This window comes from Desmodus rotundus, chromosome 12 (assembly GCF_022682495.2).
Source record: "Desmodus rotundus isolate HL8 chromosome 12, HLdesRot8A.1, whole genome shotgun sequence".
NCBI lineage: Eukaryota > Metazoa > Chordata > Mammalia > Chiroptera > Phyllostomidae > Desmodus > Desmodus rotundus.
In genome coordinates, this window is record NC_071398.1 from 49,251,570 (window position 1) to 49,306,286 (window position 54,717).

The following is a 54,717-nucleotide window of genomic DNA, read 5'->3' on the forward strand; positions in this document are numbered from 1 at the left end:
ATGTCCAGACGAAGATGGAGGTGATGGCTGCACAACACTGTGAATGCGCTGTCACCAAAGTGCCAGGTGGCGAGAGACAAACACCATATGGTCTCACCTATATCAGGAACCTAATGAATACAACAAACAAACAAGCAAAATAGAACCAGAGGCATGGGAATAAGGAACAGACCGACAGGGAGCAGAGGGGAGAGGGAAGGGGATAAGGAAAGAAAGAAGGGGAAGGGAGTAGCTAAAGAACATGTATGAATGACCCATGGACAGCAAGGTGGGTGGGAACTGACTACAGGAGCTGCGGGGGGGAGGGGCGGTGAGCAGGGGAAAACAATGGGGGGAAATTGGGACCACTGTAATAGAACAACAATTTTTTTTAAATGGTTAATGGTTAATCTTATATTATGTGAATGTTTTTTTCCTGTTTCACTCTCTGGGTTGTAATTTTTTGTTAAACTGATTGGGGTGACATTGGCTAATAAGATTATGTAGGGTTTGGCATGCATTTCTATGATACATGATCGGTTGTGTGAATTTAAGAAAAATATATGTATCCTTATGTGTGAACGAAAAACTTGAGTGGTCAACGGGATTTGTTCCAAACCCAATACAAATAGAACTGTTGCCAGCTTTGGAATTCTTGGGTTCCCAAGATGGAAATCGAGAGGAAACCCCAGAGAAACTTCCAGACAGACTTTATGAAGCTTGTGCTCAAGCTCAAGCCCGAGGGAGGCAGCAATGACCTCTGACCTGCCCCGGGGGCTGGCTCTGCTTGGTCAGAGGTCAGGGCGGGGGAGCCTCTTCTTAAAGTACCAGGTTAGGCAGGGAGACTAGGCCAGTCCCTGGCAGAGAGGCAACCAAGGTTTGAGAAGGGAGAGCTGATCTGCTGTCTCTTTCCATGTCTTCCCTTGACTCTTCTTTCATGCCAAAGGCTCGGATACCACACTTAGGACAAGGAGGTACCTTCTGCACAGCTGGGTTTCAACCTGCAGCCTCTTCTGGAACAATTCAACCAGGATGAGTTGAGCAAATTCAAGTCTCTGTTGAGGACCCTTTCCCCCCAAAAGGAGTTAGAACACATTCGCCGGACAGACATAGAAGAGGCCAGTGGGAAACAACTGGCAGAAATTCTCACCAGCCGCTGCCCCCGCTGTTGGGTAGAGGTGGTGACCATCCAGGTCTTCTACAAGATGAATCGGACGGATCTGTCTAAGAGAGCAAAGGATGGGCTCCAAGGTGAGCAGGCTGTGTCTCAGGAGGAAGGAGTAGTAGCATCCAGGGATGAGAAACACAGAAATGGCATTGCGTCAGGACAGAAGCTGCCTGTCCTGAACACAAATGCTAGACCTTCACGAAGACTGGTGGTGTCTTTCTCGGTTTTTTGTTTATGTTTTTTTTTTTAAGATTTTACTTATTTTAGAGAAAGGGGAAAAGAGGGAGAAAGAGAGGCAGAAAAACATCAATGTGTGGTTGCCTCTCAAGCGCCCCCTACTGGGGACCTGTACCACAACCCAGGCATGTGCCCTTACTGGGAATCGAACCCACTACACTTTGGTTCACAGGCCGGCACTCCATCCACTGAGCCACACCAGCTGGGATTTTCCTGGTTCTTATATTCTATCTATTCCCATTCTTTCCAGGTACTGGATACCTACCCTGGACTCCTTACCGTACATCCCTTCTCCCATTCCAGAGTGTTTCTGAAGTGTATTCATGCTATTCTCTCATACATCCTCCAAGACACCGAATTACTACCTACCCTCTGTTTTGTTTGCAGTTCCTATTTATCATGTTTCCTTCCTACATAGCCTGTCTACGAACATCCACACACTCACAAAGTCAGACTCACCTCCCTGCTGATCGGCAACCTTTGGAGCTGGGCGATGCCTTTCGGGGGGTAAGGAGGGGACATTCTGTGCCTTGTAGGAAATCCGGCAGCATCCCTGCTACCCCGGTGCTAGCTTCCCAACACCTCTACCCTTCACGTGTGTAGCCCACTCTCCCCACTGGTGACAACCAAAACTGTCTCTCCACATGGCCAAGTGTCCCCTTTGGGGGCAAACTGGCCCTGAGTGGAGAACCACATCTGATGTCAGGGGGTTACTAACTGTCACTGTCCTTGGCAACATCTCGCTATACTGATATCAAGAAACTAGCGCTGGAGATACTGATTTAACTAACTGATCTATGTCTCCCCCTAGGCATGGAATTCTTCTTTTAATTTTCTTTTTTAATGATAGTTTACATGCATTGATAGTTTAATGCCGTTTGGTATTAGTTTCCGATGCTCCGCTGTGCTAGGACATCCGTGTACCTTACGAAGTGATCCCCCTGATAATTCTAGTAACAATCCGACTCCATGCGTAGTTATTACAGTATTATTGACTATATTCCCTATGCTGTATTTTATCCCTATGACTATTTTGTAACTGCCAGTATGTACCTCTCAATCCCTTCACCGTTTTCACCCAGTCCCCCAGCTTTCCTCCCCTCTGGTGACCATTAGCCCATTCTCTGTATCTGTGAGTCTGTCACTGTTTTATTTGTTTTTTTTTTTTCATCAACTCCTCCATATAAGTGAAATCCTATGACATTTGTCTTTCTCTGTCTGAATTATTTCCCTCAGCACAATACCCTCTAGGTCCATCCATGTGGTCACAAATGGCAAGGTTTCATTCTTTTTCATGGCTGAGTAATATTCTATTGTGTATATAGTACACCTATTTTGTGTTGAGTTCACTTCAACTTTCTCTTTTTCAGGGATCCTGCAAGTACAGGATGAAGGTGTCACACACTCAGAAGAAGTAAAAGAAAGTTTGGAAGGAGAAAAGCCAGGTCTGTATGATATTTTCCTGGACTGCGCTGGGTGTCAGATGGCTCTTTATAAACTCCATTTTTTCCCTTTCCTACTTAACACAAAGTACTTTCCTCCTAATGATTAACCAGCTCCATCTGTCTACCTCCTGTCTCATGTTTCTGAAGGTGAACGGGATGAACCCAGAAGTGTAGCGAAGACAATCTTGCAAGCCTGGAAGAAAAACTATTGGCCAGAAGTCATATCCCGTGAATTCACCCAGAGATATGAGAGGCTGAAACATTTCTGTAACCCGAAGATGCTCCCAGGGCCATTTCCACACACAGTGGTGCTGCATGGCCCTGCGGGCATCGGGAAGACCACACTGGCCAAGAAGTGGCTGCTCGACTGGACACAGGACGAGCTCCCCAAGACACTCAAGTCTGCCTTCTATCTCAGCTGCAAGGAGCTGAACCGCCAGGGGATGTGCACTTTTGCAGAGCTGACATCTAAGACCAGGCTAGATGTGCAGGGAGCTGAGATCCCAGACCAAGCCCAGAACATCCTGTTTGTCATCGATGGCTTTGACGAGCTGAGGGTCCCCTCGGGGTCACTCATTCATGACATTTGTGGCGACTGGAAGAAGCAGAAGCCGGTGCCCGTCCTGCTGGCCAGTTTGCTGAAGAGGAAACTGCTCCCCAAGGCCACGTTGCTGGTCACCACACGCCCGGGGGCCCTGAGAGAGCTCCGGCTCCTGGCTGAGCAGCCTGTCTTCCTAGAGGTGGAGGGGCTCTCGGAGCTGGGCAGGAGGGAGTACTTCCTGAAGCACTTTGGGCAGGAGGACCAAGCCCTGCGAGCTTTCAAGGCGATGAGGAGCAACCCGACTTTGTTCTGCATGGGCTGCCTGCCCGCTGTGTGCTGGGTCACCTGCACGTGCCTGAGCCAGCAGATGGAGCAGGGACAGGACCCAGCCCAGACCTGCCAAACCACCACCTCCCTCTTCCTGCATTTCCTGTGTGGCCAGTTCACGCCCGCCCCTGAGGGCTGCCCCCGAGGACCCCTGCTAGCTGCCCTGAGGGCAGTGTGTCTCCTGGCTGCTGAGGGCCTCTGGGCACAGATGTCAGTGCTGGATGGAGGAGACCTCAGGAGGCTGGGGCTCAAGGAGTCTGACCTGCGTCCCTTCCTGGACAAGAACATCGTCCAGGAGGACACAGATTGTGAGGGCTGCTACGCCTTCATCCACCTCAGCGTCCAGCAGTTTCTGGCTGCTGTGTTCTACATTCTGGGCAATGAGGAGCAGAAAGACGGGGGCAGCTGCAGGCCAGACATTGGGGACCTGCAGATGCTGCTGTCCAAGGAAGAAAGACTCAAGAACCCCAACCTGACCCACGTGGGCTACTTCTTATTCGGCCTCTTGAACGAGCAGAGAGCCAGGGAGCTGGAGACGACGTTTGGCTGCCGAGTGTCATGGGGGGTGAAGCAGGAGCTACTGACGACATTGTCTGGTGGGAGTGAACGCTTCTTCTCGACCACGGATTTGAAGGAGGTGCTGTACTGTCTTTATGAATCTCAGGAGGAGTGGCTGGTGAGGGAGGCCACGGCCCACCTCAGGGAAATGTCCCTGCATTTGCAAAACAAAGCAGACCTCCTACACTCGTCATTCTGTCTCCAACACTGTCAGAACCTGCAGGAGATTTCGCTGCAGGTGGAGAAGGGGATATTCCTGGAGGGTGACTGCGCCTCCGAGTCACACACGTGGGTGGAGAGGTGAGAACTCTCCCCTCTTACTCTCCTTTCCACCTTTAGCCTCCTCCATGCTCCATTGGAGGAGACAATCGTCTGCTTCGTGGGGTTTAAGGTCAGTATTTTCTTCTTGCTGGAATTTCTTCCCACCGGCTCATCATTCAAGACAGATATCACGAAGCTCAGATTAGGAATGGGGGCTTTGGAACCAGAGCTCATTTGGCGACCTTTCTTTGAGCAATTTTTGCAAGTGGGTCAGCCTGTTTTAGCAGGCCTGTTGGTGTGTAGATTTCAGGAGATGTCTGAAGTGACTGTCCCATTTTTGGAATGACTGCCTGCAGGATAAACAAAGATTTGTCCTCAGGGGTTGAATCGAGGGCTCTGGAAGTTACACCTCTTCCATGATCAAGGAAGTTCTCTTCCCAGGCATCTCGCCAGGCAGATAGACTGTGAGATAGCAAGTCAGTTCTGAGCCTGGTATTCTTTTTTTTTTTTTAATTTATTTATTCTTACTTTTTAAATTTTTATTGTTGTTCAATTACAGTTGTCCCCATTTTCCCCCCATTATTCTCCACTGCCCTACCCACACCCCACATTCCATTTTCAATCCTTTCCCCTCCCCCTCCCCCTTGTCTTTGCCCATGGGTCCTTAATACATGTTCCTTATTTCTTTTATTTTTTAAAATATTTTATTTATTTATCTTTAGAGAGAGGGGAAGGGAAGTAGAAAGAGGGAGAGAAACATCGATGTCTAGTTGCCTCTTGCTCACCCCCTACTGGGGACCTGGCCTGCAACCCAGGCATGTGCCCTGACTGGGAATGGAACCAGCGATCCTTTGGTTCACAGGCCTGCGTTCAATCCACTGAGCCACACCAGCCAGGGCCCTTTATACATGCTCCTTGACTTGACCCTTCCCCTTCTTTCCCCCATTATCCCCCTTCCCACCCTCTGGTCACTGTCAGTTGGTTCTTTATTTCCATGTCTCTGGTTCTATTTTGCTCACTTGTTTGTTTTGTTGATTAGGTTCCACTTATAGGTGAGATCATATGGTATTTGTCTTATACCACCACCTGGCTTATTTCTTGATTTAGACTCAAGTAACAGCCTCAGAGCTCAGATGGAATTTCCAAACACTGCTTCTAACCTGGTGGCTACTCGAAACCTGTAATCTTCCATGTTGAGATGAAGACATTGGCCTCAGAAAAGAGTGTTTGACTGGGATTAAAACTCAAGTCTATTTCCCGTCCTTTGACCACAATTCAAAATCAGTTGCTCGCAGTGATGAGTAGAGTCCCCCAGCACGCTAGCATCTTATCAACTCACCTCTTCCACACCCTAGGTTGTCATCAGAAATCTTCAGGCCTAGTTATTGGGCCAGAACAAAATGCCCTCATTTCTTTGCTGGTGGAGGTACCCGTTTTGCATATTTCCTGAACATTCTATCACATTCCTTCATCCCTTAGTAGAGAGTCATAAACTTGAGGTACCACCAGGGAGCATTAAGACCATGATAGCTTGCCCTGGCTGGGTGGCTCAGTTGTTGGAGCATCGTCTTGTATACCAAAAGGTTGCAGGTTCAATCCCTGGTCAGGGCACATATGGAAGGCAACTGATCAATGTTGTTTTTTTTATCACATTGGTGTTTCTCCCTTCCTCTCTCTCTCAAATCATTAAACGTATCCTCGGGTGAGGATTTTTTTTAAAAAACCATGATAGCTTGGCACAAATATTTCTCTACTTTATGGATAACCAAACAGCAGTCCACAGACTTTATTTACCCCTTCATCCTTACCCTGGGTTTTGGGGTTTTTTTTTCTTCTCTCATCCAAACACGGGAGAATTATTTAAGAGATGCTTTGAATGAAAAAAATGTTGCACCTATAACCTTTTCTCTGTCTTCCATCCAAGATCCCAAGTCAAAATAGTCTCTATTTTTCTTTTTTTTTACTTAGTCCTCATGTGGTTAAAATCTATAAAGGGGCCGGTATTGAAAGACCATAATTAAGCTAAGTTTGGGTTGCCTGGTTCTTGCAGCTACTGCCTCAGAAGAAAAAGGTTTCACTGTGATAATTGTGGTCTGTAAGGCAAATTCATGCTTTTCATGATTTCTCTTTCATACGGTCTAGCCACTTCCCCTTCTTTCTGCACATCACCGCAGGCTCAGAGCGCTGCTGGTCTACAGCCCTCACAATAGCGGTTAAATCACTTCCTACAGGAGCAGGGTTCCCAGGGAGGCTCTCAGCTTAGTGGCTAGATTATCTTATCTTGATAAGACTATCGCTAACACTAAACCCCACACCACCTTTTAATTTTTTTCCCCAGTGCCTATTAACCACACTCTTTGAAAAGTTGCAGACTCTGCCCTGGTTGGTGTGGCTCAGTGGGTTGAGTGCCAGCCTGAGAACCAAAAAGTCACTGGTTCGATTCCCAGTCAGGGCACATGCCTGGGTTGCAGGCCAGGTCCCCTGTAGGGGGCCCAGAAAAGGCAACCACACAGTGATATTTCTCTCCCTCTCTTTCTCCCTTCCTTTCCTTCTTTCTAAAAATAAATAAATAAAATCTTTTTAGAAAAAAAGAAAAGTTGCCAATTCTAAGTGTATAACAACCTTTCCTCCTCATGTGACCTCAAGATTTATAATAAAGTCATTGATGTTAATTGTGTCTTTGATCAAGAAGGCACCACTAGTAAAACCAAAGGTATATCCTAGTCTTTTTAATATTTTTTAGCAATCACAGCTGACATACAATATCATATTAGTCTCAGGTGTACAGCATAGTGGTTGGACATTTATGGCACGTACAAAGTGATCCCCCCGATAAGCCCAGTGCCCACCCAGCACCATCCAGAGTTATCACAATATTATTGACCATGTTCCCTATGCCGTACTTTACATCCCCGTGACTATTCTGTAACTACCCATTTGCACTTCCTTTTCTCTAAGGTAAAAAAAATACAAAGACTGAACTTATTATCTTATTTACTTATAGTTCGTTTTTATTTTATTTTTTCCCATTACCATGTGTCTTAACCCTTCACCCTTCCCATCCAGCCCCCAACGCCCTCCCCTCTGACAGCTGTCAGTCTGGGCTGGGCAGCCACTATCTGTCCTCAGTACCTTCATGACGAAGTACAATGGGAGTATTCTCTCCAGCACTGTCTGGTAAATCCTCTCCTTTGTTGCTTCCCCGTAGGTCCCAGAATGAGCCACCTACGCTTTCTCTGTGGCTGGACCTTTGTTCCATGTTTGACTCAAACAAGAATCTGATCTCTCTGGATATCAGTCAGAGCTTCCTCAGTACCTCGTCAGTCGGGATTCTTTGTGAAAAAATCGCCTCTGCCACCTGTAGTCTCCAGAAAGTGGTGTAAGTGGAAGTGACTCCCAGGACTAAGAGCCCTGGGGCATGACCAAGGGTGTGACTGCTCCTTTTGGAGCAGTATTGGACTCGTTGTCCCAGACTCCAACCAAGTACGCCAGATGCAAGAAATTGAGGCGGTCCAGTCCCTAAACTTGTCTGCTGAATCATATAATTTTTTCCAGGTTTTATTGTGGCAAAATGTGCCTAACATAAAACTAACCATCTTAACCATTGTTAAGAGTACAGTTCAGCCCTGGCCGGGTGACTCAGTTGGTTGGAGCATCATCCCATACACCAAAGCACTGTGGGACTGATCCCTGGTCAGGGCACATGCCTGGTTGTGGGTTCAATCCCCGGTCGGGGTGTATACGGGAGGCAACCAATTGATGTTTCTCTCTCACATCGATGTACGTCTCTCTCTCTCCCTTCCTGTCTCTCTAAAATCAATAAACATATCCTCAAGTGGGGATATTTTTTTAAAGATTTTCTTTATTTATTTTTAGACAGAGGGGAAGGGAGAGAGAAAGAGAGGGAGAGGAACATCAGTGTGTGGTTGCCTCTTACATGGCTCCCACTGGGGACCTGGCCCACAACTCAGGCATGTGCCCTGACTAGGAATCGAACTGGCAACCCCTTGGTTCGCAGGCCCACGCTCAACCCACTGAGTTACACCAGCCATTGCCAGGTGGGGATTTTGTTTTTTAAAGAGTGCAATTTAGTGGCATTCATCTTGTGTAATCACTGCCACCCTTTTTATCCCCAGGACTCTCTTCATCTGGCAAAACTCACACTTTATACTCATTAAACCGTAACCCCCCATGACCCCTGCTCCCCAGCCCCGGCAACAACCATCCCTCTTGTTTAAAAAAGTAACTTAAACACAATGTGAAATGTAGCCAAAGGTCCACAAAACACCCTGAGGACATCACCAAGACTGTGAGAACAATTTCAATCCTATCTAACAACCCCAGGGCCGCCCACAGAGAGCACGGTTTCTCAACTTCCGCTGACATTTTGGGGTGGATATTTCTTTGTTGTGAGGGCTGTCCTGTGCGTGGTAGAATGTTTAGCAGCATCCCTGTCTCTACCTTCCGATGCCTGTAGTACCCACGCACGCCCAATTGTGACAACCAAAAATACCTCCAGACATGGCCAAGTGTCCCCAACAGGGACAAAGTCACCCCTGACTGGGAACCTCATGTACAGAGATGGTCTCAAAGTACTGGAACAGGTCTGAGCGTTAAAATTCACTTGGGCTGGATATGTCTGTCTGAAAATGATGAATAAACATATGTAGCTTCCCTGGCTGGGTGGTGCAGCTGGTTGGAGGTCATGAACCTTTTGTATTAATATTTTCTTGATGGTTTTTTGCATGTATTCATGAGGAATTTTAGTTTAGTTCATAGTAAAAAAAATTACAGAAAATTATAGTTTTTTCTTCTTGTAATAAGGACTCTGTTTTTACGAATAAGTAATACGGAAGCGACTGGGCCTGTGGGGGAGTAGATTGAGGTTGGCGGGCTTTTTAGTCACTCTGAAATTATATCGGTATACTTGAAATTTGCTGAGAGATTTGATCTTAAGTGTTCTCACCACAAAATCAAAAAAGGAAATGGTCACTATGGGAGGTGATGATATGCTAATTAGCTTTATATGGTCATGATAATATGTATAATTTTTATTTGTCTATAATCTCTCAATAAAAGTGAAAATATGGAAAAAATAGTTTCTGGTGTTTAAATATACTTCAGTCATTTGTTTCTACGTATAGGCAGTAAAGGTACAAAAACTCCCTTTTGTTTTCTTTGCTCTGTCTAGCCTCAGAAATATTTCCCCAGCTGATGCTTATCGGAATATCTGCACCCGTTTCAGCGGTTACGAGACACTAACGCATCTGACCCTTGAAGGAGACGACCGGAATGATATCCTCCCCACCCTGTGTGAGATCTTGCGTCACCCGAAATGTAATCTGCAGTATCTCAGGTATAGCTCACCATCACTGAGAACCTTCGGCATGTAGAGGCAGCGGCCACACGCCTCTGCAGCGATTCTGTATCAATTAGGAAAAAAAAAAAATCTCCTATTCTGATTGGAAACAGTACCACTGAGGGTACACGTCACAGAATAGAAAATGGGCTGGGCCCTGGGCCAGTGGTTCAGTTGGCCGGAGCATCCTCCCACACACCAAAAGGTTGCAGGTTTGATCCCCAATAAGAGCACGTACCTAAGTAGCGGGGTCGATCGTTGGTCAGGGCGCATGTGGGAAACAATTGATCAATGTTTCTCTCCTTTTCTCTCTCTCTCTCTCCCTCCCTCTCTCCCCGCCCCCCCTCAGCAAAATCCATGAACATATCCCTGGGTGAGGATTTTAAAACAGTAAGAAAATGGGCTGGAATTGAGTTTCCGCTTGCGTCCATCACTGCAATAGCTCCCAGGTACTAGAGTCGCCATCCTCGATCAGAGATCATCTGGTTATGGCTCATGTTTCTCATAGGGAATGAATGACTCAGAGTGCCGGCTGCCAGACTTGTCTTTCCAGGAAAGGATGCTTCAGGAGTACCAGGTTTTCCCCCTGGGACATTCTCCACTTGGTTGCTATAGCGATGATAATCACTCATCGTGGGTTCCACTGCTCCTCACGTGACCACGTTTGAGCAGTAAACAGAAACACAGTTTAACGTGCTGTATTGGTCTTGAATGATGGCTCTTCCTGTGCTTGTAGACTCGTGGGCTGTTTACCTAGGTCTTCTCCCCATGAGCAGGATGGAATAAATACACATCTCGCGAGGGCTTGAGGCTCGAATAAAACCAGGTCCAGGCGCATGCACGTGCAGCAGTGGGGAGAATCATTACTCCCGACCTTCCTTTCTCTCTCCTGTGAGGATTCACCAGGAAAATGCATTGTGTGTTTTGAAGCTTCGGGTCACTAATTTGTTTCTCAATGGATAAATGGATACCCAAAATGGAAGGTAACATAGCAGAGTGCAGTGAGGGATGAAACTGGAAACAACGATCCAGTGTTTGGTTCTCAAGAATGATTTCAGCCCAGACCAGGTGGCTCAGTTGGTTGGAGCATCATCCCATACACCAGAAAGGTCACCAGTTTGATTCCCATTCAGGGCACATAACCTAGGTTGCAGGTTCAGTCCCCGGTTGGGGCGTGTACAGGAGGCAACCGATCAATGCTTTTCATCCTATTTCTCCTGCAGGTTGGTGTCTTGTTCTGCCACCCCTCAGCAATGGGCTGATCTCTCCTCCTCCCTCGAAATCAACCAGTCCCTCACATGTTTGAACCTCACAGCAAATGAGCTCCTGGATGAGGGTGCCAGATTGCTGTACTTGACTCTGAGAAACCCAAAGTGCTTCCTGCAGAGGTTGGCGTAAGTCTGTCCTCTTTCCCCATGGAGCCCCTTCGAGTTTAGATCTGGGACCACATAAGGAAGAGCTATGGTAACAGCCCCATTTGCTGGGCAACCTACAGTGGGAACCCCTGTGAAAGTGGAAACATCTGGTTCCCATTTTTGGTCCCATGCGTCTCATTCTCCTCTCGCTCGTGTTCCTTTGTGACTGATTATTAGCACATGATAATTGAGAGTGGGGGGGAATTAACAAGAAGAGTTATCAATGGAGAAGGTTGGCCTTCAGAAATCTTCTCACCATCTTACCACGGGTGTGGTGCTTTTGCAGGTTGGAAAACTGTCACCTCACAGGAGCCTATTTCAAGGAGCTCTCTTCTGCTTTGATTGTCAACCTGAGGCTGACACACCTGTGCTTGGCCAAGAACGACCTTGGGGATGGTGGGGTAAAACTTCTGTGCGAGGGCTTAAGTTACCTTGACTGTCAACTACGGACCTTGGTGTAAGTCCCCACAGGCTGTGTGTGTGTGTGCTGGATCCCAATGAGACAGTACTGTGAGCACTTCATAATTTCTCTGAATACCCCAAGTATGATGCTGATGGTCAGATCTGGGGGAAAACAAGTTCAAGTGGTGCCCTGACAGGTGTAGTTCTGTGGGTTGGGCATCATCCTGCAAAGCAAAAGTTTGCTGGTTCAATTCCGAGTCAGGGCACATGCCCGGGTTGTGGGCTAATCCCTGGCCATGGCACGTGAGAGAGACAACTAATCGATGTTTCTCTCTCACATCAATGTTTCTCTTCCTTTCTTTCTCCTTTCCTCCTTTAAAAATAAATAAATAAAATCTTTTTTTAAGCAGTATTAATATCCTCTAGAAATTTGGAGGATGTAGCTGACTTCTAGGTTTGATTTTTTTTTTTTTTAGTGTGTGTTCTTAGAACTATGTAACATAAGCTGTAACTGAAGTCAGAGATAGAGGGTGTTATTTACCAAGAAACTCAATAGAATCCTCCTCTAAATACTAAAATCACAGAACAAAATTTTAGACACAAATGAGGCTATACTGTTTCTGTTCAGAGATTCAGTTTTTAAAAAGATTTTATTTATTTATTTTTAGACGGGAAGGAAAGGAGAATGAGAGGGAGAGAAGCATCAATGTGTGGTGGCCTCTCATGCACCCCCCCTACTGGGGACCCAGCTCTCAACCCAGGCATATGCCCTGACTGGGAATTGAACCAGCGACCCTTTGGTTTGAAGGCTGGTGCTCAGTCCACTAAGCCACAGCAGTCAAGGCCAGAGATTCAGTTTTAATATCTCTGTTGTTCTTGCTATCTGAGAGCTACCTGAGAGCTAACCTCATCTCCTAAAGAGCCCTGAATTCCTTGGTTCACAGCTCTCTCCCTTCTTCTTCGGAGCCAACAATGGTGGGTCAAGTCCTAACGTCACCCCTCCATTCACTTCAACGAGAAAGGACTCATGTGATTAGATTCTGTCCCACTGTATAATCCAGGGTAATCTCCCCACCTCAAGAGCCTTAGTCATAATCTCATCTGCAAAGTCCCCTTGTGTAAGGTCACAGTTCTGGGGGTTCTGGGGGTTAGGGCACGAACCCCTCTACGGGTCATGGCTCTACCCGTGGCAGCAGCCCATGATAACATCAGCCATCTCCAGTTTTCTGCTAATATAACCAAGTTTAGAACTCTATAATAGTAAGGCAGGAAGGAGAAGGCAAAAAAAAAAAGGTGAAGATGAAATGCCACTGACATGCCGTGTCGTTGGATAATCGATACGTAGGATCTAGCGCCAGACGCATTCAGACCAGAGTGGGTGCCCTCCACGTCTAAGGTACTGCTTTTCTGGTAAGTGCATTTAGGAAACATAATTGCCACTTCCCCTAATAGAAGGTGGCAGACCAAGGTATGACTGAAATTCTCTGCCCCGTGGTTAGAGTAGAAATAGTAGAGACCAGTTGGTTTCTTCTTGCTTCTGTAACTGTCACAAACTAAGCAGTCGCACATTTGTGATCTTAAAGTTATGGAGGACAAAAGGCTAAAATGGGTCTGCCCGGGCTAAAATCAAGGCGTCAGCAAGGCTACATTCATTCCGGGGGCTCAAGGGGGGAGTCTGTGTCCCTACCTTTTCCAGCTTCTGTAAGCCTCCATCCCTCAGCTCACAGCTTCTCCTTCATCTTCAAAGCCAGCAGCGAGTGTCTTCAGATATCCTCTGTCTCTCTCATTGCTTCTCTCCCTCTGGTCTTCACTCCATTCCCTCCTTCTAAGGATTCTGTGATTACATTGGGTGCACCTGGTTCACCACCGGATCTCAAGATCCTTAACTCAATCCTATCTGCGAGGCCCCTTGCGTGGAATGTAATATGTACTTACAGACACTGGAGATTAGGATGTAGACATCTTTGGTGGGGAGAAGGGGCATTATCCTGTCCACCACGCTGCCCCATGATTTCATTCCCATGCGTTCCTGGTCTAAAACCCGTGGCTTAGAGTTGTCGATCATGGTTTGGGTGCATCACTAAAAGAGTCTTTATCTTCTTCGTGTGATTGGTTGCTAGGCTATACTACTGCAACGTAACCTGCGATGGCTGCATTAATCTCTCAATGATCCTGCAACAAAATTCAAGCCTCACACACTTGGACTTGGGGCTGAATCACATAGGAGTTACCGGACTGAAGTTTCTGTGTGAGGCTTTGAAGGAACCACTGTGTAACCTAAGATGTCTACGGTAAATTATGGGGGGGGGGGGGTAGATTAACAACGTTAATCTGTATCTGAAATATCAGTGTAGTGATATTTCCAGCTCTAATAGAAAGGGTTGGAATAAATTCAGTTCAGTATTTTTAAAATCCTCCAGAATGTCCCTGGCTGTGTAGCTCAGTTGCTTTGAGCATTTTCCCAATACACCAAGGTTGTGGTTCGATCCCTGGTCAGGGCACATACAAGAATCAACCAGTGAATGCGTTAACAAGCGGAACGACAAGTTGATGTTTCTCTATCTAACTAACTCTATCTCTCTGTCTCTCCTTTCCTCTCTAAAAAAAACCAACAAATACAAAAATCTATCAAATCATCTAGAATAGCATTTTTCACACACAGAAAAAAAATTCTAAAGCCCAAAACTCATAGGAAAGCACGGAAGACCCCACATAGCTAAAACAACACTGACAGAGTACAAGAAGGCTGAAGGCATCGTACTTTCTGATTTCAAACTCTAAGGTCAAAACAATATGGTCCGGGCCTGAAACCAGATACAGAGATCCGTGGCACAGAGTGGAGAGCCCAGAAATAACCCCCCATGTATATGGTCCTCTGATCTTTGACAAAGGTACCAGGAATACTCCATGGGGCAAGCAGTGTCTGTAATAAATACTGTGGGAAAACTGTATAGCCACAGGCAGAAGATGAAATTGGACCCTTACACCATACACAAACATGAACTCAAAGTGGATTAAAGACTTAAACCATAGACCTGAAACGACAAAACTCCTAGAAGAAAAGATAGGGCAAAGGGTCCTTGACACTGGTCTTGGCGATGTTTCTGGGAGGGGGATGACGTACGTGGTGACGGAGGTCTGTCCTAATCACACACGCTACTGGGGTGGGAAGGATGGCTGCCCTTCACCTGGGCAGCAGCCACTTCCTGGCAGTGTACTCTCAGTTATACACTCTGGGAAATAGTTAGTTGCATCTATCAGAAGAGATGATTACGATGATTATGATTATGTATGCACGTTATTTTACCACGTGCCAAGAAGTACACTGAATGTTTGCTATTATGTTTCGCCTCTTCTAAGTCCTAGGGTAAACTTAACACATGATCTAGTCCTTCATCTCAAGATTGTTTTATTCACTCAGAATCCTCCGTGTGTCATCTTTTGTTCCTTTTTCCTTTTGAATATCAAGTCTAGTCCTGGCTGGTGTGGCTCAGTGGTTGAGCACTGGCCTGTGAACCAAAGGGTCACTGGTTCAATTCCCAGTCTAGGGCACATGCCCTAGTGGGGAGCATATGAGAGGCAACCACACAATGATGTTTCTCTCCCTCTCTAAATAATAAATAAAATCTTTTTTTAAATATATCAAGTTTAATCCTTGTTGAAATCGTGCTACCCCCTTCCAGGTATCTAGAACCTGTTCCCTACTCCCACACACATACTAGTGACATGTGAGCTATTGCAGAGCCTTCAAATTCATCGGTATCCTGACTTCTTTGTTCCCCTACAGTTTTTCAACCAAGTACAAGACTAACTTCTAAGGAGCGACTCTTTACCCTTCTGATCAACACCCTCAATGGTTCCTCATCTCCTTTCAAGTAAAATCCAATGTTTACAATGACCTAAGGGCCTTATTCCAGCTGGGCCCCTCTTCTTGCTGACCTCACACTCCAGCTGGCTGCCTTGATGTTGTTTTACATGCTACTCACATGCAACCTCGTGGACTTTGCACCAGTTATGACCCTGCCTAGAAGGCCCCTACTCCAGCTCTCTCTGGGCTCATTCCCTTCATCCCTCATGTCCTCTTCAGCCAGCTTCTCCCTGTACCTCTTGCCCTTCATAACCCTCCTTTGCATCAGACTTGTACATGGCACACTAGGTGTATCTCTCTGTTTCCTATTGCCAAACTCTGAGGGAAAAGACACATGTTGTTCACTGTTGGGTGCCAACCCTCAAGAGTGTGCCTGGAATATAGGGTGCACCAACAAGCATTGGCTGAATGAATGAATCAATGAATTTCTGTGTTTCACCTACAGGTTGTGGGGATGTGAGATCACCCCTTTTAGTTGTGCCTACCTCTCATCTGCCCTCAGCAGCAACCAAAACCTCGTCACTCTAGACCTGGGCCAGAACTTCATAGGGTACAGTGGAGTAAAGACGCTGTACGACGTCCTGAAACTTCAAAGTTGCCCCCTCCGGCAGCTCAGGTATGATCCTCCTATGCCCCACAGAGCTTGCTCCGCGATGGTAGGTTTTGGGTGGGGCTTCAACAGCAGGATTCCTGGTAGGTGTGTCTATTGCTAACATTCAGTTTTTATCCATTGATGTTTGGTCACCAGGTAACTCCTCTGTTGCTTCCTGCTGCTGCTTTGGCGGGTAAGACGAGTCAAAAGATAAGACCAAAACTCAACCTGAAACCAAGAAGGTAGATTTAGGGCTTCTCCAAGTGAGAGACAGGTACAGTCATTGAGAGACAGGCCAGCCATTGTTTTCCCACAAGGAGCTTTTGGAAAGGGTTCATTTGGGGCTCTATTGGTTATGGAGGTCTAGAAGGTCAATGTCAGCCCTAGAGGAGTGGTCTCTGGAGTAGGTCTTCAGTCTGATGAGCATGGCCTGGGGCAGCAGAAGTGATCACCAACTGCCGTCCTCCGCTTGCTCCTCAAAGCAAGTAGTCATTGGGTTCTGTTGTGTGCTTGCTACCATGGCAACAAAGAACCATAAAACTCAGGAAGAGTGTGGGAAGTTCCTGTAATTCCCAGATGGAACCTAGGTCATGAATGTGTTGAAAGGATCAGAATTCTGTAGAAGAAACATCATATATTGACTTAACACGAATCTCAGGTCCCAAAGCACATTGCTAGTCAAAAGTTGGGATGTATGGAAAACACTAAAGCTTTTTATTTCTTCTTCTAGTCCCTTTCTCAGGGGTTAGTCCTCTCACTTTAGACAGTATTGGTCATCTCAGTGAAGATGTAAAGCCCCAGAAAGACATTAGACCTGTTTCCTTCCACTAGTCAGACATTCTTTCCTGGGTCTTTGAATCTCAAGATGAGTGGTTCATGGTGGAGCCTTCTTCCGGAACCACAGATCCTAGGAAGGCACAGATGCCCTAGCTCTGCCCCGTCAGGAGCTGGCGCGTAGTTCTTCAATGCTCTCAGCTACCCCATATCCTTCCAGTGAGCCCATTTACATTAAGTACAGTCACTTTCTCTTGCTCGAAGCCAAAAGAAAAAATACTAACCTCGCACCTCCTTCTCAGAGCAATGGTTCTTCACACTCATTTCTGACTTCTCCAACACCTTTGCCCACACACATCTACTCTGGGAACTATTTTTGTTCTTCTGCCAAAGACCATGACCGACCTCTAGCAATCGTGAATAAACGCAATTACATTTGACCTCGGAGGGTCATATTTAAAATAGTCTGAAGCTGGTGGGCCCTTCTTTTAGCCAAAGTTATCTTGACGGGGGACTAGATATCTACTCAAGCTAGCTTAACACTGCATGGGTGTGTTTGGCTTTTGTTTTGTTATTTTCCATCTTTATTGAGATAAAATTGACAAAAAGAAAATGTACATATTTGAGGTACACAATGTGATGTTTTGCTGTATGTGTACATTTTGAAATGATCGTGACAACCAAGCTAATTAACACATCCATCACGTCACATGGTCACCTTTTGGTGTGGGTGGTAGGACACATAAGACCTACTCTCTTGGCCTTTTTTAAGCAGATGACACAGTACTATTAACTATAGTCACCTTGCTGTGAAATTAGAGCCTCAGAACCTATTCGTCTTATAACTGAAAGTTTGTTGCATGGATGTATTGTGAATCTCAAATAACGAAACAAAAATTGATTCATATACTAGCAAAGCCAGGACTACGATGCTAACAAGAAACATGGCAATGAATGTCCTTGGTCTCTTATGTTTATACATATTTTTAATTATTCCCTGTCCCTGCCCACTTCCCATTTCCACATACATATGGCTGAGTATAGTTACCAACAGGTGACTCTATCATCAGAAGTTAAATAAAGCGTGGTCATTAAGTAATATCACATAGCCAAACGGAGACAGAAAGCTGGTCTGGCTGACCTGGGTCAAGTTCATATGTCTCATCCTGGGCCCACCTAGTAGCAGAAGCTGACAAAGTGAGTTATGGAGTAGGTAGATAGGAGAGCTATGTTATAGGTTCACCAGTTCCATCTCTCGCACCAGGTATGACAGGATAATCACCCAAGACCACCTGAGCATCCAAAGCTATGCAGTGGCTTTATGCCTGATATTATACTTTATCCCTATCAAATTGGTATGGAACTCTCCTCGGCAGCATAGAATAATACATAAAGGTGGTGCCTGCTCTGAAAATCCCTAAAGCATGAGACTTGCAGGTGCTTGGGGGTCTGGGACACATCTCCTTGAAGCAACAAGAAACCTTTCATTCCCCCATTGTACCACCAGGTTGAAGATAGATAAATCCGATGCCCAGACTCAGAAGCTGCTGAACGAAATCAAAGAGAGCAACCCAAAACTGACTATTGAGAGAGATGATCAAGAGCCCAAAAATAGCAGGCCTTCTTCCCTCGACTTTATTTTCTGAATCCCCCTGGAGTTATTTGCTCTCCGATCAAGTCATAGATCTTCAAGGTGACGGTGAACTTCCTGTGAGTCCTCCCAGCGATGTTAGTTGCTGGGCCAGATGTAATGTCAGCCTCGGTTGTGTCTTGAACTTATATAAGACACACATACGTCACTTAATTCCGTTAGGATGAAATGTCTGTATCTCAAGTATATCAAGAGAAATAAAGGTGAAAGCATTCGTGAAGAAGGTTGTATTTATTTATTTTTGTTGATTTTAGAGAGAAAAAAAATTGATTTGTTCCACTTATTGATGCCTTCACGGGTTGATTCTTGGTGCCCTGACTGGAGGTTGAACCCCCAACCTTGGTGTATGGAGATGATGCTCTAACCAACTGAGCTACCCAGCCAAGGCCAAGAGGGTTGTATTTATTAATGGATTCTGACCAAACACAGAGGTCAATCCAGAACCCATCTGAGGGAAGGTTGAAGAAATAGGCAAGTATGGTGGGGGGAAAAGGCAGGAAACTGTACTTGAACAACAATAAAATTTTTAAAAAAGAAAAGAAAAAAGAAATAGGTAAGTATGATGTCCAGTGAGGGAGCCATAAGATCCACACTGTACAAGACATTAGTGGGGAGACTTTGGCACCCACTAGACTCCTTTCATCCCAGCCAGAGGGAGTCCTCGAACAGAAAGCCGAATAAATAGACCCTGACTCAACAGCTCCTTGATGGAGCGCCATCAAGAAGCACCCCCGCCCTCCTATTCCACAGCGGTGGCCTCTAGCACCTTCCTCTCACACCCTAGCCACTCCACACACACTCCAGGGCCCCTCCCTGGGGCTCTCGTGACCTATCAGATACAACAAACTCTTGAGATTCTAATGGTGGCAACCATCGTTATGGTCATCTGGTCGACCCCCATCCTGATGCCTGTGTCATTTCTGGGTCTGTGGGAGGGGTGGCAGTGGCCTGTGGACAGCTTGGACCCGGTGCTGCAGGGATTTCTTTTGGCTGTACCAGTCTTCTGCCAGGATCCCTGCCAGGAGAATGAGAATCACAGCCCCAAGGCATATCCGAACCAGGTTACCCTTGGTGTAGTACTGGTGGGAGATACCTGAGGAATGAAGAGACAGGAGCAGGTGATAAGAACCCACCTCCAGGATCTGCTCCAAGCCACATTTCAGGTTTCTCATAGCTGAATCCCTCACCTGAGATCCTGTTACTCTCTGCTAGCTAGGATGCCAATCTTCTTCCTGAAGGGTTCCTCCCCTCTTCGCCAGGATCAGGGCTAGATAAGTCCAGCTCTCTAGATATACCCTCCTCCATACACCCTATCACAGGCCTCTGATACAACCTGCCTCATGCACAGACACTACCTGGTTATTCATCTAATTGTGGAAGAGAAGACTATTATAAGGGGTAGGGAGAGAGATGGAATTGATCTTTCTCTAGAAGACTGCAACCTTCCCACCTGATCTTATTGCCCAGTTCTGGGCTCTGTGTATTGTTATTTCCCCTCCCCTTAATGCTTGATACTCCAGGACCCCAAATCACAGAGCTATAGCTCTGCATAGGGAAAGCAGGCAGCTTTAGATAAAGACCCAGAGATGGGGAGAAGGAAGGTCCAGAGAGGACCACTTACTCACCAGTTGGAGAGCTTGGCCCCTGTGTAGAGATGATGATAGTATTCCTAGAAGGCTCTGGGATAAAAAAGAGTAAGTGTGAAGGGATGGAACCACCTCCTCTACCCCTGTCAATGTGAAAATTAAACTAGTAATGGCCCTGGCCAAGTAGCTCAGTTGGTTAGAGCGTCATCCTAATATACCAAGGTTGTGGGTTCAATCCCCAGTCAGGGCACATACAAGAATCAACCAGTGTCCCTGGCTGGTGCGGCTCACTGGATTAAGCACTGGCCTATGAACCAAAGGGTCACCAGTTCAATTCCCAGTCAGGGCACATGCTTGGGTTGCAGGCCAGGTCCCCAGTAGGGGGCATGCAAGAGGCAACCACACATTGATCTTTGTCTCCCTCTCTTTCTCTCTCCCTTCCCCTCTCTCTAAAAATAAATAAAATTTTTTAAAAAGAATCAACCAATGAATGCATCAATAAGTAGGACAATAAATTCTCTCTCTCTCCCTCCCTCCCCCTCAAATCAATATATTGAAAAAATCAAACTAGTAACAATAATAATAATAGTAATATCAGGCACGGTGTTTGATATGTACTTAGCACCCCATACATGCGAGCACTTTCTGCTCTTCCACAAGTGTCTCCCGAGACTTTCCAGGTGTCAGCCTTGTGCTGTGTTTTGTGAAATGGCACTAGTAGGCGGCCCACAGGACACAGGAGGTGCACAGGGAACACTGCCAACCTAGCCTGGAGGGTCACAAAATGCTTTCTGGAGGAGCCGAAGCCATGGAGACATGGAAGAAAAGGCAGAGCAAGTGGCTACATGCAGAGTCGGAAGAGAACATCAAGTTTCCAAAGCAGGTTCAACCAATTCCACGTGGCTGAGGTCAGCGTGAGGAATGAAGAGACTACAGTATCAGCTGTGGCTGATGTCAGAGCATAGAATCTACAATCCTTGAACAGCAAGTTCAGGCTACATCTTGAGGGTGATGGGGAACCCAGCACGGTTGCAAAGAGAGGAAGGGAAGAAGCCCATCAAGGTGTTAGGAAGAGCCTATATCCCCTGCTGGTGTGGCTCAGTGGGTTGAGTGCCAGCCTGAGAACCAAAAAGTCACTGGTTCGATTCCCTGTCAGGGCGCATGCCTGGGCTGCCGGCCAGGTCCCCAGTAGGGAGCAATTAAGAGGCAATCATGCATTAATGTTTCTCTCCTTCTCTTTCTCCCTCCTTTCCCCTCTCTCTAAGAAGAAATAAATAAAAACCTTTTTTAAAAAGAGGAAGAGCCTACAAAAAGTTCAAATCAGGTGGACTTGGGAGACATCGGACCTATCCTCAAGGTTTGCTGTTTGGGAAGAAATGGAGGCTTTTTAAATTGATTTTTAGAGACAGAAAGGAAGGGGAGAGAGACAGACATCTATCTGTTGTTCCACATATTGATGCATTCATTGGTTGATTCTTAACACGTGCCCTGACTGGGGATTGAACCCACAACCTTGGTGTATCGAGATGGGATGATGCTCTAACCAATTGAGCCACCCAGCCAGGGTGAATTGGAGACATTTTCCCAGGAAAAGCAAAGGGGAAAAGAACCACAGCATGAGGGAAGCGTGTATGCACTGAACTGGGGTGGTAACAGGGCACGTGGTATCCGGGCTGCCAGGACCCAAGTGGGGCTGCGTACATGGATCAGAACCAAGTCAGAAGACCAGTGTGTAGGGATGAGTTGTGGTCTTCCCATCGCAGGCTTGGCTCCGCCCTCTTTGAAATGGCCACGTGACCAGGAATGTTCCTGTGTCCCCAGGCTCAGAGCCTACCTCCATCCCATCCCCCACCCTCAAACCAAGGACTTTCCTGGGAAGAGTCAAATGATTTCATGACGCAGATGGAACACCTGCAACAGCCTTAGATGATGGAAGAGAGAGCCTCATCTTCCTTTCTGCTGAGCTCTGTCCTGCTTATGTTTTTTAATTTTCTAGGGCACATACCTAGGAGCAGAATTGCTGGGTCATATGCTAATTCTATGGTACGACCACATGGCAATTCTTTTTGTTGTTGTTAATCTTCACCCAAGGGCACTTTTTCATTGCCTTTAGAGAGAGAAAGGGGGTGAGAGAAACATTGGTGTGAGAGAAACATCGATTAGTTGCCTCTTGCAGGCTCCCTGACTGGGAAGCTAACCCACAACCCAGGTATGTGCCTGACCAGGAATCAAACCTACAAACTGTCAGTGTGCAGGACGATGCTCCAACCAACTGAGCCACACGGCCCAGAGCTGGCGATTCCTTTTGAGGAGCCACAAAACTGTTTTGCCCAGCAACTACACAGTCTTTATTCCCATCAGGAATGTATGAAGATTCCAGTTTCTCCACATCCTCACCAGCACTTGTTCGTGTTATTGTTGTTATTACTATTATTGCCATTCCAGTGAGTATGATGAAGTTCATGACATGAGAGTTTATATCTCAATTTTAAAACTAGGAAGTGCCCTGGTTGGTATAGCTCAGTGGATTGAGCATGGGCTGTGAACCAAGGGGACCCCAGTTCGATTCCCAGTCAGCGCACATGCCTGGGTTGTGAGCCAGGTCCCCAGTGGGGGGGCCACATGAGAGACAACCACACATTGATGTTTCTCTCCTTCTCTTTCTCCCTCCCGATTTAAATAAATAAAACCTTTAAAAAATAAAATAAAAATAGGAAGTGTCACCCTGACTGGGTGTCTCAGTTAGTTGGAGAATTGTCCCATACACCAAAAGGTTGTGGGTTCGATCCCTGGTCAGCACACAAACAGGAGGCAATAGATGTTTCCCTCTCACATCAATGTTTCTCCCTCTCTTTCTCTCTCCCTTTCTCTCTCTCTAAAAGCAATAACTATATCCTCAGGTGAGGAGTAGAAAAAAGGAAATGGAGGAGCTCTGTGGCCCCACAGAGTCTAGTGCAGTGGCCCACACAGTAACGTTCGCATAACGTTCGCAGACCAGCAACACCAGCCTCACCCGGGAACTTGTTACAAATGAAACTTACTAGACTCCACCCCAGACCTGCAAAATCAGAAACCCCACAGGACCAGAAATCTACTCTTTATAAACCCCCCAGGGAATTCTCAGGCCCATGAATGTTTGAGAACCACTAACGGAAGAAGTCAGAGACTCAGGTATGGGGTCCAGGAACCTACAATTCTTTTGTTTTCTTTTTTTACATTTTGTTGTTGTTCAAGTACAGTTGTCTGCCTTTCCCCTCTCCCGCCCCCTTACCCCCACCCCCACCCCCCCTCCAGGAACCAGCAATTCTATAAATCACTTAGATACTCTTGTATACCTTACACATAAACCGACGCCCTGAGGCTGGACAGAAGTGAGGGCCTGGGCAGCATAATACTATCTACTATGACACTTTTTTTATGGGCAGAAATAAGGGATGTTTGTAATAAAGCAAGTGTGTGAAAGAGACAAGTGAGTCCAGTTGAGAAATGTGGATGAAGAGGAGAAAGAAAAGAAGAGATTCAGGTGCCTGGGACCCCAGACACCAGGGCGAACCCTTCGGGACCTACCTGTTCCAGCAGAAGGTGTGGCTGTGGGTACCCAGTGGGTTGTCACAGTGGACCCTGAGAAATCAGAAAAAGAGGGAATTCTGTGCACTGTTAGCTATGGGTCCTGAGCAAAAAGATAAAACCTTTCTGCCACCCAGATTCCCTCCCCAGGAAACGTCACCATAAAGCTTACATCACGGGACGGTCATGAGAGTCGAGTAGCCTTTGAAAGGCAGCCCTAGCACATTCAGGGGCTAATGACGGCCCTACATGGTGAACCTCAGTTCTGCCCGTTCTCTGTCTCTCTGTGACCTACACCCTTAGCTTGTTCCTGGGAGCAAAACCTGCTCTTGTAGGTGGAGGAGGTGGCAGGGATGTGTATCTCTCACCTTTTTTAGGGGCAGAAATAAGGGATTTTTATAATTAAGCAAATGTGTGAAAGAGACCAATGAGTCAGATTGAGAAATCTAGACAAGGAGGAGAAAGAAAAGAAGAGGTCTGGGACCCCAGACACCAGGGTGAACCCTTCGGGACTTACCTGTTACAGGTACCCGTGTGGGAGGAACAAAATGCGGCCCTTCCTCATCTCGCCACGCCGGCCGCACCGTGGCACCAACCGGCCAACCTCCCTCCTGCCACAATCCCACCACCCTGCAGCCCACCCCACCCACTTGGTCCGCTCCGCGCTGAGGTGCACAGCCAACACCGAAAGGCTCAGAGAAGCCTCCCCTTCTAGGCGCTAACAGAACTATGTACTTCTTCTTTATAGTTTTTTTAATTTTTCAATTACCATTGGCATTCAGTGCTATATTCATTTCAGGTGCACAGTGTAGGGGTCAGACTGTGTGCTTCTCAGGCACGAGAGTTATCACAGTCACCATTATATATGTGTTGGGTGCGTCTTTGAACGGTTTTTTCTGTTAACTACTGTATGTATTCACAGCGTGTGTGTGTGAGTGTGTAAGGGAAAACATACTGTATATGGACTGGAATCATGTAGCCCGGGCTGAGATTAGAGAGAGGGCTTGGCAAAGGCTCCTGGGGCAGAAGGGGCTCCGGTGTCGACGTAAAGTACGTCCTTTGCACCTATGGTTCGCCTCCCCACCCCACCCCCCGCCCCGCGCTGCCCGGGAACCTGCACCAGGGCCGGCAGAGGGAGAAAGGCCTGGTCTGCAACCCCTCACCTCTGACCACGAGCTCCAGGGGGTCACTGGGGGCCGACCACAGGTAGGGGGCGCTGCTGGAAAAGCTGTAGCACTGGTAGGCCCCGCTGTGCGCCGCTGTCACCGTGATGATGGGGAAATCGGCCTGGTACCACATCTCCGTCTCCTTGTTTTGTCCCTTGTCCCCCTTCTTGTACAGAGCATATTGGTCGAAACCGTATTTGCTCTTACACTGCAGGGTCACATCGCCTCCTGGGGATACAGCCGGGCTGGGCTGGGCTGAGAGCGTGGGCTTCTCGTAGACTCCTGGGAGTGGAGAGAGCTCTGGTGTTAAAGACGGTGGCCGGTGTCTCCGCCAGGGTGGGGGGAGGGGGAGAAGGTTCCTCCCCTCCCTAAGAGCCAGAGAACTTCCCAGGTGTATCCATTCTGGAGAGACCACTTCCCAGCCGCTCACAACGTGGCTAAGGGGACGCGGCTGAAGTTCTATCCCGGCGTCCGGGCTGAACTCCTGGTCCTGCCACCTCGGGATTGTGTGAGACTGGACCTAAATTCCTCCCGTGTCTGTGCCTCGGGGTTCTGTGCCATAAAATGGGAATGGCTGAGTGAAGCGGTAGATATTAAGCATTGAGCTGAGTACCTAACTCCTAGCCAGCACTCACAGTATGACTGTAGTCAACAACATAGCTTGAGCTGATGTCACATTGTAAGCTTGGGTTACAGTATACAATAGTTATATCGTTATTATGTGTTAACTTACCAGCTTCCAGCCCTGGCTGGTGTGGCTCAATGGATTGAGCACCAGCCTGCAAACCAAAAGGTCATTGGTTGGATTCTCAGTCAGGGCACATGCCTGGGTTGCAGGCCAGGTCTCCAACTGGGGGGGTGTGAGAGGCAACTGATCGATGTCTCTTTCACACATGGCTGTTTCTCTCCCTCTCTTTCTCCCTTCCCCTCTCTCTAAAATTAATAAATAAAATCTTCAAAAATGCAAAAAATTTTTCAAAAATAAAATAAAGGACCAGCTTCCAGGTGGTATTCCAAGCCCATGACTCACAAAGACCTATGAATTCATCGCCCCTTTTCCATCAACAGAACTAAGGAGCCCAATGCTAAAGAAATTATCGGAAGAGGCAGAGCTGAAATTTGTGATCACAGACACAGGCTCTGGGCTCTCTGCTCCTAAAACTGAGCTCACGCTACTATATACATAATGTGATTCAATTCTCATCGTGGAGCGTGGCGAGCCACAGCTGGTGCACGGTGGTCCCCACAGAGGCCGCCTGAGAATTATGGCTCGTCCATTTGTACAACAATTTTTTTTTTCCTTAGCAAGTCTCACTTGTCCATCTCTGAGTTCAGAAAAAAAATTCCCATCGGGAGGAGAGAAGAGGCGATAACTAAGCTAAGTAAGTACACACGTGTGGCGCGTCAGAGAGTGGTCAGTGCCGTTTCAACCAGGTGCAATTTCAAATAAGGTGGTGAGGGAAATACTTAATGCAAACACAGGATTGGGGTTTGTCCCCCAAGGCACACACAACACCTGAGGGACCACTGGCCACAGACCGTGAGTGAGGGTGAAACAACAAGGCACTGTGTTTGGGTGCAAATGTAAAGGGGTGAGGACAAAACTCAGTAAATCAGGATAAATTTTATAAGCAACATTAACGCAAGCACATTTTTAAAATCAATTTTACAATCAAAATTAATGCAAGCACATCCACAGTGGGGGGAAAATGTCAAAATTGGGGTCACGTGGAAGCTGAGGCAGGACTCCAAACATTTTTATCTAGGCTTACTGGTTAGTGGGATGTTGAAAAGAAATGCAGAAATAGTGCTAAAGTAAGTTATTGAAACTCGCCACATTATTTCCAGTTTAAACATTTTATGTAGACCAAAAAATAAACAGGATTTATTATCATCTGAGTCTCTGGCTTTCATGGAAGCAAAGTCATCAATGATATTTTCTTTGGGGGAAAAAAACCATCTCAAATGCATTAGAAGGAGCCTGGGCCAGGTGTCTCAGTTGGTTGGAACATCGTCCCCTGCACAAAAAGGCTGCAGGTTCAATTCCCAGTCAGGGCACGTGCAGGAGACAACTAACCGATGTTTGTCTCTCTCCCTCTCCCTCTCTAAAATCAATGAACTATCCTGGGGCGACGATTTCTTTTCATTGTATTTTGTTCATAGTGGATGTGGCCACACTGATTTTGATTTTTCTAAGCAGAAATTGCATTAACATTGATCTTGATAGCTGAGTTGGGGGGGGGGGTACCTCTCCTAAATTTGGCACACAAGGCCAGTGCATCCCTTGCCCCCACCCTAATCCCAGCCGCCAGGGGACACTGACATCACTCTCACTCTCATCCTCATTGTCACCCTCTTGGAGCCCAGGACTGAGCACCACATAGCCCTGAGGCCACACATCCAGCCCCACCCAGCCCCACCCAACGCCCCCCCACCTGTCCAGTTACCCGTAATAACCAGCTTCAGCAGCTCACTGGGGGGAGACCAGCGGCTCCTGTTCTGGTAGGAACAACGGTACAAGCCCGCACAATCCGGTGTCATGTCCTTGATGACGAGGACCGCCCGGTTCTCATAATACTTCCCGGATTTCAGATTCTCCAGGCGATACAGGTCCACCCCTGGGGGCCCCTGGCAACGCAGGGTCACCAGCGTATGCTGGGGCACAAGGGAGCTGGGCTCCGCCTGGAGGGTGGGCTTAGGGAGCGGGCCTGGAAGGGAAGCAGAGGGCGGCGGGTGTCAGCAGGATCCTCGCCCCTCCTGCCCTCTCGCTGGCGGACCCCAGAGGAGGGACCCAGACTCACCCGTCTGAGCTTGTATCACTTGCCCCAGGCACAGCCCTGAGGACAGAAGAAAAGGACAAACACTAGGGCCTCGTGCGAACCCACACTTCCTGTGCACTGAGTGCAGTGATAAGACATGCATTATACGTCCTTGGTCATAATTGTTTTGAAAGATACACATACACATAATTGCAGTGAAAGAAACTAACCATAAAAGGCCACTATGATAGCCCTGGCCCGGTGGCTCAGTTGGTTGGAGCATCGTCCTGTGCACCAAAATGTCGCAGGTTCGATTCCTGGTCAGGGCACACACCTAGGTTGCTGGTTGGATCACAGGTCAGGGCACCTACAGGAGGCAACAGGTCTGTTTCTCTCTCTCTCTCTCTCTCTCTCTCTCTCTCTCTCTCTCTCTCTGCCCCCTCTGCCCCCTTTGTTTCTAAAAAAAAAAAAAAAAAACCAATAAAAAACATAGCCTTGGGTTAGGATTAAAATAATAATAATAATAAACGCCACAATTGTATGATTCCATGTTCCATGTATACGAAATGTCCAGAATAGGTGAATCTGTCCAGAGACAGAGTAGACGTGGTTAGCAGGGCGGGGGAGGGGACACTGAGGGCTGAGTGTGGTGGATACAGAGTTTCCTTTGGGAAGGGTGGAAATGTGTCGGAACTCCACAGAGGCAATGATTGCAAGACACTGTAAGTGTCGTGAATGCCACACTTTACGTTAAGTGTATTATTTTACCACGCCTTTTTTTTTTGAAGTGCCACCAGGGACTTCTTACTCGCCCAGCTTCCTCCAGAAACCCTGCCCCTTGCACACACTTTAGACAGCTACATAATTGCCTCCTCTCTGAGAAGGGGACTGTGAGCTGGGTGAGGTCTCTTATTCTTTTTTTCCAGCTTCACTGAGATAGAATTGGCATATAACATTGTATAAGTTTAAGGTATACAACAAGTTGATTTGATCCATGTATCTGTTGCAAAACGACTTTTACTGTAGCCTTAGCCGACATCTCCATCACATCACACAATTACCCTTTTTTGTGGCGAGAGCATTTAAGATCTATCTACTCTCTTAGCAACTTTCAAGTAAATAATACAGTATGTTGCTAACTATAGTCACTATGCTGTACATTAGCTCCCAGAACGTATTCACCTATTTAACGGGAAGTTTCTACACTTCCCTCACCGCCCCCCCCCCCCAGCCCCTGGTACACACCCTTCTACTCTCTGCTTCTTTGTTTTTATTTTTTAAAGATTTTACTTATTTTTAGAGAAGGAAAGGGAGGGAGAAAGAGAGGGAGAGAAACATCAATGTGTGGTTGCCTCTTGCACGCCACCCCACCCCCTCACCCCTGACTGGGGACCTGGCCTGCAACCCAGGCGTGTGTCCTGACTGGGAATTGAACCAGCGACCGACCCTTTTGCTCAATCCACTGGGCTCAGCCGGGGCTGAGTTTGTTTTTCTAGACTCCCCATATAAATGAGATCATGCAGTACTTTCTTCCTCTGCCTGGCTTACCTCACTCAGCATAACGTCCTCCAGGTTCATCCAGGTTGTTGCAAACGACAGGATTATTTTCCATAAGGGAAACGGACACATTAAATCTACAACTAGTCCTAATATCACCGAGTCCACATTTTATTATTTTTAAGTGGTGCAGTGGGAGAAAGTTTCAGCCAGGACTAGGAAACCTGGATTCATTCCCTGAGCCAGCCCTGAACAGACTAGGATAACTCAGACCAACACCCCACCTCCCGGGGGTCCCGCCCAACAGAAGTCACCTCTTGCTCTGAAATTCATGGTTCACACCATTTTTAAATAATTCCTCATCTCGGAGCCCCCTGCCTGCCCCCCCCCCCGGCATTTCCCAGATCAATCCTCAGGACTCACCAAGACAGAAGCAGGCACACAGGGATGCAGACATGGCTCCGCAGCCTGTCCTGGATGCTGGGGCCCCCGAGGGAAGCCGTGAGGGGCTGGAGTGGAGACACAGGATGTGATGAGGATGCAGAACCCTCTTCTCCCTCCCCCCGCCAGCCTGGCTTTTCCTAACTGGGACTTATCAAGCTGGGACTGTGCCCTCAGCAGCGTGACTTGCACACAGCCTCCAAGGACCCTTGCTTATCTCCGGTCACCAGCCTGTTGAGGGGCTGTCCCCCCACCAGTGCTCCCCTGACCTTGCTCACATTCGGGGGGACATGCAAATCAAAACCCCAGGGAGATAGCCTTTGGCACCTAGGAGGAGGACGGCTGTGGACGGCTGTCATCCACAAGACAGATAATGACACATGTCAGTGAGCGTCCCCTACCTCGGACCAGGCCCCGCGACCCAGGCACATGCCCTGACTGGGAATCAAACCAGTGACCCTCTGGTTTGCAAGACAGTGCTCAATCCACTGAGCCACACCAGCCAGGGCTGTCAGTTTGTTCTTAATTTCAATGTCTCTGGTTCTGTTTGGCTTGCTGGTTTGTTTTGTTGGTTAGGAGAGTGTTACGTTAAGTGAAATAAGCCAGGCGGTGAAAGACAAATACCTTTTGATCTCACCTATAAGTGGAACCTAATCCACAATGCCAGTTCTGAGTATAGACTCGAAAGACTTGAAAACAGAACCTGAATGGATGTTTGCACACCCACATTCCTAGCGGCATTATTCACAAGAGCCAAAATGTGGAAGCAACTCACATGTCCCTTGATGGATGAATGAATGAATGAATAAGCAAACTCTGGTCCACCCATACAATGGAATAGTATTCAGCCTTTAAAAAAGGAATGAAATTCTACTACACGCTACCACGTACATGAGGCTTAAGGATATTACACGAAGTCAAATAAGCCAGTCACAAAAGCCCACGTATTGTGTGATTTCATTGCCGAGAGAGCTTTCTTCTCTATGTCCTTTCCTCAACATTTATTAAAAGAGTTCTTTTTAGCCCCAGCTGGTGTGGCTCAGTGGATTGAGTGCTGGCCTGTGAACCAAAAGGTCACAGTTCAATTCCCAGTCAAGACACATGCCTGGGTGGTGGGCCAGATCCCCCATAGAAGGTGCGTGAAAAGCAACCACACAGTGATGTTTTTCTCCCTCTCTTCCTTCTTCTCTTCCCCTCTCTCTAAAAATAAATAAAATCTTTTTAAAAAAAAGCTTTCGGGTTCAGTCCCAGTTAGGGTATATGCAGGAGGTAACCAATCAATGCTTTTCACAAGTCAATAAGCATAACCCCAGGTGAGGATTTATTTTTAAATAAAATAAAAAAGAAATACTTAAAAATACATTTGATTGGAAAGGACAGGAAAAGGCAGATCTCAACATCACGCCCAGGACACAGCTTGACAAGGACGCTCTAAAAAACAGGAGGGGTGACGTATTTCCCTTATTTTCCACCGGGAGAATTCAGTCTCTTTTTTTGTTAATTTGCCGTTGCCTTCAGGGTCTCAGCTCCCAGATTACGGTGCCAATTCTGTGGGCAGACGAGTAGCTTCCTCCGCTCTCCCACAAGCCCCACCCCTGTGATCCCCAAATTCAGGCTGGAGATATTGATGACTATTTTTCCAATTGTAGCACTAATCTCCCCAAATTCCTCTCCACCTACCTCCCACTCTGTCTCAGTGAATGATTTCTCTGGACACCTGATGTAAGTGGAACTGCATAGTATTTGTCTTTTTTGCGTCTGGACTATTACGCAGTATGATGTCCTCACGCTTCATGCACGTTGTGACAGGTGTCAGAATTTCCTTTTAAAAAAAAAATTAAGATTTTATTTATTTGTAGAGAGGGGAAGGGAGGGAGAAAAAGAGGGAGAGAAACATCAATGTGTGGTCGCCTCTCGTGCTCCCCCCTCTAGGGACCGGGCCTGCAACCCAAGCATGTGTCCGCACTGGGAATCAACCCGTGACCTTTTGGTTCGCAGGCCGGCGCTCAATCCACTGAGCCACACCAGCCAGGCTCCTTCCTTTTTAAGGCTGCATAATGTTCCACGTGGTAGATGGACCTCGTTTGGATTATCCATCCTTCTGATGATGGACACCTGGGTTGGGTCCGCCTGTTGGCTGCTGTGAATCGTGCTGCTCCGAGCCGAGTGGGGGAAGGGTGGTGGGTCAGCAAAATGTAACCGCTTGACCTGCCAATTCCACTCTTAGGCATCTATCAAGTGAATTTTGGGATTCTCATTTTTTTCTGGTTTATTTTGGGGGCGGTGTTTGATAACTACTGTTTAGGCCTGTGTGTTTCTGTGGTTTCGGGTGATTCCTACAATTTTCCTTAAGCAGGTTCCTAAATATTTAACGCTCCTGGTTGTTCTCGTGAAGATTTTGGGGGCAACAGCGCCATCTACTGGCAGTATGGTGAAGTACCGGTTTTTATTTGGGGGACACGTTTCCTTGCCTTTCCCCCGCCCCACCCTGCGAAATCCTAATTTCCCCTTCTTTCTCCCCTTTCCCTTGACCATGCAGAGTGCAAAAGGGGCCCGTCCTCTGCTATCTTACGGCTGGAGATTCACCTTTCTGAGACCACAGTTGGTGCTTGATCTGCCTCCGTGCTTTTCACACGTTCCCTTTCTGATGGTGGTTTCCACACATTTGCAGACTTGTTTTTCACAGTTTTTGGTGTGGGGGCATCTGTATGATACATCCGTGCAATGAAATCGTGTACAGGTTTGTGTTTGCTTTTAAGAATGCGGTATCCTTGGCCGGGTAACTTGGTTAGAGCATCGTCCTGATACTCCAAGGTTGTAGCTTTGATCCCCAGTCCGGGCACATGCAAGAATCAACCAGTGAATTCATAAATAAATGTAACAACCGGTCAATGTTCCTCCCTCTCTCTCTCTCTCTTTCTCTCCCCTCCCGCTTCTCTCTCTAAAATCACTAAACATCTCCTTAGGTGAGAAGGTAGGAGCTTTTCCTCCATGGATTCTCCCCAGCTGGTCTCATCTCCCACCCCGAGCCTCACGCCCTGGAGCGAGCCCAAACAGGTGCCCCAGGTTCAACCAACTGATGCAATTAGCCAGGCAGGGCTTGATGAGAATAAACATCACCTTGGGAGACACATGCTTGAGGCGGCCGTGCAGTCCGGGAGAACTGGGTGGGTGGGGGGCGGTTCCAGGTTTTCAGACATGTCTACATGAAGGACCCACTCCCAGATCTCAGCCCCAGAACTTTTGTGGCTCTGCCACTGTTACCAGCCCCCAGGTGTGGCTTGCAGCAGAGCCCACCTGTGAGAGAGGACCCCTGATTTCGTGCCGCGTCTCCCCCAGGAACTAACTGCTCCGAGACAGTCACTCTATGTTGCTTCGGCCTCTCCTGTCACTTGTGCTGTTTCCGTAACAATCCAGAGCTTGCGCTCTCAGCCCCTGGCCTCCTCTCCACCTGGGCGTCACCTCAATTAACCACAGGTGGAAACACGTGCTTGTGGTCCCACCGCAGCCCATGGCTAGGTCCAGCTCACCTGCTGTCCATTTGTGGCTCCTAAAGCTCACAGCCCGGGAAATGGAGCCCGTTCTATGTGGTTCTCCACTGAAGGTGACCTTTCCTTCCCAGGACACACCTGCCAGTGTCTGGAGACAATTTGGGGGCACACCTGTGGAGCAGGGGAGAGGTGCTCCTGGCATCTAGCGTAGAGACCAGGGATGCTGCTCACACCCCACAGAGCACAGGACACCCCGTCCCTCAGCAGAGATGCGTCCAGCCCCAAATGTTAACAGCACTGGTGTTGGAAAACCCTGCTTGAAGTCCATGAGGTCTTGGCATGTGTGTGGGACGTGTATGGGTTTTTTTTTTTTTAAGATTTTATTTATTTATTTTTAGAGGGGAAGGGAGGAAGAAAGAGAGGGAGAGAAACATCAGTGTGTGGATACCTCTCCCATGCCCCCTATTGGGGACCTGGCCTGCAACCCAGGCATGTGCCCTGACTGGGAATTGAACTGGCAACCCTTTGGCTCACAGGCTGGCACTCAATCCACTGAGCTACCCCAGCCAGGACTCTTTTTTTGCGTCTTGGGTGGGCCGGTCCTCAGTTTGGGGCTCTGTCCTGTCTCCACATGTCTCCTCTCCTATCTCTTGTGAGGACACTTGTCATTGGATTTAGGGCCCCCTGGGGTCATATAGGGTGAACTCATGTCGAGATCCTTCATTACAAAGAACCTTTTCTTCCAAACGAGGTCCCACTCACTGATACCAGGACGTGGACCTAACTTTGGGGGGGCCACCATCAACCCACTACAGATGACCAGCCTTGAGGTGAAGTTGGACCTAGTGATGGGGAAATAGGCAGATGGAATTATGACAATGTCACCCAACCCAAAGCGTGTTCTAGAAACCCCGGGTCTCCTCTAAGAAAAATGTCCCTTCTCCCTTTCCGGGGATGAACAGAAGTCCAGCTGACCCCCATCAAGTACAGCCCATCACCAGCAGCTCACAGCATCTGGCGCAAGTCCCAGACCCCAAAGAGCATATGAAGGCTGCACCCCCAGTCGGGTTCCTTTCCGTGAAGCGTCTGCCACCCCCCACCCCAAGCTTCGCCGACTTCGTTCGCGTCTTTGGTCTGCTTGTGACTTCGCCACAATCTCCCGTGTGGGTGCCTGTGGTTTTCGAGGGTGTTTTGGGTGGGTTTTTATCATCCTTCATCAGTGAAGGTGATCGCCGTGCTTGTGAGCCACTCAAAGCCTTTGAGGATATCCAGAGGGGTGACATCAGTCTGTGGGAGTCCACGTCTGTGGTCTTTGGGGTTTCTCAGTTCGGAAAGGAAGCAGATGTCGGCCTCGAGGGTTTGTGGTTAGAATCAGCCCCAAACCAAACCACAGTGCCTACGGTTACGGAACAGGAAGGACTTCCCCTTTCATCTAAACCCATAACCACCACCTCCCCCAGGGAAAAAAAAAGAAAAGAAAGAAAGAATCAGACATTGAATTCCAGTCCTGTTCTTGCTAAGACACCTCTTGATTTTTCTAAAAGCAGGTAGCCGGCAGTTCATGGTAACATCTCGTTTCAGGTGATTTGCTGGCAACACCGGTGGAGCTGATTCCGCTTCACTGAAGAAAGGAATCGGTGGCAGCTACGCAAGTGAGGTTTTCAGTCGTGAGAGAAGCTAAGAAAGCAGGTGTCAAAAGGGACAGTGGCAGGCAGAACGGTGGCCCCCCAGAGACGCCCACATCCTGATCCCTGGAACCTGTCACATCCTGTGGCAAAGGAGGATGAAGGTGGCACATAGAATTAATGACATTAACGTTGCTGATCAATTATTTACAACAGCCAGGGTCTGGAAGCAGCCCACGTGCCCACCGGTAGATGAGTGGATAAGAAAGCGGTGGTGTGTTCGCACAATGGAATACTGCTCATCCATAAAAAAAGAAGGAAACCGTGCCTTTTGCAACAGCACGGATGGACCTGGAGAGCATTATACTACGTGAAATGAGCCGGACAGGGAAAAGACAAATACCATATGATCTCACTTGCATGTGGAATCTAATGAACAAAACAGAAACAGACTCAGAGACAGAACAGACAGCTGCCAGAGGGGAGTAGGGTTGGGGGCTGGGTGAAAAGGGGGAAGGGATTAAGAAAAAAAAACTCACAGACACAGACAACAGTATGGTCATTCCCCGAGAGAAGGGGGTGGGGGAGGTAGAAGAGGGTAAATGGGGGGGATAAACGGTGATGGAAGACTTGACTTGGGGTGGTAAACACGCAACACAATGGATGGATGATGGACTGTAGAACTGTACACCTGAAACCTATATACTTTTATTAACCAATGTCACCCCGATAAATTCAGTTTTTAAAAAAGAACAAATATATAAATAAAGTTGCTGACCAGCCGACTCTAAAGGAGGGAGGTGATCGTGGATTTTCTGGAACACAGGGAGATGGGGACCGTCACGGGTGGTGTTGGACGCTGCCTGCCAGAGTCACGTCATCCCAAACATATCCTTCAGCTACTTCGATCGGATGCGGTAAAAGTAAGAAAACTGACTGCTTGTCTGTGAAATTCCGCCTCCTCCACTCCCCTCCCCCACACTGGTAGCCCCTGGCGTGGGCCATCTGGTGCCGTTCTGTGTGTTGTGCGAGATGAAGCGGCTTCCCTGGCCTCCACGAGTTGCTCAAAATTTAAGTTTTTCAATGTCGAAATATTTACCTTGATTACTGAGCTTTGAGGGCTGCCCCCACCCCTTGATTCTGTGCCCAAGCAGAGTGGCAGCCCCATGTCTAATAGAGAAGACACCCAGACTTCAACAACTGTCCCCAGGTGGGAGGGGACCCTTTCATTTCTTTCTTTTTTTGAGAGAGAGAGAAAGAGAGAGAAACATTAACTTGTTGTTCCACTTATTGATGCGTTCATTGATTGATTCTTGTATGTGCCCTGGCCGGGGATGGAACCAGCAACCTTGGCATATGGGGCCAATGCTCTAATCAACTGAGCTACCAGGCCAGGTCCACATTTCTAAACGTGTAAACATCTGATTAGTTTACTGGCTTGGTACTATTTGAACTGCTGTCTTTGCTTCACAAAGGGAAGAAATACATGACTTGTTTTTGTTCAGCTCATTGGCACTTCCCCACACGCACAGAGGAAGAAAATAAAACCTATGACTCAGCTAGACTTTTTATTGTTATTAAAGAGCAAGTTTGAGAGTTCACAGGGCTAGAGAAGGTCATGACCCCGGCATCTTGGGTACTCAGCAGCAGCAGCAGCTGGTGCGTTGTTCACTTGTCGGGGGCATGACTCCAGGATACGGGACTAGGTGTGTATCGAATAACTATCCCCCAACCCCCGCACCTGGCCAGAATCAGGCACCCTAAGACCCTCAGTAAACTTTCCCCAGCAAGAAATGCTCAGCACACCATCCTATGAGGTAGTCAAGTGATTCTGCACGCTTTACAGTTGGAGAAACAGAGACTCAGAAAAGGGTCTGGAGGTGTACAAGGTCCTACAGGGGACCATGAACTTGACCCTATCTGTACAACAACTTACCCTCAACTGTGGCCCACGTCAGAGGGAGCTGGCTCCTCCCTCCGTAGTTCCCAGTTTAGATTCCCAAAACCGGCATCTGATAATCCAGCTCACCTGTGACAGCCAGATACACTGCCCCAGCCAGCCTCTGGGTCAGGTACCCTACCTGAAGGCCAATCCACTCCACCTGTGGCCAGAAAAGGAGGACAATGCTGCCACCTAGAGGGTGATGTGAGCATAGCAGTCAGCATTCCTTGGTCAATGCTGCCACCTCGTGGCTGTTGCTGGCATGGCAGCCAAGTTCCTTAATCTTTGGGGTTCTCAGGGTATAGCAGCCAGGTTTCTCAACCTTGAAGCTCAGTATCAATACCGCCACCGAGAAGCTGATGTGGACGTGGCAGTCAGCCTTGATCTTGCAACTCCATCCTGAGTCCACAAAGCCTGCTCCCAGGTGATTTGGGAGGAGTTGTCCCCAGAGAACTCCTAGGACATCTCCAAGCCCACCAGGCGGGCACTTTCAGTCCAAAGCCGCTGGGCTACCTCCTCATCCTCAGCCTCTGGGGCTGGAGCCTTCTCTCTGAGTCCATCAAAGTACTTTCCAGAAACGCCCTCCAGTTCCTCCGCCACAGCCAGGTAGGTGCTGGGCTGGGCCGCCAGCTCAGGACTCTTGACCAGCAGCCAGAAGATAGGCCCTGCAATCAGCCCACAGAGCGTTCAAACCACACACATTCAGGGAGGATACAAAAAGCGCCCCCCCCCCCACCCCCAGCACACAGAGCCCACCTCCAGACTTTTGCTCCTGTGGTTCCCCCCACCAGAAAGTCCCTTCCCTAGCACATCCCTCCAGATACAGGGACCAGTCCCAAAGCTGCCTCCCCCAGGAAGCCTCCCTGGCTTTTCCTGGGCAAATGGAACCTCTCCCTTTTCCATCAACCCCACATACCCACCATACCTCACCTTGGTTTAAAATAACTTTTATTTATTAAATGTCTCCAGTGCCAGCCTCAGCTCAAGATCCTTGACACCTAGCACCCACCCAGTGAATGTTTTTCAAGATTATAAATGCTAGTTATAAAATTCTAAGTGACCCTGGCCAGGAGAGTCAGTTGGTTAGAGCATCATTCAGATACGCCAAGGTTGTGGGTTTGATCCCTGGTCAGGGCACATACAAGAATCAATCAATGAATGCATCAGTAAGTGGAACAACAAATCATTGATTGTTTCTCTCTCTCTCCCCCGCCCCCTCCCCCATCTCTCTCTCAAAAAAAAAAAAAAAAAAAATCTGAGCCAGGCACTGTGCTAGCCCTTTTACAGGAGGTGTCATCTAATGCTCCCGGTGACAGTGATGCAGGTACTGTTCTGGATTTCCCTTTGCATGGGGACACTGAGGCTCGGAGAGGTGCAGTTGCTCCCCAGGGTGCCCCGGCTAGTTTTGGGTGAAGCTGAGGTGACCCTGAACACAGAGGACTCCAGGAGTTGGCTCCATGGGCCTCCTTCTGAGACACGGCTTTCTCATAGTCAGACGGGCTCTGGCCTGTTTCCTGGAGCTATTCTGAGGCTGGCAGGCCAGCTCGACATAGAAAAGTGACCTGTTCTTGGTGGCATAAATGAGACAGAGGAGGGAGCGCTCTCTGAGTGTGATGTTAAGTTTATGTCAACTGGACTGGGCTAACGGACAACCGGAGAGCTGGCAAAGCCTTCTTTCTGGGTGTATCTGTGCGGCTGTGACCAGGGAGGTGAGCATTTGAATCGATAGACTGAGTCAAGGAAACCCAGGTGGGCAGCATGCAATCAGTTGAGGGCCAGACTAGAACAAAACAGGTGAGAAAGGATGAACTTGCTCTTTGCTTGAGCTGCGACATCCATCTCCTCCTGTGGTCAGACATGGGCGCTCCCGGCCAGACAGAGTGACTACACCGCCCACCAGCTTTCCTGGGCCTCCAGGGTGCTGAGGGCAGATTGTGGGAATTCCCCATAAACTGTGAGCCAATCTCTCCTAATAAATCTTTCTAAATACCTATATGTCTATCCCATTGGTCCTGACTAATACTCTAAATACTCTAAGGGAGGTTCCCGGGCCCCAAGCAGGGAGGGCAGGGCTTCCACAAGGGGCCCCAGGCCAGGAGGACACTTACCGAGCGTGAAGCTGGAGAAGCCAGATTTATGCATGCCCGTGTGTCTGCCCAGCTCTGTCCTGGCCACACCAGGGTGCAGAGCATTGACGGTCACACCCGTGCCTGGGGACAGAAGGGAAGGTTGGGGCAGGGGGCTGGTGAGACAGACGCCAGATTTACTCCTTACCAAGAAGCCTGATGCTGTCCACCCTGAACTCTGGGGCTCCCCCACTTCTGCTTTTGAACCCACATCACCCTCTTGCTCCGAAACCTCCACACCAGGTGGTTTGATCTTGTGAGGCAGCTCCGTCACGTGGCTGCCCTGTGCAGAGCCTCTGAACCCGAGTGTGGGTCGAAATCACATGGAGGGCTTAGGAAACCCAGACCACTGAACCCCCCCACCCCCCCGAGGGTCTGAAGCCAGGAGTGGGTCTGACAAGCTCCCAGGTGAGCTAACACTGCTGGCCCACACACCCTCCAAGAGAAATAAGAGCAAAGGGCAGACTTTTCAACATCAGCACTATGGACACTGAGGCCCAATCATTCTTTAACCCGTTCACTGGAGATGCCAAGCTGTATCCCCAGCTTCTGTCCACTAGATACAAGTAGCAACACCCACTCCAAAAGTGACAGCCAAAAGTGTCTCCAGATATTGCCAAATTTCCACTGGCCTGGAGCACCAAAGGCTCAGACGCCAGTCCTGGATGGGTAGAGAAAATGTGATTGATTAGTGATGTCTGCGTCAGGCACCAGAACAGCCTGGTTGTATGTGATTGATTAGAGATGTCTGCTTCAGGCACCAAATGGGAGCCTGGTGGTGTGTCATACATTTGCTACTCTGTCCTGGCGCCCATGCTTGATCTCCCATCAGCCCAGGGTACCAGCAGGACTGTTCCAGTCTCAGAGCCAAAGAAAAAAGACATCACACACACACCTTGCAGCCGCCGGCTCAGTTCCTTGGTGAAGAGAACAAGGGCCAGCTTGCTCTGGCAGTAAGCTGCTTTCGTGTTATACTTCCTCTTCTCCCAGTTCAGGTCATCGAAGTCTATGTGCCCGGCGATGTGGGCCAAGGACGAGAGGTTGATGACCCGCGAAGGAGCTGAGGCCTTCAGCTTGTCCAGCAGTAAGTTTGTCAGAAGAAAGTGACCTGGATGAAAGATGACAAGATAACTGTCCTTAAACTCCGGCCTGGGAGTGTGCTGAGAACACCACCGTATCTCTCCCTCCCCCTAACTCGTGGTTCTCACCCAGAAGCAATATGCTCCCCCCGAGGGGACATCTGGCAATATCTGGAGACAATTTTGGTTGTCACAAGTACAGAGAGTAGAGACACTACTGTCTTCTCATGGGTAGAGGACAGGGATGCTGCTCAGCATCCTACAACACACAGGACTGTCCCCACAACAAGGAATTCACTACCCAGCCCCAAATGTCAAGCCCTATGAGGTCGGCTGGAGAAGATATTGCCTTCTACCTCCCAAAATCCTTTCCCCACTTCTTATGCAGTAATAGAATTTTTGCCTATGCCCAAGAGGGCCCAGTAAAAGACTACTTTTCCCAGACTCCTTTGTAACCAGCTCGGTCATGTGACTGAGTCCCAGCCAATAGGTCGTGAATGATAGTAACATGTGTTAAGGGTTGAGTTGTGTCTCCCCACTCCCCGCTCCCAAAACATATGTTGAAGTCCAACCTTCCAGAACCTCAGAATGTGGCCTTATTTGGAGATAGGGTCTTACAGAGGCAAGTTAAAGTAGGGTCATGAGGGTGGGCCCTGATTCAATACGTCCCATTGTCCCCTGGCCCTTACTAACAGAACTCCAGGTACATTCAGGGTAACAACAGATAGACTAACAGAGTGACTGAAGGACAGACAGACTGAAAGATGGACAAAGGGATAAAAGGTCAAGAGATGGACGGAGGATCCCAAAGACTTTCCGAGTGTCCAGCCAGGAACAGGCACCTCCCTGAGCTGCAGGGTAACCCCACCAGTGGCCACCCGGCCAACCTGGAGAGTGGAAGAGGGCACCCTGTCCCAGAGCCTGTGTCTGACCCACTAGGGACCCCACTGATGTCCCAGGTGGACGCCAACAACACACAGCCCGCGGCCTCACCCAGGTAGTTCACGCCGAGCTGCATCTCGAAGCCGTCCTCGGTGGTCCAGTGTGGGCACCGCATCACGGCCGCATTGTTGACCAGCACGTGCACCCTCTCCTCCTCTGGAAGACGAGGGTCAGGGCAAACCTGTCAGCTCCAGGCCTGTGCCGGGCTGAACAATGTCCTCGAACATTCGCGTCCACCCAAAACCTGTGGATGTGACCTTTCTTTGGAAACTGAGTCTTTGCAGAAGAAGTCAAGTAAAGATGAGGCCGCAGGGTGGGCCCTCATCCAACATGATTGGTGTCTTCATAAGAAAGGGAAGTATGGCCCTGGCTGGTGTAGCTCAGTGGATTGAGCATCGACCTGCAAGCAGAATGGTCGCCGGTTCAATTCCCAGTCAGGGCACATGCCTGGGCTGCAGGCCAGGTCCCCAGTAGGGGGCGCGCAAGAGGCAACTGATTGATTGCACATGGATGTTTCTCTCTCTTTCTCCCTCCCTTCCCCTCTCTCTAAAAAATAAATAAATAAAATCTTTTTGTATTAAAAAGGGAAGTTTAGACACAGACACATATCCGCAGGGAGACTGTGGTGCGGTGACGGGGGCAGAGTGGAGAGACGCAGCTACAAGCTGAGGAACATCAGGATGGACGGCCACCACCAGAAACTGGGGAGACGAGGGAGGATGCAACCCACGCAGCCCTGCTGACCCCTGATCTCGGACTTCCGGCCACATGCTGGGCAAGTTGAACAACAGAAATCTACCATCTCCCAGTTCTGGAGGCTGGAAGCCCAAGGTGAAGGTGTCGCAGGGTTGGTTCGCCAAAACCGTGAAGCAGAATCTGTTCCCTGCCTCTGCGTCTGGCAGAGACAGCTGTCTTGCTCCTGAGCCCTCACATGGCCATCCCTCTGTGTGGCTGTGTCCAGATCTCCGAAAGACACCAGTCAGACTGGATCAGGACCCACCCTAATAACCTCATTTTCACGTGATTACCTCTGTAAAGACCCCATCTCCAAGGTCACATCTGACCTATCTTTTTGGGGAGGAGACATGAACGAATCCATCCCAAAGCGGTTTTTAGGATCCACAGAAATAACAAATTGGTCCCCTAGCACCTAATAAACAGTCCCTATTTTGTTCCCTATTTGGCGGGAAGGGGGTGTAGTACAGCCGTCAGGAACACAAGCTGGGGAGCCCATCAGACGGGGGGTTCAAATCCCCGCCTCTACCCTGAGCAGATATCAGCCAAGTCACACAGCGACTCTGTGACTCAATTTCCCCCTCTGCAATCCTTCCTGAGTGTTATTAATTTGTGTTGTTAAAATAAACAACAGTAGCTATGTTTTCACAATGGAAGCTTCATCATATGGGGTGGCGGGGATGTTAAAATTGACTTCCTTGGGGTTGGTGTGGAATCGATGGTGTTTAGTTCTTCTTCATTGTTCAGGATTTTATTTCCATAAGGAACATGTATTTCTTTGCACTGGGTTTTTTTTTTTTTAAATAGCCAAATAAATGTTTTTTTGTTCACTTCTGAGCAACAGCTCCTGGGTCTCCCAGCCTGCTTTCCTGCTTTTATTTAACACGGAGCCGGGTGAAGAGGAGGGGCCTGTCTCCAAGATCTGCGGACACCCTCACAAGGGCCAAAAAACACATACATGAGAACAGACGTTCACAGCGGCCGCAGAAAGGCTGGAAGCCAAACGGCCAACCTCTCCCAGCCACACAATGGAACACAATGTAGCCACAAGAACAGGAAGCCCTGCCTGCACTGATCTGTAAGAGAGAATCCAGGGAAAGAGCCAGGGCAGCATCGGATGTATAACAGGCTCAATCTGGCCCCAAAGACCAAGGGGCAGCGATACTCCTGCCTGCTTAATAAAGGCATAAATATAGGATACTTGGGCATTGAACACGTGAGGAAGGCGGCTGGGAGCTAGGGGCAGGCGTGGCAGGGAGACGCTTGGCTGCCTCCTCTTTTGTACTTTCTGAATATTTAATACAGTCAATGTTACTCCTATTCAAAAAAAAATTAATACGGGACCAGTTCTGGGGACACCACATGGGATGAGAAATAAGAGAGTCACCAAGCAAGGTGACAAATGCAGAAAAACTCAAGCCTGATGCTTGGATTTGCGAAAAGAAACACCCAGCAAAGAAGCGGGAGGTCTGGGAACTCGGCACTGTGCCCGTGGGTCCCCTGGTGGTGGAGGGATTGTCACATCCGCATCCGGGCACTCCTTGTTGGCGCAGCCTGAATCTGACTCATCTGTGGGTCCCCAGTGTCACCAGAGACAGAATGCCTCAGGAGACAAAGGTCGATGAATCACTGTCTCCGCCCCTTTTCCCAAGGCTAACTTTCCCTCCAAGTCCCATCCTGGCTTCTGCTTCTTGTAGAACAGAAGCTAATGCAGAGGGAGCTTGTTTGCCTATAGAGCGAACTTTCTCTGTAAAGGACCAGACTGTCGAGATCCTTGGCTTTGTGGGCCTTAAGGGCTTCTTTTTTAGAAAAGGGAAGGGAGGGAGAAAGAGAGAGAAAAAAACATCACTGTGTGGTTGCCTCTCACACACTCCCCACAAAGGACCTGGCCTGCAACCCAGGCATGTGCCCTGAATGGGAATTGAACTGGTGACCCTTTGGTTTGCAGTCCAGCGCTCAATCCACTGAGCCACACCAGGCAGGGCTGAACGAGGCCTGGTTTAATTCCAGACTCCTCGGAGCCTGGCCTCCCGAGCTTTTGCCCCACACAGCCAGCACCCTCCCTCCTACCTTCGATGATTTTCGTGGCAAACTCTCGGATGGACTTCAGAGAGGCCAGGTCCAGGTGGCGTGCGTTGACACGGTGATTCAGGGTCTCTCCTCGAATGTCCTTTGCCGCCGCCTCACACTTCTCCATGTCTCGACAGGCCAGGATGATGTTGCCTCCTGGAAGCCCAGAATAGAAAAAAAAATTTTTTTTTAAAGATGCACTCCTAGGTATATATACATCCGATACAAATGAAAACATAAGCCCGCACAAAAATGCAGACACACACATTCACAGAAGCACTATTCACAGCAGCCCAGAGGTGAAAACAGCCCAAGTGTCCATCAATGGATGAACAAGTAAACAAAACATGATGTGTCCATGCGTGGAATATTATTCAGCCATGAAAAAGGAAGGAAGCCCTGACACCTGCTGCAACCTAGGACATGATGCTGAGGGAAAGAAGCCGCACAGCAGGGGACACATTCCATATGATCCCATTTCTATGAAATGTCCAGAACAGACAAATCTAGTGGAAGGAAGATTCATGGGTTCCTATGGGGGGTGGGGAACAGGGAGGAGTATAAGGGCAGCAAGATTTCATTTTGGGGTGTTGAAAATGTTCTAATCGAAAGCGGCAACAGTTGCACGACTCTGAATGTACTAAAAATCCTTGCCGTGTATACTTTAAAGAGGTGAATGTCTGGTACGTGAATGCAATCTCAATACATCTGTAAAAATAGGTTTTGGGTTTTATTTAATTTTTTAAAAGATTTTATTTGTTTTTAGAGAGGGGGGAAGGGAGGCAGAAAGGGAGGGAGAGAAACATCAATGTGTGGTTGCTTCTCGAGTGCCCCCTACTGGGGACCTGGCCTGCAACCCAGGCATGTGCCCTGACTGGGAATCGAACTGGCGACCCTCTGGTTAGCAGTCTGGCACTCAAATCCACTGAGCCACACCAGCCAGGGCGGTTGTTCTGTTTGTTTGTTTGTTTTTTAATTAGACAAGTGAGAACAGGAAACAGGGATTGAGGACCATGTGGATCTGTGAGGCCTATCCCACCCACAGGGGACCCAGCTGCCTCCTACACAGCCCACTGCCCCCTCACACGGCTCAAAACAGACTCATTGGACCCCCCAATCTGTGTACCCTCCTAGTAACAGCAGGGTCCCCAGGACGGCGGTGGGTATGTCTGCCCAATTTCCCATCTCACCTTCTCCTGGGAGGAGCACGTGTCCTCCCTTGGGGGAACCTCACATGTCCAGGGTTGTCCATCACAGTCCCCCATCATGCTGACTGCAGGGGTGGACACAGAGCTCAGGCCTGGTCCATCAGGGACCTGTTCCCCTGGCCATCACCACTCAACAAGCCCAGAGAAAGCTTCCGCTGTCCCCTGGGCCTCTCACCTGCCTCAGCCTTCCCACCCTGGCTGACCAGCCCAGGCCTTCCAGCTGCTGAAACCGAAATCCCTGGCTCCGCCCTTTCTCACACGTGACCCCACGGGATACCCCGTTCACTCTAACTTCGAAAGCGATCCTCAAGCGATGAGGAGGGCACCTCTCCCCCATGGAATTCCTCCAAAACCCCACTTGGACCTTGAGAAAAACATCAAAGCATCCCAAATCCCTGGGCACCTGGAGGAGCCTGAAGCCAGGTCTTGACCCTGATCTCTGACCCAGGCCACTAGGACTGAGTCCACCTGCAGTAGGAGAGAAGGAGACCAATGCAAAGCAAAACCAAAACCTCGGCCCCCGCTGAGACCCTGAACACCCCCACCCTCTCCCAGGGCCTAGGCGGGTGTGAGCTGGGTTCCTGCCCCTTGAAACAAAGAGTCAAATGATCTGACATCCTTCAAAAAGAACCCTCCACTGCCAGCCTCACACCCTGAGCCTCGAGCAGGAACATAGGGCTTCTCCTATTTTTTTCCCAAAGACAGCAGACATTCAATATCACATTAGTTTCAGGTGTACAGCATAGTGGTTAGACATTTATATACCTTACAAAGTGATCCCCCGGGGAAGTCTAGCGCCCCCCGACACCATACCTGGTTACTACACCATTATTGACTATATTCCCTCTGCGAGACTTTACATCCCCATGACTGTTCTATAACTGCCCATTTGTACTGTTTAGTCCCTTCTTCTTCCCCACAGCCCCCACGCTCCTGCCGCCGAGGCCCTCACCTCTCCGGGCCAGCTCCAAGGCGGTCTGCTTCCCGATGCCAGTGTTGGCGCCTGTCACGATGACCGTCTTCCCCTGAATGGTGGCCTTGCTGGGACAGGCCCCACCGGCGACATAGTCCCTGAAGGCGAGAAACAGCACAGTCAGTTCTGCCTGTCTGTCCCCGTACCAAAGGTGGCCCCGGCTGCTTCGATCCGGGGCAAATGACCCCTCTGAGCTCGTGCTACCCCAGCTGAAAGAAGGAAATGACACTGCATTAACTCCATGAAGCCATGTCACGTTGTAGAGGAAGGGTGGGGCACAGCTGTGACAAGAGTTATTTTATGAAGACACACTGTATTCACTTCCTGTGGCTGCTGTAACAAATGGTTAAAACCAGGCAAGTGTAGTCTCCTCCAGCTCTGCCGGTCAGGCTCCCCAGTGGGGCTCACAGGGCTCACATCAAGGTGTCCGGCTGCATTCTTTCTCAGGGCTCTTGGGCAGAATCGGCTCCCTCGCCTTTTCTAGTTTCTAGTACCCTTCCCCCATTCCTTGGCTCACGGTCCCTCCCTCCACTTCAAGATTCTGACTCGGACCCTCCTGCCTCCCTCTCATAAGGGCCCCTGTGAGGTACGTCACAAGGGTAACACAGGGTCATCTCCCCATCTCAAGGTCGCTAAGTCCATGTCATCTGGTTCTGAGCATTAGGATGCGCACAACCTTGGGGGCCATGAAGCTGCTACTAGACCCATAACACCCAGAGGCTAAAAACTGCACACAACCAAATGTCACCCAGAGGGGACTAGCCAAATAAACAATGCCACCTCCACACTCGAGAAGAGCACTGTCCAACATTGTAGCCACCAGCCACCTGAGGCTGCTTAATTCAAATTAATTAAAAATAAATAGCAAGGCCCTTGGCCAGGTAGCTCAGTTGGTTGGAGCATCATCCCAATAAGCCAAGGTCTCAGGTTCGCTCCCCAGTCAGGACACATGAAAGAATCAATGAATGAATGCATCAATAAGTGGAGCCATGAATCAGTGTTTCTCTCTCTTCCTCCCTCCCTTCCCTTCTCTCTAAAGATGAATAAATAAAACATTTTAAAAAATAATAAATATAGCCCCAGCTGGTGTGGCTCAGTGGATTGAGTGCCGGCCTGTGAACCAAGGGGTTGCCAGTTCAGTTCCCAGTTGGGGCACATGCCTGGGTTGCAGCCAGGTCCCCAGTGGGGGCGCATGAGAGGCAACCACACATTAATGTCTCTCTCCCTCTCTTTCTCCCTCCCCTCCCCTCTGTTTAAAATAAATAAATAAAATCTTTTAAAATAAACAAATATAAAAAATTAATAAATATAAATAACAAGATGCCACTCAACTAGGTGAAAAAGACAGTATCAGATCAGAAGGAACAAGTTCAACGCAGCCTCGTCATTGAGCAGGTAAATAAACCAAAGGCAACTATTCAAAGAGATTTACAGACTATCCTCCATGCCCTTTAAAAAAACAATAATTCAATTCCAATTACTTTCTGGTCGAACTCCCACCCAATCTCTTTTCTTGTGTAACTAATAAAATTACATATAGCTAATCCTTTTTAATTGTTGTAAGAACACTCTGCATATTGCTAACTATAAGCATAACATAAGCACACGCTTGTTGCTTATTAGCCACACGTGACAGCTATCAGCTCGAACAAACACTTCCATAAGCACAGAAAGTTCTACCAGACAGCGCTGCTGTAGAATATTTGCTAGCAGTTTGTTTTTTAAGTGAACTCACCTAGGAAAGACAAAAGCTGTGTATACATCCCATTCAATACGAACCTTTCGTTTGCCGAGTTGAACAATTCTATTCGTTTCTGTAATTTCGGATAAGAAAGCTTAGATGGCATATATTTTCCTTGCGCCTGGGCCAGCCGGGGGTACAGAGGGGAACTGCTCATTAAATATTTGCTGAATGAATTAATTCATCAATTACAAGTCCGGAAGCAACTAGATCAAAATGTTTACAAGGGCCCGGAACCGCCCCTTCCTCAGGGTGACCTTGGCGGTGACCTGCCGTCGCGGGGCTCAGGTTTGTCCCCACGTTCTCTGAGGTGAGCTGGTGGGCCAAGAGTTGGTGGTCTCCACCCAGCCTTCCCTCCCTTGGCCGCCGGCGGGGGCCCGCACATACTCACCGGAGCAGCACCGCGCCACCCACCGCCGTGCCCAGCAGCGACGCCGGCACAAGGTAGCGGTTCATGACGGACCGGAGCCGGACCCAGCGCGAAGCCGCCCACAGATCAGCCACCCTAGTCGCTCCAAGGAGCAGGGGGCGTGAGATCCACGTGGAGAAGGGCAATAGCGGATTAAACTGGTGGCTTCCTGAAAAGGGCGGGGCGGAACACGGACGGGGGCGGGGCTTCCAGGAAAAGACCTATGGGCCGTGAGCGCTACTACTTCTGGGAATGGTAGTTTACTGTGATGGGAGCGTGGTCACTGGCTAGGGGCGGGCTTGAGGCGGGGCCTATGCTCTGTAGGAATTACGTCACACTCGTTCTGCTGCACGGCGCAGCGCCGTTTTGCAATGAAACCAGAATTCCAATCCTGCAGCGGCCGCTTCAGGACTGTTACTCTGGGTGTCTTTCAACTCTATCAGCCTGTTCCCTCGTCCACAAATGTGTACACGCCCTGGCCGGTGTGGCTCAGTTGGTTGGAGCGACCTCTGGTAAATTGAAGCGTGATGGATTTGATTCCCGGTCAGGGCACCTGCCTGGGTTGCCTGTTCGTCCTGGTCAGGGCGAGTGCGAGAGGCAACAGATGGATGTTTCTCTCTCACATCAGTGTTTTTCTCCCTCTCCCCCTGTCATCCCCGCTCTCTAAAAACAAATAAGAATTAATTAGTTAAACACTACCTTCCTCATAGACTGTATGACTGAATTTTAGAATTCCGATGCTCAGAAACCAGACCTACTAGCCTGGTCTGGAAGGAGGAGAGGCCGATGGCCTGGACCCCTGAATCTGAGGGGGGAGGGGCTGGGGCCTAGAGTCCTGGGTCTGAGCGGGGAGGGCTAGGTGTTTTGACTCAGGGATCTAAGGGGCCATGTAGCCAGACACTAAGGGCCAGTGCTGTATGATTCCAATCATATGACACTGCAGGGAAGACATTACTATATGAAAGAATGAACATGAGTGGTTGGGGCAGAAGGAATGGGGGAAGTGATTTCTAGAAAGGGAACTTTTGGGGGTTTTGAAAATAGTCTCTGTCTTCATCCTACTGGTGGTTATATACCTGACTACATATATTTGTCAAATCTCATCAGGCCATTCACTTAAAAATAGTGACTGTTACTCTCGCTGGTGTGGCTCAGTGGATCCAGCGCTGGCCTGCAAACCCAAGGGTCGCTGGTTCGATTCCCAGTCAGGGCACATGTCTGGATTGCAGGCCAGGACTCCAGTAGGAGGCATGCAAGAGGCAACCACAAACTGATGTTTCTCCCTCCCTCCCCCTCTCTCTAAAAATAAGTAAAATCTTTTTTTTAAATAGTGAATAAAGTCTTTTTAAAAAATAAAATAAAAAAAATAGTGAATGTTATTGCATGTGAATTATACTGTGATAAGGCTGACTAAAAAGAAAAACAATACTCTAGAGATTTTTATAATTTTGTTTGGGAAATTATTTGGCTACAATACTTTGTTTAATTTGTGATTGGATGGGATTAGTCAGCAATCAACAGGCATACTTGAGAATTCTTTGAAGTGAGAAATATCTAACTGATAAAATTGTTTTTAACCATCCCAAGAGGTTTTTGAATATTGGCTTGGACAATAAAGTTGATGTAGTGTTTTGTTTTCCAGCTACGGAATGAAATGTGTTCACTTTGGTTCTAGAGCTTTTATAGTTTTGAGCTAATGATTTTTTTTTTCTTGGAGAAGTTTGTCTTATTTCTGCAGTGCCCTGGAAAGCCCAAAGGGAACACAACAGCCCTGGATCCAGGATCTATAATTAGAAACTCAGCCTAGGAATAAGGGAAGACTTCCCAGAGAAAGGAAAACCTAAATAGGGTTTTGAAGTATGAGTAGGAGTTCTTCAAGTGGACCAAGTGGAGAGGTGGAATAACATATGCAAAAGCTAGGAGTCATGAGGAATTTGCTTTTGGAGTGACTGATGTTTGAGATGGTAGAAGGATGGCTCAAAGGGGGAGGCAGCTGGCAAGACATGTGGCTGAAGAGAAAATTTTTTTTAAAAAAAGCAATAAAACCAGATCCTATGTATTGACTGCCTAGTATGCGCCAAGTATTTAATCTACACAACAAACTGAAGAATAGATTTGCTGCTGGGGGTGTAGAAAGGGTGTCTGGGTCTGGTGAGAGGCCTCTCCCCTTTCTGAAATTGTAGGAACTCAGAGTTCCCGGGGTCTTGGAGAGGCAAAACCAGGGAAAGGACAAGGTGCCATGGAGGCTGTGGTAAGGAACCCCAGACATGGCCCCTGACTGGGTAGTTCAGTTGGTTAGAGTATAGTCCCCATACACCAAGGTTGAGGGTTCGATCCCCAGTCAGGGCACATGTGAGAATCAACCAATGAATGCATAAATGAGTGGAAAAACGAACTGATGTTTCTCTCTCTCCTTTCCTCTCTTTCTAAAATCAATAAATATTTTAAAATTAAAAAAATAAAGAACCCCAGCCGTGACTAAACAGATTTTGTTTCAAATTTCCGATCCATCTCTTTTCAGATGTGTACGTTGATCGGTGACTTCCCCTCTCTCAACTTCTGGCTCTTCTCACAAAATGACAAAGAATCCATCTCCTTAATACGTAAAGAGCTTTCACGAATCAATAAGAAAAATAAAGCTCACCCCCAACAGGGAGCGGGGAGCACAGGCAAAGGGTATGATGGGCAATTTGCAAAGAAAATCAGCAAACATAATGAAACTGCTTAGACTTCCTGGGAATCAAAGAAATGGTTGTTGAGATAATAACAACACATCTTTCACCTATCAGACGGCAGATCGAAACAATAATAATACTGAGTGTTGGCAAGGATGTGGAAAAACAGGTACTCACCCCTGTCAATGGGAGTGCCAATTGGTACAGCCTTCCTGAAAGGCCACTCCAATACAGGGCAACACTATCTGTGTATCTCTTTGACCCAGCCTTCCCCTTGGAAGAATTTACACAACTGATCGGTCATTGGGAAAAAAACAGAGATAGGAAAATGCTCCTCACAGCCCTGTCTCTCTGTGACATACCAGAAGCAAATGAAATCTACTTCAATGTCTGCCGGTAGGAGAGTGGCCCCACCCTTTCCTACTCCCACCCCTACGCTCCTTCTACAGCAAATATTTAATGAGCACCTGCTGTGTCCCAGGCATTGAACCCAACACTGGGAATTCGGCCTCAAGACACACAGGGTTCCTGTCCTCACAGATCCCCTGACGCAAGACGGTAAAAGTGAATGCATCTGTCTGTGATTCAGGACAGACTCTGTCTACAACTTCATCAGGCTCAAACACTTAGGAACGTCGGTGAGTTCCTTCCTTAAGCGCCAATGCAGGTGGGGGCCAGGAGAAGCAGGCTGACTCTGTTTTTTAAGTTTATAGAGTAACACGCATATTTTTATCTTTTTCCTATAATTTTTTTAATTGATTGACTTTAGGAGGAGAGAGAGAGAGATCAATTTGTTGTTTGCTTATTATTACTGATGCATTCATTGGTTGATACTTGGATGTGCCCTGATTGAAGGTGGAACTTGCAACCTTGGCATATTGGGACGATGCTCTAACCAAATGAGCTACCCAGCTGGGGGAACGTGCACATTTTTAGAGCAAAAGAAGGGACACTATAACATTATGTGTGGGTTCTGCCAGGGCTAAAAACAAGGACAATTTTTAAAAATAAAAAACCCTGTCCTGGCTGGTGTGGCTCAGTGGATTGAGCACCAGACTGCAAACCAACGGGTCACTGGTTCAGTTCCCAGTCAGGGCACATGTCTGGGTTGTGGGCCAGGTCCCCAGTGGGGGACACGCGAGAGCCAGCCACACATTGATGTTTCTCTTTCTCTCTCCCTCGTTTCCCCTCTCTAAAAATAAATACATAAAATCTTTTTAAAAAATAAATAAAGATTTAAAACCTAGGTGATGGGTTCAAAAGCTGATTCTCTTGATCTTGAATACAGCATTCCCTCTCTGAGAATTTTTCTCCTAATATCATCTCCCTTCCAGGCAGCATTCAGCAAACGTTTTGTGCAAAGGGCTAGAAAGCAGGAAAGCATCCTCGGACCGTATGCAAACAAATGAGCGTGACTGTGTTCCAATAAAACTTTACTCACAAAAACAAGGGGAGGGCCGTGGTTTGCTGGCCCCTATCGTCGAGTTTGGAAGGTTGGCATACAACAAGGACCTAACCTACAGTGAGGGCCAGAGCATCGCTGGCTGTTCCTGTTATTGCAAAGGGAACAATGCACTCTAAGGAACTCCCACCTGATTCCCAGACACACCCAAGATGTTTAGAATCTCTCCTTGGACTCCAGGTAAGCTATGCATGTTTATCATTTGCGGATGTTCTCAATAAATTCTTGCCCTGGCTGGTGTGGCTCAGTGGATTGAGTGCCGGCCTGCAAACCCATAGGTCACAGGTTCAGTTCCTGGTCAGGGCATGTGCCTGGGTTGCAGGCCAGGTCCCCAGTAGGGGGCGTGTGAGAGGCAACGGATCTGATGAGTGTATCTCTCACACATGGATGTGTCTCTCCCTCACTCCCTTCGCCCTCCCTTCCCCTCTCTCTAAAACAAATATTTTAAAAAATAAAAATAAATTCCTATGTGTTGGGTGCTGTCCTAGGTGCTGAGAGGATTCTCCCACAATGCCCTCTGCTTTCCCCATCAGAAGACTTATGGCGCCCAATTCTCTCTCCCTCTCTCTCTCCTCCCCCCATCTCAAAATCTGTCGTTTTTAGGAAATATATAAAGTTTTGGGGGAGTAAATGGATAACAAGTCTGCAATGACTCAGACAGTTGCCTGGTGCAGAGTCGATGCTTCAAAAACATCGGTTGAGTGGCTGAGTAAATGTCTTGAATCACTGCAGCTCAGAGCTGGGGAAACTGAGGCTGCCCCTCACCTGAGGTGTCAGCAGGCACTGAAACTCTGAGCTGTGTCTGCAGAACCACCCAGTCACCTCAGTCATTTTGGTTCCTAACTAGTGGCTCCTTCTTTTGTCTATTTATTCTTCATCCATCAGCTAACCACCTCAGGGGCCTTCTCACGCCTCACCTTCCCACCTGCCTCTTTTTTAGAAAGGAAGAAGTGAGAATAAAATGGGTCACCGCCCTGTGGGCCCAGTCCCTCAGCCTCGAGGCCAGGCCCCTGCGGTTTGCGGAGACCTTCCCTCCTCTGATCCCTCCCAGTGAGCAAACAGCTCGGCCCCCAGCCTCGCCCTCCACCCTCCGCCTCCCGCCAGGCCGGTTCTCGGCCCCTCCCCGCCGGTCTCCACATCTGGCGGATTCAGGGCACTCCAAGGAAAAACCTGCCCTCACCCGCTTTGCCTGGCGAGGGCCCCCTCTGGGCTCCACGCTGCCTGAGCCGCCCCGACCAGGTCACATTTAAGGCAGCACCCCCCAGCCCCCAGCAGCCAGACTGGGAGCTTTTGAGACTGAGGTTTCGAGCAAATCCATTGGAGTTGGACTTTGGCCACCTTCTCATCTGCTGGCGTCACCGTCGTCACCAGGCTCCGAGCTCTAACTCCAGGCTCACCCCTCCAGCAAGCCCCACCTCCTACAGACCTTCCCCGCCCAGCGAACCCAAAGGATTCCCTCGCCCCGAAACCCTCTCATTCTCGAAATTCAGGTCAAAGCTCCCATACCACCTCCTCAGAGAGGCCATCCCTGACCTCCCCACTTGAGGTGACCAGACCTGCCTGTCCCTTGGTCAGTCCATCTCTTATGTCTGTTTCATTTCCTCCATAGCTGGAAGTCTTTTTCGTGTATGTGTTCCTGCCTGTTTACCTTCTGACTCCTTGCCACACCCACTGGGAGGGCACTAACACCAGGGCACGGGCTTCCTCCGCCCCGCACTTAGAATGTGCTTGGCACGCAGTAGGTGCTTAAGAATTTGTTGCTGCCTGATTTCAGGACTTCCTGTATGCCACTGTCCATGCTTAGAATATCCTTCCTTGCCACATTGTCTTTGGCAAACTCCTACTCATCCTTCAGAACCCTATCCAGTTACTGCTTAAGCAGGGAAGGCCTCTTTGACTGCCTCACATACACCCACAACACAGCTGGGGTAAAGGCCACCCCCAACAGAGCACAGGACACTGTGAAGTGGGACTGTGGGTACCAGCAGGGTCTATTTCCCCCACTGGACTCTTTTGAGGGCAGACAGTGAGACACAAATCAGGTCTCAAGAACCATTTCTTGAATTAAAAAATTAGCAACAGCTGAGTAAATGTAACTCCCTGACTCCCAGCTTCCATTTTACTTACTACACCCCTCCATGCCAACCTGCCAAACCTCCCATTTCCTGGGAATTTGACCTCCTTCCTCATCCTAAGAACTCATCAGCAAATCCTACAGCCTCTGGCAGGGTAGCTCGGTTGGTTAGAGCATCATCCTGATACACCCAGGTTTCTGGTTCAACCCCAGTCAGGGCACGTATAAGAAGCAACCAGTGGCCCTGGCTGGTGTGGCTCCGTGAATTGGGCGCCAGCCTGTGAACCAAAAGGTTGCCTGTTTGATTCCTAGTCAGGGCACACACTTAGGTTCCGGGCCAGATCCCTCATTGGGGGTGTGTGAGAGGCAACCAATTGCGATGTTTCTCTCCCTCTCTTTCTCCCTCCCTTGCCCTCTCTCTAGAAATGAATAAATAGTCTTTAAAAGAAAAAGAAGCAATCAATGAATGAATAAATGAAGTGAGACAACAAATCGATGTTTCTCTCTCTCTCCCTCTCCCTCTCCTTCTTCTCTCTCTAAAATCAATTTTAAAATATTCTCAGGTGAGGGTT

The 54,717-nt window shown here is 48.4% G+C and overlaps 3 protein-coding genes across 4 annotated transcripts; 1 reads left to right on the forward strand and 2 right to left on the reverse strand.

Annotated features, from left to right (window-relative positions):
• The first annotated feature begins 256 nt into the window (after positions 1-256).
• Positions 257-18,572, forward strand: NLRP2 (NLR family pyrin domain containing 2). The gene is made up of 12 exons (XM_045203653.2): positions 257-268; positions 945-1,097; positions 1,158-1,230; positions 2,755-2,829; positions 2,977-4,555; positions 7,725-7,895; positions 9,708-9,872; positions 11,099-11,269; positions 11,577-11,747; positions 13,813-13,983; positions 16,006-16,176; positions 18,434-18,572. Exons 1-12 carry the CDS (start codon positions 257-259, stop codon positions 18,570-18,572), a joined length of 3,051 nt encoding a protein of 1,016 aa, XP_045059588.2.
• A 231-nt stretch (positions 18,573-18,803) lies between these two features.
• GP6 (glycoprotein VI platelet) lies at positions 18,804-29,703 on the reverse strand. The gene is made up of 7 exons (XM_024570470.4): positions 29,576-29,703; positions 27,698-27,733; positions 27,344-27,604; positions 24,894-25,178; positions 23,731-23,784; positions 20,203-20,256; positions 18,804-19,670 (listed from the first exon to the last, which is right to left on the reverse strand). The coding sequence occupies exons 1-7, from the start codon at positions 29,607-29,609 to the stop codon at positions 19,492-19,494; spliced, it is 903 nt and encodes a 300-aa protein (XP_024426238.2). The 5' UTR covers positions 29,610-29,703; the 3' UTR covers positions 18,804-19,491.
• Positions 29,704-36,264: 6,561 nt separating this feature from the next.
• Positions 36,265-48,111, reverse strand: RDH13 (retinol dehydrogenase 13). Of its 2 annotated transcripts, XM_024570660.4 has the most exons (7): positions 47,917-48,111; positions 45,764-45,882; positions 43,604-43,759; positions 40,850-40,954; positions 39,673-39,885; positions 38,760-38,861; positions 36,265-37,316 (listed from the first exon to the last, which is right to left on the reverse strand). In XM_024570660.4, the coding sequence occupies exons 1-7, from the start codon at positions 47,979-47,981 to the stop codon at positions 37,108-37,110; spliced, it is 969 nt and encodes a 322-aa protein (XP_024426428.2). In that variant the 5' UTR covers positions 47,982-48,111; the 3' UTR covers positions 36,265-37,107. The 2 variants fall into 2 exon arrangements, with proteins under 2 accessions (XP_024426428.2, XP_045059823.2); XM_045203888.3 differs by lacking the exon at positions 40,850-40,954.
• Between the last annotated feature and the right edge of the window lie 6,606 nt (positions 48,112-54,717).

Coding starts and splice junctions, on each gene's coding strand:
- NLRP2 (XM_045203653.2), top strand. Junction 11,748..13,812: donor TGTCAACTACGGACCTTGGT/GTAAGTCCCCAC, acceptor ATTGGTTGCTAG/GCTATACTACTGCAACGTAA. Junction 16,177..18,433: donor TGCCCCCTCCGGCAGCTCAG/GTATGATCCTCC, acceptor TTGTACCACCAG/GTTGAAGATAGATAAATCCG.
- GP6 (XM_024570470.4), bottom strand. CDS start 29,609: ATGTCTGCATCCCTGTGTGCCTGCTTCTGTCTTG. Junction 27,734..29,575: donor GTGTGCCTGCTTCTGTCTTG/GTGAGTCCTGAG, acceptor TTCTGTCCTCAG/GGCTGTGCCTGGGGCAAGTG. Junction 23,785..24,893: donor CCTGGAGCTCGTGGTCAGAG/GTGAGGGGTTGC, acceptor CTGATTTCTCAG/GGTCCACTGTGACAACCCAC.
- RDH13 (XM_024570660.4), bottom strand. CDS start 47,981: ATGAACCGCTACCTTGTGCCGGCGTCGCTGCTGGGCACGGCGGTGGGT. Junction 43,760..45,763: donor CTTGGAGCTGGCCCGGAGAG/GTGAGGGCCTCG, acceptor CTGGGCTTCCAG/GAGGCAACATCATCCTGGCC. Junction 37,317..38,759: donor CTTCTCCAGCTTCACGCTCG/GTAAGTGTCCTC, acceptor GGCTGATTGCAG/GGCCTATCTTCTGGCTGCTG.